The sequence below is a fragment of the Haematobia irritans genome, chromosome 2 (genome assembly GCF_050003625.1).
Source record: "Haematobia irritans isolate KBUSLIRL chromosome 2, ASM5000362v1, whole genome shotgun sequence".
Taxonomy (NCBI): Eukaryota; Metazoa; Arthropoda; class Insecta; order Diptera; family Muscidae; genus Haematobia; species Haematobia irritans.
In genome coordinates, this window is record NC_134398.1 from 163473948 (window position 1) to 163546036 (window position 72089).

Genomic DNA, 72089 nt, shown 5'->3' on the forward strand with positions numbered 1-72089 from the left:
TATATGGTCTCTAACAAGCATGCAAAAATTGGTCCACATCGGTCCATAATTATATATAGCCCCCATATAAACCGATCACCAGATTTGACCTCCGGAGCCTCTTGGAAGACCAAAATTCATCTGATTCAGTTGAAATTTGGTACGTGGTGTTAATATATGGCCTCAAATACCCATGCAAAAATTGGTCGAAATCGGTCAATAATTATATATAGGCCCCATATAAACCGATCCCCAGATTTGACCTCCGGAGCCCCTTGGAAGAGCAAAATTCATCCGATTCGGTTGAAATTTTGTACGTGATGTTAGTATATGGTATCCAACAACCATGCAGGAGTTGGTTCATATCAGTCCATAATTATATATATCCCCCATATAATCCGATCCCGAGATTTGGTTTTGGAGCCTCTTGGAGGAGCAAATTTCACCCGAGTCAGTTGAAATTTGGTACATTGTGCTAGTATATGGCCGTTAACAACCATGCCAAACTAGGTCTATATCGGTGTATAGTTATATATAGCCCTCAGATAAATCGATCCCCAATCACACAAAAATTGGTCCATATCAATAATTGTATATAGCTCCCATAAAAGCGACCCCCTTATTTTAATTCTGGCTCCCTACATACCGTGCAAAAGTCCATATCGATTTGTAATTATTTGTAGACTTGCCTAAACAAACCTTTTTTGTCTAAATGGACTAACTCACAATTTAGAAAACGATTTAACATACCACAACCCAAGTAATTCGATTGTGGATGAAAATCTTTCGTAGAAGTTTCTACGCAATCCATGGTGGAGGGTACATAAGATTCGGCCTGGCCGAACTTACGGCCGTTTATACTTGTTTTCAATTGAATTTGCACAACATTTTTTGAATCTGAAATAAAATACTGTGCGAATCTAGACTGAAACAGTATTGACCTAATATGATAGATTTTCCTTAGGAAAAAAATTCTCGAAAATAGAAGACTTAACTTTATATTAGTTCATGAAACTTAAGTGATTTTAGTTAAGTTCTGCTAAATGTGCGAAATTTTTTTGTATATTAATTATTTCTTGCTTACTTAAATGACAAACTAAAAACGAGAAAAATGTTTAACACAAGTGAGTAAATTTTCTTTTTTTACAAATTTTTAAAATTAGTAGATTTTATTTGTATTGTATTTGCTTGTTTAAAAAAAAAAAAAAAACATTTCTTTAATTTGGCAATTTCGTATGGCTTATACATTTTCCTCAACGTATGGAAAATCGTTTTGCTTTAAAGCAATATATTTTTTTTATACCCTCCACCATAGGATGGAGGTATATTAACTGTGTCATTCCGTTTGTAACACATCGAAATATTGCTCTAAGACCCCATAATGTATATATTCTGGGTCGTGGAGAAATTCTGAGTCGATCTAAGCATGTCCGTCCGTCCGTCTGTTGAAATCACGCTAACTTCCGAACGAAACAAGCAATCGACTTGAAACTTCGCACAAGTAGTTTTTATCAGGGATCCGGAGCGGAGCGGAGCAAGCCCTTTTTTAGCCGGAGCGGGAGCGGCATTTCTAAAATCCGGAGCGGAGCGGGAGCGGAGCGGTTTCCAAATGAAAAACCGCTCCGCTCCGAATAAAATATTACTTGAATGAAATGTGTAACTTTGAAATTACACTGTGTAGGTAATTTCAAATTTAGCTAGTACGTAGTGTGAGCAAACGTTTAAAATGTACGATATGTATTTTTGTACGTACGTACATTGGGGAAAACACAACGTGTTTTTTTAGTAATTGTTTTCAAAAACGGCAAATGTCAAAATATATCTCTAGTATGTGTTGTAAAAGTAACAACAGTACTTTCGATAAATTTCATCCCGTATTACTACAAAGATGGTTGTAATGAACGTCAAATAAATGCAATTAAACGATCTTATTTATATATAATTTTTTATTTTCTTCACTGAAAAAAATATTGTCGTGAAGTCAAAGATTCCATGTCCTTAGAATAAGAATGCAAATTTTGCTTAACATGGAAGACGCATTTCTCTAAAATAAAGTTTTTTTTCTTGTCCAAAAGGCAATAAACTTTTGAATGAAGTTGTACTGTCCTTATAATTAAGTGATTTTACTTAAAAATGTGTATCATAACATGAAAGATACAATTTTTGAGGTAAGGTCAACGTGACTTTAATAATTAAGAAAAATTCTTTAAAATTAATAAAATTGTCTTTAAATTTGTTTCCTTTTTGCATCTTGCCTACAAAGCAAAAAATCGTTAAAAAATAAGACATGTTTTTCAACACTTTATTTTAAAGACGCTTTTTACTTGAAACATAGCATAATTTCTACTTGAAGTCGAGTCTTAATATGGAAAAAAAATAACTCGTTAACTCGTTTTTAAAGGATTTTGATAACAACTGACGAAAAAAAATCTAAAAAAATTAAAAATAACTTTTTTTCAGTGTAAGGACATTCATATTTGCTTTACTATTGTACTATATCCTAGCATTGTCTTATTTCTGATATTAGTTCTCGAAAATTTAATTAAAATTATGGATATTTTCAATTTTGGTTGAAAAATGTGCGCATATACATTTATTATACAATAAAGGGGAAAAAAGCGAAATTAGGTAACACTAGATCTGAGTAAGAATATTCGTAGGTATACCACGGACTGATGTCGATGGAGGTTGTTGCAAACATAAACATACACACACACACATTACAAATATAACAAAACCTCTTCTCTACGTCTGTTGCAAAACAAAAAAAAAACTTTCGGAGAGTAGTTACTTATACTCTGTGTATAGACTTTCAATTCCAATCAGCGTTGCCGTTTTGGTCCGATCGGACCAAAATTGGTCCAAAAGATTTCTAATTTTTAAATTTAGTCCGATGGTCAGACCAAACAGAATTTGGTCCATTTTGGTCCATTTTCATAAATTTGGTTTCTATCACATATTAAATAGTAGATGGTGCACCGCAAAGAATATTGTCGGGAGGCCAAATATTTCACATGCTTAAAATACGAATACGAATTTTGCTTAGAATAGAAGACGTATTTCTCTGAAAAAAAGTTTTTCCTTGTCTAAAAGTCTCTAAACTTTTCAATGAAGTCTGTTTGTCCTTATAGCTAAGTGATTCGACATAAAAATGTGTATCCTAACATGAATGCAAATTTCGTTTTAATGAAGTCAAAATGGATTTAATATTTCTGAAAAAATCTTCAAAATTAATAAAATTTTTCAACATATTGTTTTAAAGTCATTATACCCTAAACCACATAGTGGTTAGGGTATAATAAGTTTGATCTGTCAAAAAATGTGCCTAAAAGAAATATTGATTTTAGACCCCATAAAATATATACCGATCGACTCAGAATCACCTCCTGAGTCGATCTAGCGCTTGGCGTCCGTCCGTCTGTCCATGTATTTGTTGTTCACAGGATTTCGGTCGCAATTATTAACCGATTTTGATGAAATTTGGTACAGGGAGTTTTTTGGGCACAAGGACGAACGTTATTGAATTTGGAAGAAATCGGATCAAATTTAGATATAGCTCCCATATATATGTATTGCCCGATTTCGACAAATGGGGTCACGTTGCACTTTTTTACTAACCGATCGTCATCAAATTTAGCACAAAATAATCTTCTGTATCACCCTTTAAGTCTGAAAATTTCATCGAAATCGGTTCAGATTTAGATATAGGTCCCATATATATGTATCGCCCGATTTTGTCAAATTAGGTCATAAAACCCTTATTTATCAACCGATCTTACTCAAAGTTGGCGAAATGTAATCTTCTATAGCACTAACTATATGTGCAAAAAATCATCGAAATCGGTTCAGATTTAGCTATAGCTCCCATATATGTACCGCCCGATTTTTCTAAATAAAATAAAACTCAATTGAACAAATAATACAATGTTTGTACTATAATATTCTCGAAGAGGAGCGGAGCGATTTTTTTTTTCTCGGAGCGGAGCGAGGAGCGGAGCGGTTTTTTTTTCTCCGGAGCGGAGCGGAAAAAATGGACCGCTCCGGATCCCTGGTTTTTATTGATGTAGGTCGGATGGTATTGCAAATGGGCCATATCGGTCCACTTTTACGTATAGCCCCCATATAAACGGACCCCCAAATTTGGCTTGCGAATCCTCTAAGAGAAGCGAATTTCATCCGATCCAGCTGAAATTTGGTACATGGTGTTAGAATATGGTATCTAACAACCATGCAAAAATTGGTCCACATCGGTGCATAATTATATAGTGCCCCCATCATAAGCGTAGGAAGGCCTCTGGGGAGGGGGCTTAGACCCCCCCAGAAAAATTTTAGCCCCCCCCAGAATTTGAAAACCTATTTACGACTTTGCATTGTGGTGGCAGTTGCCGATTTTATTTCCTAACATTGTCTTCTAAATTGCAAGTTGGTTTCTTTACTATAAGATGAATTTGTGATATTTTCCCGAATAAAAGTTTTTATGATTTTTAATGCATTATAAAGCTTGTTTATCGAATATTTTCAAAAATTATTAAAATATTAAAATTTTCTAGAATGGATTAGCATTTTTGCGGCAAAATTTCAAAAATTTGTACCATTTTATAAACTTTTACTCTTTTTTAATCCATTACAAAAAAATTACCCATTAAAAACACAACACGTCGCAGAGTTCCTCGATCTGGCCATAAGCTGAATATCAAAGCGTATAACATAAAAATGGATGAAATCACAATAAACTGTTACAACAACAACCCATTAAAAACAAAAAAAAAAAAATACCCATTAAAGAAAAAGTGAGTTATAAAAAATTGAATCAAAACAACTTCCTGCGTATTTAAAATAATTAACTTCTTTGTGAAGACATTTTTGGAAGTGATTTTACAGTTGTGCTTTTAGAAACACAACACAAAATTTTTTTTGCTGGGAAAAAGTGTGGAACTACTTTTAGTTACTTTTTTATAAATTAATTGTCGAGTTATATTGAAGTCTGATTTTTTATTAATTTTTATAAAATAAAACATGAATCGAACTGAAGTTCAGTCTATTAATTTTTTTCTAGGGGGGCTATAGCCCCTAGCTACGCTAATGGCCCCCATATAAACCGATCCCCAGATTTGGCTTGCGGAGCCTCTAAGAGAAGCAAATTTCATCCGATCCGGATGACATTTGGTACATTGTTTTGGTATATGGTCTCTAACAACCATGCAGAAATTGGTCCATATCAGTCCATAAGTATATATAGCCTCCATATAAACCGTTCTACAGATTTGACCTCCGGAGCCTCTTGGAGGAGCAAAATTCATCCGATCCGGTTCAAATTTGGAACGTGGTGTAAGTATATGGCCGCTAACATCCATTCCAAAATTGGTCCATATCGGTCTATACTTATATATAGCCGATCCTCAATCACACAAAAATTGGACCATATTGGTTCATAATCGTGGTTGCCACTCGAGCCAAAAATAATCTACCAAAATTTTATTTCTATAGAAAATGTTGTCAAAATGTTATTTTTATAGAAAATTTTGTTAAAATTGTAGTTTTATAGAAAATTTTGTCAAAATTTTATTTCTATAGAAAATTTTGTTAAAATTTTAATTCTATAGAAAATTTTGTTAAAATTTTATTTCTATAGAAAATTTTGTCAAAATTTTATTTCTATAGAAAATTTTGTCAAAATTTTATTTCTATAGAAAATTTTGTCAAAATTTTATTTCTATAGAAAATTTTGTCAAAATTTTATTTCTATAGAAAATATTTTCAAACTGAATTCTATGTTGGTGGGTATAAAAACATTAGTATTCAATGAAAATTTTTAGAATAATTTATAATTATTCGTCGGACTATAGGTTTTTTGCTGGTCGGACTGTAGGTTTTTTTTTTTTTTTGCTGAACGGTAACATTAAGGACCTGCTTCATCAGCTCGGGGAAATGAAGCAGGTCCTTAGTGTTTCGGTCCAGCAAAAAAAAACATTATCATTGGCACTGGTAATATACCATAATGATGTTGAGTTGTTTTTCAGGCCAAGGAACGGGCCCACTTCATGCCATTAAAGATACCCTTACTGGAATTGGCTATAAACAAATCTTGAATGATATCATGTTTCCATTTGCCTGATGAAAACATGCCGCTAGCGTGGAGGTTCCAACGTGACAATGTCCCAAACACACATTTCCAAGATTGTTACAGAGTGGCTATTTTCGACATACAGTTAAAATTTTGAAATGTTCTGCCCAATCCCCAGATTTAAACCCCCATAGAAAGTCTGTGGGAAATAGGTCAAAATTAGGACCCGCAATTACACTAACAAATCAGATCTTATAGAAGCTGTTACTTCGGAGTGGGAAAAGGTTTCTAATGCTATGATCAAAAATAAGGGAAATTTAATACAACACTGAAAAAACAGTGAACCCACCAGGAAGAAAACTTTCGGTTAATTTTAGAAAATTTTGAATATTTGTAGAAAATTTTAACTAAGCAGTATTACAAACGTTGGCATCACGCCGATGTCATAAAAATAAGTAAATATTTTTCGACAAATTCAAGAAAATTTATTAGTTTTTTCACTTGTTAAAGAAAATTTTGTAGTTTGAAGGAAAAACTTGGAGTTTAAAATTGCAAGAATGTCTTTAGTGACATACGAAGTTCATGATGGACCCAGTTTTGGTAAAATTTACAAATTTAAAGAAATTCTGAACTATTTTGTGGAAGACACGAATTTAGTTAATCTTTATGCTTCATTTGAGTATATTTTTTCCTCGGTTTTAGTTAATCTAACTAACGTACACAAAAAATTATTAGAGTAAAGGAAACTTTCACCAAACATAATAATTCCATGAACTAAAATAAAGTTAAATTGGCTTTAGTGAAATAGAGAGTTCACTTTTTTTTGAGTGAAGATTTGTTTGTTTTTTCTTTTTTATTACAAACGTTTCCATTGTTTTGCCAATAACATACAAATGAATACGATGACATTTTTGCTTTTCTTTCAATTCTTTTTGTTTGTGTATTAATATTTTATTTTTGTTTAAATAAACAATATTTTTGTTTAAATACACAAAAATAATAAATAAACAAACAATACAAAAATACAATCATAAAGAATTAAAATATAATTTAAAGTTTCCATTGTATTGTCTCTCACTGTATATATGGGAATTAAATCTAAATTTGATTCGATTCAATAGCGTCCATCCTTATGCCAAAACAAACAAGTTTCATCAAAATAAGAGAGAAGTTCACCAATGTGGTATCACAATGGACTGAATAGTCTAAGTGAGCCTGATACATCGGGCTGCCACCTAACCTAACCTAACCTTCTTCAAAATCGGTTAATAAATGAGACCGGAATCCTGCGAACACCAAAAACATGGACGGACGGACAACAAGGGCTAGATCGACTAGGGAGGTGATTCGAAGTCGATCGGTATATATCTTATGGGGTCTCAAAAAAAAAAAACCTTTCGGAAGAGAAACTGTTTGTGCAGATCAAACTATGTAGTTTAGGATATAATACTAACACTTACTTCACTAAATCGAGCGAAATCCATTTCACAACTTACGCATCATAGCTTGTTTTATAACATACATAATTGCATTTCAATGTTTAATCTGAAATAAACGAACTTTCCATCTTAATTACTATTTAGTTTAACAAAATTAAATACAAGATAGAAAACTTTAGATGCTTGCATGTGGGCATCTGGTTGCATGATATCCTTTATACAGGATATTTTCACCAGATGTTTTTGAACATGTGCGATGTATGATTGTTCTAAGCCTGTGTACGTGTTGTGACACCATCAGGATGTGTATGCATGTGTGTGTGTGCATGTGCTTTATTCACAGACACCTGTCTGTCAGTTTGTCTAGTTGGTTGTCTACGCTCCAGATGTAATTAGTTAAAAGTAGTTACTGATATTGTGTACATAGATTATATGGTAACATATGTGTCTTAATATGAACAATTACAGCAAAAATTTGGTCATCATAAAAAAATTTAATGACTTGAAAACCCACAAAGTATATAATCTTGGTCGTGGTGAAATGCTTCATGAAATAATTCCATACCATATTTTATAGAAATAAAATTTTGTCAAAATTTCCTACAGAAATAAAATTTTGTCAAAATTTGTTATAGAAATAAAATTTTTACGAAACTTCCTATAGAAACAACATTTTGCCAAATTTTCTATAGACATAGGACTTTAAAAATTTTTTCTATAGAAATACAATTTTGACAAAAATTTCTATACATATAAGTTAAATTATTTTGTCCTTTGGACTTTAAAAAAATAACAAGTCGGCTACCACTGCCGACGATTAAAATTAATTACACTAGGATTTAATTATAATAAAAAGGAACAAAATTTATTAGATAAAATTTAAACAACTAGAGTGACAATCTGAACCAAACCGTAACCGTTCCCGAACAACTCTGCCGTGTGCTAAGTCCATTCGTTCTCTCCAAACCTCCAGTTGTTGGCAGCGACGCAAATATTAGGTTGTGAAATACCTTTCCCACAGGTATACAATGCTGACAGTGCGTCTGGTGCACAGGTTCAATATCCATGGGAAGATATCGCATTGCAGTTTCGCAATGGATTGCAAAATGCTGAGTTAGCGGCACGTGTAGTTGTGAAGCAGAGTAGTACAGTGGTTTGTGGGGACTGGAATGTGTTAACTCTTCCCCCTCTAAAAATCTGCGTCCCGCAGATCAGGATATGAGGAGTTACTTTGTTGCAATACAGACAAGTTAATTTCCGGTAGTTTTTTCTGAGATGTTAGCTTCCTCCAAGTTACACAAATAAGCACCATTACTACAAATAGGATCAAAGATCCTGGCATCATGAACCATGTCGTTCTCTCGTTTAGGTAGCCCAAAAGTCGTATATTAGTGGAAGCCATTTCATGAACAAGATTGAGATTCAGAGATATGCTCTTGTTGGCGATGGTGGTAAGTACTGGTGGGAGAACTTGTACTTCAGAACTACTCGTACTCCAATACATTTTATTATTTATTGTCAATGATTCGTTTTCCATTTGGAGAATGAAGGATCCATCAAGGTGATGGGACGTTCCATTGGACCAGATGGTATTGTTGAAGTTGTCCAAGAATATTGTGTCATCTTTAAGTAATTCGACTTTGGATTCTGATCGTTGTTAGAAGCAAGTGCGTCCTGGCTTCGTAGGATTTGATTCCAGTCTGTTGCATTAGGAGATCCAGCTATCCACTTCCAAGCTGAGCCAATCCAATTGATTGAACGTTTTTGTTTCTTGACTTTGGGTCCCTTCAGCTCATCAAGTTGAGCGCCGGTTTTTTTTTTTTGTTTTTAGCTGGAATGCTATAATATCCTCCAAACCTGTGGTCTCATTCATTTTGTTGTTTTCTTCGTCCAATCGATTCAATACATCCTCATAGTGCTGCAAGTCGATGCTATGAATTTATTTTGAACTTTCCGTTAATCACCCAACCATATCCGTCACGAATTGTTAAAATAGGCGAGTCCAGATTGAATGTCACATAAGCTTGTGCGATTGCACAGAGGCGAATCCTAAGAAATAATTATAATCTATTGACAAAATCGATCATGCAAATAAAAAATAAACTTAAAACTATTAACATAATTTATACAGTTTGTTTGAGATATAAAAATGTTGTGCCGAAATTTTAACAAATTCTTATTCTATAAAATTTTGGTAAATGATTTGGGACTATTAGAATAGGTTCATGATATAAAAATTATATATTCTAGTTTAGCTAAAAATTATAAATGTACAAGCATATCAAAAAAAATTTGAGCCAAAATTTTAACAAATGCATAGTCACTAAATTTGGAAAATAATTCGAAAATATAATATTTGAAGTTATAAATCATACAACGAAAAGTCAAATTCTTTAACCGAAATTTTAACATTCTGTCTTATCTTAAAAAAAATTTTGAAAATGATTTTATATTCTGTGGAGATTTAATCTAAATTACTAAAATGTTCCTATATTAATATGGTTAGTAGCAATTTGTTAGTACTTGTTATTGTTAGTGAGAGGAGTTCGGGAAGACGGAATACAATGTGTTGGAGTGAAAAGTGTTTAGTAAAATGAAATGTTAACGTTTTAATAGGGGATTGTTATATTTTTGTTAGTAACTTTTTTCAGTGTGTTAGCAGGGTTAGAATGGGATTTCTATTGTTAATCTTTGGGTATCTTGTATGCCTTATTCAGCAATTATTTTATTTCTTATTTTTTGTGCGCCTCTTTGGGGCGTTATTTGATTTATTTTCTGTTTTGTGCCACTCTTTGGGCATTATGTTCGTTTTCTTGTATGCCATTTTAGGCAGTTATTTGGTTTTGTATGCCTCTTTTGGGCGTTATATGTTTTACCTCATTGGGTATTTTGATCAGTAAATATGATTTTAGCGACTATTCTTGGAATGCAGGCGTGAACTCAGATGACATAGGAAGGCTCATGTTAGTCCCTTTTAGCCGTATACATTAGCCAGCATAGGCCTACTCATGGCATGAGTACCTTCACCGTCAATTAAAGCCAATAGATTCCCGGTGGAGTTGAACCACGACGAGTGCCGCCCCTCGGACCACCGAGTGAACTGGAATTGAACCAATGCGACGGGTCGACTACAAATATTGAACAATTTGAACCCAGACCGCTGGGGCTAGATATCTATGCATGAGCCATCTAACCTCTTGACCACATAATCGCTAAAATTTCCATTATAAAATTGTGATTGTATTTTCATATCGTTTTGTAATTTTGTTTGCATTGTTTGCCTTTTAATTATGTTAGGCAATTTCATAATTTGTAAAGAGTAAATTTAATTTTTTTTTGTTTTGCCTCTATATTTAGGCTTTTATATTCCCTTTGGGTCATTGTAATTAATATTGTTTTTTGAGTCATGGTGACGTATTTTGCAATGATATAATTTTAGTTGTTGCCTTTTTACTTAGGCTTGTTTTTCATTTGATTCTTTGCATAACTTTGTTTTGCCATGAAGGCTTTTTCAATTATTTATGTTTTTTATATCTGATTTGTGGAATTTTTTTCCACTTTCTGTGATAATAGATGTGTTTCTATTCTCAGAAACGGTTTCTTTTTTGTATATTGGTTTTTCCTTACCTTTAATTTGTTTGTTGGCGATGAACAGTTCGTCACCAACATTGAAGTCACGAGGAGGAGATCGAGTCATGTTATTGCGAGCATTTCTAGACTCTTGCTCATGTAGTAAAAGAGCCTTGATGTCCTCATACGTCTTTTCCCTAAAATTAGCTATACTTTGATAATTTATCCTAGCTGTCCTATTTAGGAAGACGTCTGCTGGCTTCCGCTTCGTTACGGAATGTATGGTGTTGTTGTACCTATCTACGGTAATCGCAATACGTTCCTTAGGTGTTACTTTAGGCAGTTCTGTGCAAAGACAGCGATATATCTCAATCAAGGTTGAATGTAACCTTTCTACCTGACCATTGGCCTCGCTTCTCTGTGTAGGGGTCTGGTAAATTTCGATTCCTAGGGAACGGATGTAATTAAGGACCAGTGGGGTCAAAAACCCACGTTCGTTGTCCATTACAAGGACACGAGGGACAGTAAAATAATGAAGGGCGATTGTGAGTTTAGTCTTTAAATGTGGTGAAGATTTATTTTTTATGGGAAATAATTTCGCAAATTTGCTAAATTTGTCAATGCAACTAAGATATTTTTGCTTCTCTATTTCAAAAATATCTATGTGGACAATCTCGCAAGGGTAATTAGGTATAGGTGTAGGTTGCATATGAGGTTTAGAAGGATGTCTATCATATTTATTTTTCTTGCAGGTCTCACATTTATTAATGTAATCCCTAATTTGTTTTGACATGGCAGGGAAATAAAACTTCTCAAGGATCTGTTCTCTGTTTTCGCGAGCGTTACGATGGGCTCGCCTGTGTTCCTTTTCAATGATATCGAACACCCTATCTGCTAAAGTCACATCCTCTACCATTCGTTGCGTTATTCGTATTTTGTACTTGAAAAAATTATTTAAATAGACATTATTCACAATAGAAATAACATTTTCTGGGATTTTAATGCCATTTATAACATTTGGATTCAAAATTCTTCTGAGAACACTTGCGAGATTTTCACAATTTATTACAGGTATGGTTATAAAAAATCGTTTGTATCCACTGTGGGGTTCCTCTTTACATTCAAAATTAGTTCCCTGTCGTATTATTATCTGATTTCTAAAGACGTTTATCGGAGACTCGACGTGTGGTATTAAATCGGAACTATCCTGTTCCGCTGAGTAAATTGTGACTTCGGATGCTGTGTCCGTTTCAGATGTATTGTTTGGGTCATTTATCGAGGATGCTGGTTGGGCAACTATGGAGTCTGTGAGTGCGTTCACTTCCGTTCTAAGACGGGAGAGTGCATCGGCGACCACATTCGTTTTTCCTGGCTTGTAAATCAATTCAACGTTGTACTCTTCTATACGCGCTTTCCATCGTTTAAGTTTTGCGTTATAATTCCGATTACTCAATGAAAAAGTTAAGGGTTGATGGTCAGTATATATCCTAATCTTTTTCGTGCCATAAAGGTACGATCGTAAATTATCCAGCGCCCAAACGATGGCCAAGAGTTCTTTCTCATTGGTGGCGTAATTTTCTTCTGACTTGTTAAGAGAACGTGAAATGTATGCAATAGGTCTGTCATCGCCAATAGAGCCCTGCGAAAGTACCGCTCCAATTGCATAGTCTGATGCATCCGTTGTCAGGTTGAAAGGCTTCCCAAAATCAGGGAACGCCAAAACGTCAGCAGAAATTAATAGCCGTTTCAATTCATTAAACGCTTGTAAAGCCTCTTCATCTAATTCTACTTTCACTTTTTTCGAGGCATTAGCTCGTATCTGTGCATTATCCCCCCTAGTCAAATTAGTCAGTGGTTTCGCCACCTTGGCATAATCTTTTATAAATTTTCTGTAATACGATGTCATGCCAAGGAAGCTTTTTAATTCCTTAAGGTTTTGTGGTGGCAAAATCATCTTTATCGCCTCTATCTTTTTCGGATCGGCCCGTACACCCTCGGGAGTTATTACATAACCGAGGAATTCAACTTCCCTTTCCAGGAAGCATGTCTTTTCAAGATTCACTTTAAGATTGGCGTCCATTAGACGCGAGAACACTTTTTCCACATTATCTAGATGTTCTTCTATAGTTTTACCAAATACAATTATATCGTCTATATACACATAACAAATTTTACCAATATACTGTTTCAAAACGTCGTCTATCATTCTTTGAAAGATCGCCGGCGCATTTTTTAGACCAAACGGAAGTCGCAGAAATTCATATTTTCCGTTCATAGTCGAAAATGCTGTCTTCGAGATATCAGAATCTTTCATTGGTATTTGGTGAAAACCTGATGTAAGATCTATTGTTGTAAAATAGTTAGCCTGGCCGAGGCTACAGAGAGTCGCATTAATGTCGGGGATAGGGTATGTGTCAGCTATCGTCACAGAATTTAGTCTTTTATAGTCAATAACCATACGGTATTGTCTTTCCCCATTCGGTTTCGATTTCTTTGGGACAATCCAAATTGGGGAGTTGTATGGGCTTTTAGATGGACGTATTATTCCACCCTCAAGCAATTCGTTCACCTGTTTCTCTACCTCATTTCTCATACATGTTGGGTACGGGTAACACTTACTATAGACAGGTTCAGAGATTGATGTCTTTATCTCTGCCCGTATATTCGTATCCACCAGCTCATTACCACTAAGTGGCTCGAAAAGTTTGGAGTATTTTACCAACAGAGAATTAATTTTGTCGTGAGCTCGATGAGGTAAATTCTCACCTATAGTCAAAAATACATCTGACGAGGCACGCGCTTTGAGAGGGATTTTGTATTTTCCTATTATAAGGAGGTCATTTTTCCTGTCAATAATTGCTCCTACTTCCCTCAAGGTATCATCCCCAATAATACCAGAAAAATTGCCTAAATTAGGTAATACGAAAAAGTCAATCATTGTTACATTTCCGATGCTATTAAATATTTTTAATTGAGATTTGTTCTTAACAGTCACGATACCCCCGACAGATGCCACTTCAAATACTTTTGTTACAGGAATACTTTTTTCGACTATCTCTTCTTTGATGTAATTCTTATTTGCGCCAGTGTCAATTAAGAAGTCAAGTACCCGACCATCTGATAGGACATACTCTATGTATGGTACGCTAGATGGCCGGACTCTAAAAAACCCTCGGGTTTCTCGTCTCTTGGTGATTGTTGGTCAGCATCTTCACGTATGTCCTGTCTTTCTTCCCCTTCTGCAACAGTATGATAAAGCCTTTGTTGTTTGCGAGGATAATTTCCTGACGTAGACCCCCGTTTAAAAGGATTGGGTCTATTCATATAATTCACATTCCTTGTCTGCACAGAAGGGTCTACCTCCATTTTCTCTACAGGAGGATACGACGATAAATTATTATTGTTGTGATTTCCTCGCTGTGGTTGCCGATGATCTGCGAGATTCTGATGGCGATTGTGTTGAGAATGCCAATGCGGTTTCGGTGGCAATTGTAGAGGCTTGTTCTTAGCCTGATAAGAGGTAGCACTGGGTAGAGAGTTTATTGGTATCGAAACTCGATTATTAACTGAAGGGTTGTGAATTGAAGAATTTCTAAAGTCAACATTCTGAATCTCTAAACACGCCGAATATGCCTCAGGCAAAGTCTTTGGGCGTTGTATGAGTAGCATTTTTGACATGTCTCCACTGAGACCCCGAATGAAAACATCTAACGCTCTATTGCGGTAAGTTTCTACAAGCACCCCGACAGTCTCTTCCGAGTAAGATTCGGTTTTTATCTTGTTTATGATTAACGAAAATTGGTGATTGACCTTAGCGTAGAATTCGTCGACTTTCATTCCTCTTTGACTTAGGCGGTGCAACTGATGCTCTAGAGTGCGGATGTCCCTTTTGTCCGCGTAGTGGAGGGACAAGCACTCTTTCATCCTGGACCAATTACTGTCAAAAATATTGTATGAAATGAGTGCAGAGTCAGCTGCACCCCTCACTTTTTGTCTAATGTGTTGAAGAATCGCTCCATAAATTGGTTTATCTTTTACCACAGAAAAATCAGATAAAATGGTCTCAACAGAATGGACCCAGGACACATATTGTACTGGATTCCCATCGAAGACCTGAAGTTCTTTAACGCAGTCAGGAAGACGACTGATTTCCCTAATGTCCTCGATGGTAGCGGGAGTCCGTACCACCTCTTCCTGTATCGTACTTAAGTGTTCGCTATTTGCTGCCGCAGCTGTTGCGGCATTCAAAGCATCCAAATGCGCCACTTTTCTCTCTAGTGCAGTGATTTTCTCCAGAAGAGCATTCACTGCACCAGTTATCTGAGTCACATTTCTTTGCAATTCTTCCATGGTGTATCAATAATTTATAAAAATATTTAGAGTACTTACATACAAATATGCCAAAATTGCATAGCGAAAAAGGGATCAAAAATTTTTTCGTGTTCCTGGAACCACTTTCCTCTTTTTTTTTCTTTTGAAGGCGGCTTTTTACTATTTCCTTCCACCTTTTGTACACACTGAATTTTTATATTCAAAATGTTCACTAAAGCCAACTTTTAGTAGAAATTTTCAATTTTTTTATGTCCGTTTTGATTAGAAGTAATTTACTTCAACTGTATTGTTCACTTTTATTTACTGTGACACTTCCCAATTTACCAACATTTTTTTATACTTTCAATTTTTATTTTTATTTCAGATTAGAATTAATTTACTTTTATTTACTGTAACACTTCTCAATTTACCAACATTTCTTTTTTATACTTTCAATTTTATTTTTATTTCAGATTAGAATTAATTTAATTAAACTATGTTGTTCACTTTTTATTTACTGTAACACTTTTCACTACACCAATTTTTTTAATATTTGCAATTATTTATTTGCAAGGACCTTCGCGAGGATCCTGCTGCTCGGGCGCCAGTTAAATTATTTTGTCCTTTGGACTTTAAAAAAATAACAAGTCGGCTACCACTGCCGACGATTAAAATTAATTACACTAGGATTTAATTATAATAAAAAGGAACAAAATTTATTAGATAAAATTTAAACAACTAGAGTGACAATCTGAACCAAACCGTAACCGTTCCCGAACAACTCTGCCGTGTGCTAAGTCCATTCGTTCTCTCCAAACCTCCAGTTGTTGGCAGCGACGCAAATATTAGGTTGTGAAATACCTTTCCCACAGGTATACAATGCTGACAGTGCGTCTGGTGCACAGGTTCAATATCCATGGGAAGATATCGCATTGCAGTTTCGCAATGGATTGCAAAATGCTGAGTTAGCGGCACGTGTAGTTGTGAAGCAGAGTAGTACAGTGGTTTGTGGGGACTGGAATGTGTTAACTTATATAATTTTGACAAAATATTCTTTTGGAAACACATGGCAAAATTTTCTTTAGAAATAATAGTTTAACAAAATTTTCTATGGACAAAATTTTCTATAGAAATAAAATTTTGACAAAATTTTCTATAGAAAAAATAATTGACAAAAGATTCTATGAAAAAAATATGTCAAATTTTTCTAGAGACATACAATTTTGACCAACTTTTTTACAGGCATATAGATTTGACAAAATTTTCTATAGATTTACAATTTTGCTAAATTTTCTATAACAATAAATTTTTTACCAAACTTTCTACAGAAATAAAATGTTGACCAATTCTTCTACAGAAATAAAATTTTGACAAGATTTTCTACAGAAATACAATTTTGACAAAATTTTCTATATAAAAAAAAAATGTTGACCAAATTTTCTATAGAAATAAAGTGTTGACCTCTCTTCTACATAAATAAAATTTTGATCAAATCTTCTATAGAAATAAAATTGTAACACAATTTTCTATAGAAATAAAATTTGGATAAAATTTTCTACAGAAATAAATTTTTGAAAAAAATTCTATAGAAATAAAATTTTGACAAATTTTTCAGTAAAAATAAAATGTTGACAAAACTTTCTACATAAATAAAATTTTGACACATTTTTTTATAGAAATAAAATTGTGACACAATTTTCTATATAAATAAAATTTGGATAAAATTTTCTACAGAAATAAATTGTTGAAAAAAATTCTATAGAAATAAAACTTTGTCAAAATTTTCTATATACATCAAATTATGACAAGAAATACAATTTTGACAAAAATTTCTATACATATATAATTTTGACAAAATATTCTTTTGGAAACACATGGCAAAATTTTCTTTAGAAATAATAGTTTGACAAAATTTTCTATAGAAATAAAATTTTGACAAAATTTTCTATAGAAAAAATAATTGACAAAAGATTCTATGAAAATAATATGTCAAATTTTTCTAGAGACATACAATTTTGACCAACTTTTTTACAGGCATATAGATTTGACAAAATTTTCTATAGATTTACAATTTTGCTAAATTTTCTATAACAATAAATTTTTTACCAAACTTTCTACAGAAATAAAATGTTGACCAATTCTTCTACAGAAATAAAATTTTGACAAGATTTTCTACAGAAATACAATTTTGACAAAATTTTCTATAGAAAAAAAAAATGTTGACCAAATTTTCTATAGAAATAAAGTGTTGACCTCTCTTCTACATAAATAAAATTTTGATCAAAACTTCTATAGAAATAAAATTGTAACACAATTTTCTATAGAAATAAAATTTGGATAAAATTTTCTACAGAAATAAATTTTTGAAAAAAATTCTATAGAAATAAAATTTTGACAAATTTTTCAGTAAAAATAAAATGTTGACAAAACTTTCTACATAAATAAAATTTTGACACATTTTTTTATAGAAATAAAATTGTGACACAATTTTCTATATAAATAAAATTTGGATAAAATTTTCTACAGAAATAAATTGTTGAAAAAAATTCTATAGAAATAAAACTTTGTCAAAATTTTCTATATACATCAAATTATGACAAAATTTTTATAGAAGTAAAATCTATATAAAAGTCTCCATAGAAATACAATTTTGACAAAATTTTCTATACAAATGAAATTTTGACAAAATTTTCTATAGAAATAAAATTTTGACAAAATTTTCTAAAGAAATAAAATGTTGACAAAATTTTCTATAGACATAAAATTTTGACAAATTTTTCTACAGAAAAAAAATGTTGGCAACACTTTCTACATAAATAAAATTGTGACATAATTTTCTATAGAAATAAATAATTGACAAAATTTTCTATAGAAATAAAAATTTTCTATAAAAATAAAATTTTGACAAAATTTTCTATAGAAAAAAATTTGCATAAAATTTTGATAAACTTTTCTACAGGCATATAGATTTGACAAAATTTTCTATAGATTTATAATTGTGCTAAGTTTTCTATAGCAATTAGTTTTTTACCAAACTTTCTATAGAAATAAAATGTTGACCAATTCTTCTACGGAAATAATGTTTTGACAAAATTGTCTATATAAAAAAATATAAAATTTTGACAAAGTTTTCTATAGAAATAAAATTTTAACAAACTTTTCTATAGAAATAAAATGTTGACCAACTCTTCTACATAAATAAAATTTTGATCAAAACTTCTATAGAAATAAAATTGTAACACAATTTTCTACAGAAATAAAATTTTGACAAAATTTTCAATAGAAATAAAATTTTGACAAAGTTTTCTATAGAAAAAAAAATTTTAACAAAATTTTCTGTAGAAATAAAATTTTGAAAAACTTTCTACAAAAAGAAAATTGTGACACAATTTTTTACAGAAATAAAATTGTAACACAATTTTCTATAGAAATAAAGTTTGGATAACATTTTCTACAGAAATAAATTTTTTAAAAAATTTTCTATAGAAATAAAATGTTGACAAAATTTTCTATAGACATCAAATTATGACAGAATTTCTATAGAAATAAAATCTATAAAAGTCTCCATAGAAATAAAATTTTGACAAAGTTTTCTATAGAAATGAAATTTTGATAAAATTTTCTATAGAAATAAAATTTTGACAAAATTTCTATAGAAAAAAATTGTAACAAAATTTTCTATAGAAATAAAAGTTTAACAAAATTTACTATAGAAATAAAATTGTATAAAGATATAAAATTTTGACAAAATTTTCTATTGACATAAAATTTTGACAAATGTTTCTAGAGAAAAAAAATGTTGACAACAATTTCTACATAAATAAAATTGTGAAAAATTTTGTATAGAAATAAAATTGTGACATAAATTTTTATAGAAATAAAATATTGACAAAATTTTCGATAGAAATAAAATTTTGATAACATTTTCTATAGAAATAAAATTTTGATAAAATTTTATACAGAAATAAATTTTTGAAAAAATGTTCTATAGATATAAAATTATGACAACATTTTCTTTAGAAATAAAATTTTTACAAAATTTTTATAGAAATAAAATCGATAAAATTTTTTTATAAAAACAAGTATATACGGCCGTAAGTTCGGCCAGGCTGAATCTTATGTACCCTCCACCATGGATTGCGTAGAAACTTCTACGATAGACAATCGAATTACTTGGGTTGTGGTCTCCTAAAACTTCTTAACATCGTTTTCTAAATTGTGAGTTAGTCCATACGTGGTATATATTAAACAAAAAAGTTATGTATAGGTAAGTCTACAAATAATTACAAATCGACATGGACTTTTGCACGGTACGTAGAGAGCCAGAATTGAAATATGAGGGTCGCTTATATCGGGGCTATATAGAATTATGAACTTTATATGGACCAATTTTTGTGTGATTGGGGATCGATTTATCTGAGGGCTATATGTAACTATAGAACGATATGGACCTAGTTAGGTATGGTTGTTAACGGCCATATACTAGCACAATGTACCAAATTTCAACTGACTCGGATGAAATTTGCTCTTCCAAGAGCAAATCTCGGGATCGATTTATATGGGGCTATATATGATTATGGACTGATATGGACCACTTTTGGCATGGTTGTTAAATATTACATACTACCACCACGTATCAAATTTCAACCAGATCGGATGAATTTTGCTAATCCATAAGGCACCGGAGATCAAATCTGGGGATCGGTTTATATAATTATATATATTATGGACTGATATGAACCAATTCCTTCATTGTTGTTGGATACAATATACTAACATCACGTACCAAATTTCAACCGAATCGGATGAATTTTGCTCCTCCAAGGGGCTCCGGAGGTCAAATCTGGGGATCGGTTTATATGGGGCCTATATATAAATATGGACCGATTTAGACCAATTTTTGCATGGGTGTTTGAGGCCATATATTAACACCACATATCAAATTTGAACTGAATCAGATGAATTTTGGTCTTCCAAGAGGCTCCGGAGGTCAAATCTGGTGATCGGGGGCTATATATAATTATGGACCGATGTGGACCAATTTTTGCATGGTTGTTAGAGACTACATACTAACACCATGTACCAAATTTCAGCCGGGTCAATCGAAATTTGCTTCTCTTAGAGGCTCCGCAAGCCAAATCGCAAATTTCAGCCAGATCGGATGAAATTTGCTTCTCTTAGAGGCTCCGCAAGCCAAATCGGGGGATCGGTTTATATGGCGGCTATACATAATTATAGACCGATGTTGACCAATTTTTGCATGGTCATTAGAGACCATATATTTACACCATGTAGCAAATTCCAGCCGGATCGGATGAAATTTGCTTCTCTTAGAGGCTCCGCAAGCCAAATCCGGGGATCGGTTTATATGGTGGCTATATATAATTATGGACCGATGTGGACCAATTTCTACATGATGTTTAGAGACCATATACTAACACCATGTACCAAATTTCAACCGGATCGGATGAAATTTGCTTCTCTTAGAGGCTCTGCAAGCCAAATCGTGGGGTCGGTTTATATGGGGGCTATATATAATGATGGACCGATGTGGACAAATTTTTGCATGGTAATTAGAGACCATATACTAACACCATGTACCAAATGTCTGCCGGGTCAGATGAAATTTGTTTCTCTTAGAGGCTCCGCAAACCAAATCGTGGGATCGGTTTATATGGGGGCTATATATAATTATGGACCGATGTGGACCAATTTTTGCATGGTTGTTAGAGATCATATAGTAACACCATGTACCAAATTTCTGCCGGGTCAGATGAAATTTGTTTCTCTTAGAGGCTCCGCAAGACAAATCGTGGGATCGGTTTATATGGGGGCTATATATAATTATGGACCGATGTGGACCAATTTCTGCATGGTTGTTAGAGACCATATACTAACACCATGTACCAAATGTCATCCGGATCGGATGAAATTTGCTTTTCTTAGAGCAATCGCAAGCCAAATTTGGGGGTCCGTTTATGTGGGGGCTATACGTAAAAGTGGACCGATATGGCCCATTTGCAATACCATCCGACCTACATCAATAACAAGTACTTGTGCCAAGTTTCAAGTCGATAGCTTGTTTCGTTCGGAAGTTAACGTGATTTCAACAGACGGACGGACCAATTTTTCTATAGAAGTAAAATTTTTACCAATTTATCTATAGAAATAAAATTTTTAAAAAATTTTCTATAGAAATAAAATTTTGACCAATGTTTGTATAGAAATAATATTTTGACCAATTTTTCTATAGAAATAAAATTTGACCAATTTTTCTATAGAAATAAAATTTTTAAAAAATTTTCTATAGAAATAAAATTTTAACAAAATTTTCTATAGAAATAAAATGTTGACAAATTTTTCTATAGAAATAAAATTTTGACAACATTTTCTATAGAATTATAATTTTGACAACAGTTTCTATAGAAATATAATTTTGAGAAAATTTTCTATAAAAATAGATTTTCTATAGACATATAATTATAAGAAAATTTTATTTAGAAATAAATTTTTTCTAGAAATAAAATCTAAAAAAAATCTATGGAAATAAAATTTTGACAAAATTTTCTACAGAAATAAAATTTTGACAAAATTTTCTATAGAAATAAAATAAAAAATTAGTAAAATTTTTTCCCAAATTTGGTAGATTATTTATGGCTCGAGTGGCAACAGTGCTCGTATGTTATATCAAAACGTTCTTAATACGTATAACCTCAAAAATATCAAGCATTACAAGATAAACTTAATATTTAAATATAAAATTTAATTATAAATATACATACAATATAAAACTTATCGCCTAATTATTAAAATAAAATCAATACGTTTTAATTGCTACCCATGGTAAATTGTGTACCAGCTTTGGCTCGATTGAACTGAACGACCTAAGTATAATGCAAAAAAAAAAATGTGGTTGTATTTATGGCCGTAACCAAAATACATCGCATCGAAAACTGGTTTGTTTGTTTATAATAAAATGAATTAACTAATTAATGAGTACAGAATAAAAACCGGCGTCAAGTTCGCTTAGAAAAGTGACAACAGAATGACAGAAATAAAATAAACTCGTACTTAATTGTAAATAAAGCAAACAATGTTGATTTCCAATGTCGAGAGAACAGATGGGATGAAGTGAGAACCTCTAATATACCAGTACAAAGAGCTGTTTTACTACTTTATCACGATTGTTTTCCATATTGGAAACATATGAAGATATGGACCTAAGTGTAACATATTTTTGGCATGGATTGAATAGGCATTATTTGAATATAGACAAAATTGGAATATAGACTTTTCCCTAATGGACTTTTTGTAGAAAACAATCACGAAAATCGACTAATCGATTTTTGATTGTATATGTACTTAAATCGATATGAAAATGACATTCTACAGTGACCAAAAGTCGACTAATCGAATTTTTAAAAAAGTTGTTACTATTTAACTAAAATTTTTTTATTGTCAAGAAAATTGTTCTTAATATTGGGCAAATTATGGTTGCATAAGCTTTCATATCGTATTACAAATTGGATTTTGGGCGAACTGAAATTAAGCAAGGATTGAAATTATTTTATAAGAATGTTGAATTATTTGCATGAATCGCACATAAATTCATAAATACTTCAAACATTCCATTTTTTGCGAATTGAATCCTTCTTCATTTTACTTTATTTCATTATCCATCGCACATTGTAGGACCATCGCCAATACATGCAGCATAGGCAGCCATAATTGGTATGGTACTCTCTTCTAGGACGCCAGTAAATAAATGGGCATAAGGTCCTGAGGCATAAACACTGACATCTTCTCCACCATGGGGAGCTTTGAAGACCTTTACATAACTGGGATATGTGGTATCTGAAATTATGGGATATATTTCCGAATTGACTAACTTAGCTTAAAACCAGTTTTACCTATTTTCCATGGTACTTTCTCCAAATTCAAACGTTTGCCTTTTCCATCTTTGTATTGCTCGTAGCCTAAAGGATAATTTAAAATAGAATATTTCAAACCATCTAAAGATCGATCATGTTGATTTAGGCCCAATATAGGATCGCCACGGCCAGGAAAGCCAGATATGGTCAAAGGTTGGGAATGATCGGCAGTAACTAAAATAAGGGTATCTGAGGGATCAGTCATTTCAAGAGCCACCTGTACCGCTTTGTCCATTTCCAAAGTTTCATCTAGAGCTAGACCAGCCTTAGTATCATGGTGGGCCGAGTCGATAAGTCCACCTTCGATAAATGCAAAATATCCATTTTTATTACGCTGCAATAGCTTCAAAGTCATCTTAGTCATTTCGGATAATGAAGGCTGATATTTATTATCAGCCAAGGCCTTGTATTTCATACTTCCACTTTGAAAAATCCCCATAATATGGGAAATTTCTGAGATATTGGCTTGCAATAATTGATCTCGATTTGTGACCACTAATCCTTCGGGATGCATTCGCTTCCATGTGGATATCAGATTTTTGCCATCTTTACGTTCTCCATATTTACCATGGGCATCTTTTTGAGTATTGGGCAAAAATTTACCCAAACCTCCACCCATTATAACGTTGAGGTTTCGTCCAGTTTCTTCGCTCACCAGTTGTTGAGCTAAGTCCATACATTCCATTGGATTCTTTTTACTTCGGATAACATCGGCATCGCATTCATGCAAACGATTCGATATATGACCATATATACCAGCCGGACTTGCATGGGTCAAAGTGGTGGTGGTAACAAAACCAGTAGACTTTCCAGCTTTTTGGGCCCAAACTGCAATGGAAGGCGCTTGATTGACTGGATCCATACTTGCAGAACAGTTGTTAAAATCCACTTTGCCATTAACTCCAATAGTGAGAATGTTTCCTTTTACTCCACTCAAATAAGCTGTAGCACTACATGAGGAATCAGCAACCAAGGCGTTAGTACAGTATGTCTAAAAAAATATAATTTTTATTATTTTTGCTGAAAATGTATCCATGTTCGGATATCCACTACAATTCCATTTTCACTAAGCACAATAAATTCAAGATCGTGAAAATGTTCTGAATTCCATGGTATAATTTTTTCGAATTTATCAGCAATCAAATCACCAAAAAACAGTAAAATATCACGAGGTGGAAATTAATATAAGTTAAATCAAAAACCTTTTTCTATTTTTTTTATTTTTTTAATAAAATTGTATAAATAAAATTTTCTAAGTTTTTAAGTAAGTCCCTTTTAAACCGGAAATGCATTCATCACGCATTCACCATGGCTTATGCTAGTGAAATAATTTCTCAAAAATTACGGTGTACTTCGTGAATACAGGGTGGGTGTTATGTAATGCAACAAGAAATGAACGCTATATTTTTTGTGTCTGTTTTACTTTTATTGTCCAAAAACAGAAAATGTCGAAAATAATATCAAATTTCAGAAAAAGTTTATATTAGACATGAAGTAATATATATAATATATATAAATTTTAGCTAAGCTACCATACCCCAGGAACAAAAGGGTCGCCAAAAAAGTAGTGAAAATGTGTTTTTTTTTTATCCGGAAGTGGTGCATAATTGGAGCAGAAGCGATGTATTTAACATGGGCTTGTCATAGAACGATTATCCACCATTTCAACAGCCGGTGCACTGAATTAGCATCATCATTAGTAATACTTTGCCAAATAATTTTTTTTATAATTTTTTTATGATTTTTAATGCATTCTGAAACGTTTCATCTCAAATAATTGCAAAACTTCGCAATTCTTCTAGATTGAATTTAGCATTTTTTGACCAAATCTTAATAATTTATATCACCTTATTAATTCTTAATCTGTTTGTTACCTACACGGACGAAAAAGACAGTTTTTCATATGTTTTGGTGTAAAAATTATATGCCTAGAACTCAAAATTTTTAAACACAATATTTTTAAGTGGAAGCATATAATGTTTATATACTAGCATAACTTGTTTGGGAAATATATATTAATATGTTAAAACATATTATGTTTGGGACATAAAATGTTTGTAAGTATAATATGTTTAGATGCAAACATATATTAATTTAGAAATAGCCTATAAACACACATGTGTTTAGAAAGAGAGACCTAGAGGTTATGCAGCAAGTAAAATAATGGAAGTAACCAATTGGAGCCTTAAAAATATATCCACACAAAGAAAATGTCATTAAAATTTTTTTCTACCAGTGTATGACCTAAGGTGAAACATAATATGTTTGAGCAGTACAAACAATATTTTGTTGGGACCAACCCTGAAAATATATATGCTTGAAGCAAAATGTGTTTGGGATATATATATATATATATATATATATATATATATATATATATATATATATATATATATATATATATATATATATATATATATATATATATATATATATATATATATATATATATATGTGGACCGATGTGGACCAATTTTTGCATGGTTGTTAGAGACTACATACTAACACCATGTACCAAATTTCAGCCGGGTCAATCGAAATTTGCTTCTCTTAGAGGCTCCGCAAGCCAAATCGCAAATTTCAGCCAGATCGGATGAAATTTGCTTCTCTTAGAGGCTCCGCAAGCCAAATCGGGGGATCGGTTTATATGGCGGCTATACATAATTATAGACCGATGTTGACCAATTTTTGCATGGTCATTAGAGACCATATATTTACACCATGTAGCAAATTCCAGCCGGATCGGATGAAATTTGCTTCTCTTAGAGGCTCCGCAAGCCAAATCCGGGGATCGGTTTATATGGTGGCTATATATAATTATGGACCGATGTGGACCAATTTCTACATGATGTTTAGAGACCATATACTAACACCATGTACCAAATTTCAACCGGATCGGATGAAATTTGCTTCTCTTAGAGGCTCTGCAAGCCAAATCGTGGGGTCGGTTTATATGGGGGCTATATATAATGATGGACCGATGTGGACAAATTTTTGCATGGTAATTAGAGACCATATACTAACACCATGTACCAAATGTCTGCCGGGTCAGATGAAATTTGTTTCTCTTAGAGGCTCCGCAAACCAAATCGTGGGATCGGTTTATATGGGGGCTATATATAATTATGGACCGATGTGGACCAATTTTTGCATGGTTGTTAGAGATCATATAGTAACACCATGTACCAAATTTCTGCCGGGTCAGATGAAATTTGTTTCTCTTAGAGGCTCCGCAAGACAAATCGTGGGATCGGTTTATATGGGGGCTATATATAATTATGGACCGATGTGGACCAATTTCTGCATGGTTGTTAGAGACCATATACTAACACCATGTACCAAATGTCATCCGGATCGGATGAAATTTGCTTTTCTTAGAGCAATCGCAAGCCAAATTTGGGGGTCCGTTTATGTGGGGGCTATACGTAAAAGTGGACCGATATGGCCCATTTGCAATACCATCCGACCTACATCAATAACAAGTACTTGTGCCAAGTTTCAAGTCGATAGCTTGTTTCGTTCGGAAGTTAACGTGATTTCAACAGACGGACGGACCAATTTTTCTATAGAAGTAAAATTTTTACCAATTTATCTATAGAAATAAAATTTTTAAAAAATTTTCTATAGAAATAAAATTTTGACCAATGTTTGTATAGAAATAATATTTTGACCAATTTTTCTATAGAAATAAAATTTGACCAATTTTTCTATAGAAATAAAATTTTTAAAAAATTTTCTATAGAAATAAAATTTTAACAAAATTTTCTATAGAAATAAAATGTTGACAAATTTTTCTATAGAAATAAAATTTTGACAACATTTTCTATAGAATTATAATTTTGACAACAGTTTCTATAGAAATATAATTTTGAGAAAATTTTCTATAAAAATAGATTTTCTATAGACATATAATTATAAGAAAATTTTATTTAGAAATAAATTTTTTCTAGAAATAAAATCTAAAAAAAATCTATGGAAATAAAATTTTGACAAAATTTTCTACAGAAATAAAATTTTGACAAAATTTTCTATAGAAATAAAATAAAAAATTAGTAAAATTTTTTCCCAAATTTGGTAGATTATTTATGGCTCGAGTGGCAACAGTGCTCGTATGTTATATCAAAACGTTCTTAATACGTATAACCTCAAAAATATCAAGCATTACAAGATAAACTTAATATTTAAATATAAAATTTAATTATAAATATACATACAATATAAAACTTATCGCCTAATTATTAAAATAAAATCAATACGTTTTAATTGCTACCCATGGTAAATTGTGTACCAGCTTTGGCTCGATTGAACTGAACGACCTAAGTATAATGCAAAAAAAAAAATGTGGTTGTATTTATGGCCGTAACCAAAATACATCGCATCGAAAACTGGTTTGTTTGTTTATAATAAAATGAATTAACTAATTAATGAGTACAGAATAAAAACCGGCGTCAAGTTCGCTTAGAAAAGTGACAACAGAATGACAGAAATAAAATAAACTCGTACTTAATTGTAAATAAAGCAAACAATGTTGATTTCCAATGTCGAGAGAACAGATGGGATGAAGTGAGAACCTCTAATATACCAGTACAAAGAGCTGTTTTACTACTTTATCACGATTGTTTTCCATATTGGAAACATATGAAGATATGGACCTAAGTGTAACATATTTTTGGCATGGATTGAATAGGCATTATTTGAATATAGACAAAATTGGAATATAGACTTTTCCCTAATGGACTTTTTGTAGAAAACAATCACGAAAATCGACTAATCGATTTTTGATTGTATATGTACTTAAATCGATATGAAAATGACATTCTACAGTGACCAAAAGTCGACTAATCGAATTTTTAAAAAAGTTGTTACTATTTAACTAAAATTTTTTTATTGTCAAGAAAATTGTTCTTAATATTGGGCAAATTATGGTTGCATAAGCTTTCATATCGTATTACAAATTGGATTTTGGGCGAACTGAAATTAAGCAAGGATTGAAATTATTTTATAAGAATGTTGAATTATTTGCATGAATCGCACATAAATTCATAAATACTTCAAACATTCCATTTTTTGCGAATTGAATCCTTCTTCATTTTACTTTATTTCATTATCCATCGCACATTGTAGGACCATCGCCAATACATGCAGCATAGGCAGCCATAATTGGTATGGTACTCTCTTCTAGGACGCCAGTAAATAAATGGGCATAAGGTCCTGAGGCATAAACACTGACATCTTCTCCACCATGGGGAGCTTTGAAGACCTTTACATAACTGGGATATGTGGTATCTGAAATTATGGGATATATTTCCGAATTGACTAACTTAGCTTAAAACCAGTTTTACCTATTTTCCATGGTACTTTCTCCAAATTCAAACGTTTGCCTTTTCCATCTTTGTATTGCTCGTAGCCTAAAGGATAATTTAAAATAGAATATTTCAAACCATCTAAAGATCGATCATGTTGATTTAGGCCCAATATAGGATCGCCACGGCCAGGAAAGCCAGATATGGTCAAAGGTTGGGAATGATCGGCAGTAACTAAAATAAGGGTATCTGAGGGATCAGTCATTTCAAGAGCCACCTGTACCGCTTTGTCCATTTCCAAAGTTTCATCTAGAGCTAGACCAGCCTTAGTATCATGGTGGGCCGAGTCGATAAGTCCACCTTCGATAAATGCAAAATATCCATTTTTATTACGCTGCAATAGCTTCAAAGTCATCTTAGTCATTTCGGATAATGAAGGCTGATATTTATTATCAGCCAAGGCCTTGTATTTCATACTTCCACTTTGGAAAATCCCCATAATATGGGAAATTTCTGAGATATTGGCTTGCAATAATTGATCTCGATTTGTGACCACTAATCCTTCGGGATGCATTCGCTTCCATGTGGATATCAGATTTTTGCCATCTTTACGTTCTCCATATTTACCATGGGCATCTTTTTGAGTATTGGGCAAAAATTTACCCAAACCTCCACCCATTATAACGTTGAGGTTTCGTCCAGTTTCTTCGCTCACCAGTTGTTGAGCTAAGTCCATACATTCCATTGGATTCTTTTTACTTCGGATAACATCGGCATCGCATTCATGCAAACGATTCGATATATGACCATATATACCAGCCGGACTTGCATGGGTCAAAGTGGTGGTGGTAACAAAACCAGTAGACTTTCCAGCTTTTTGGGCCCAAACTGCAATGGAAGGCGCTTGATTGACTGGATCCATACTTGCAGAACAGTTGTTAAAATCCACTTTGCCATTAACTCCAATAGTGAGAATGTTTCCTTTTACTCCACTCAAATAAGCTGTAGCACTACATGAGGAATCAGCAACCAAGGCGTTAGTACAGTATGTCTAAAAAAATATAATTTTTATTATTTTTGCTGAAAATGTATCCATGTTCGGATATCCACTACAATTCCATTTTCACTAAGCACAATAAATTCAAGATCGTGAAAATGTTCTGAATTCCATGGTATAATTTTTTCGAATTTATCAGCAATCAAATCACCAAAAAACAGTAAAATATCACGAGGTGGAAATTAATATAAGTTAAATCAAAAACCTTTTTCTATTTTTTTTATTTTTTTAATAAAATTGTATAAATAAAATTTTCTAAGTTTTTAAGTAAGTCCCTTTTAAACCGGAAATGCATTCATCACGCATTCACCATGGCTTATGCTAGTGAAATAATTTCTCAAAAATTACGGTGTACTTCGTGAATACAGGGTGGGTGTTATGTAATGCAACAAGAAATGAACGCTATATTTTTTGTGTCTGTTTTACTTTTATTGTCCAAAAACAGAAAATGTCGAAAATAATATCAAATTTCAGAAAAAGTTTATATTAGACATGAAGTAATATATATAATATATATAAATTTTAGCTAAGCTACCATACCCCAGGAACAAAAGGGTCGCCAAAAAAGTAGTGAAAATGTGTTTTTTTTTTATCCGGAAGTGGTGCATAATTGGAGCAGAAGCGATGTATTTAACATGGGCTTGTCATAGAACGATTATCCACCATTTCAACAGCCGGTGCACTGAATTAGCATCATCATTAGTAATACTTTGCCAAATAATTTTTTTTATAATTTTTTTATGATTTTTAATGCATTCTGAAACGTTTCATCTCAAATAATTGCAAAACTTCGCAATTCTTCTAGATTGAATTTAGCATTTTTTGACCAAATCTTAATAATTTATATCACCTTATTAATTCTTAATCTGTTTGTTACCTACACGGACGAAAAAGACAGTTTTTCATATGTTTTGGTGTAAAAATTATATGCCTAGAACTCAAAATTTTTAAACACAATATTTTTAAGTGGAAGCATATAATGTTTATATACTAGCATAACTTGTTTGGGAAATATATATTAATATGTTAAAACATATTATGTTTGGGACATAAAATGTTTGTAAGTATAATATGTTTAGATGCAAACATATATTAATTTAGAAATAGCCTATAAACACACATGTGTTTAGAAAGAGAGACCTAGAGGTTATGCAGCAAGTAAAATAATGGAAGTAACCAATTGGAGCCTTAAAAATATATCCACACAAAGAAAATGTCATTAAAATTTTTTTCTACCAGTGTATGACCTAAGGTGAAACATAATATGTTTGAGCAGTACAAACAATATTTTGTTGGGACCAACCCTGAAAATATATATGCTTGAAGCAAAATGTGTTTGGGATATATATATATATATATATATATATATATATATATATATATATATATATATATATATATATATATATATATATATATATATATATATATATATATATATATATATATATATATATATATATATATATATATATATATATATATATATATATAAAGAACATCTTTGGGAGGACATTTTTGAAAGTGCTTTTAAATTTGTGCCAATAGCTGGGGCGCTAAACGGAAGCGGCTCTATGGTATTTTATGTCGAAGCACCATCTTAAAATGATCGACACTTTGCTATTGTTTCGTGCCAACCTTATTCTCCAAAATAACGCAAATGTATTGAAATCGCTGTTATCACAGCTTGGTAGAATTCCACCAACTATGTTAGATTTTGACAAAATTTTCTAAATTCGACAAGCATCCTTTTCCTCTGTTGGTTAAGCTTCACTTGTAGTTTAGTCCATACATGGTTTAAGCTGAAATCAAAAACAACAATAACGATTGAAGAGAAACCAACAATAACAAACAAAACGAATGAAGATAGAGGAAGCACGCTCAAAAACAAACCCAGCCAACTACATTCAAATCGATGATTTGAGTTTGGCAAAAGAAAAGAGATATGCTTGCAAATTTGTTTAGGCAGTAGCCGACTATCAAACCTTTTTTTCGTAAGATTCAATTGTAGTTCTTTTTGGGTTGCGTGAATTACCCGAATTTATCGTGATAATTGGTTGATAGTTTTGCTGCAAGTAGGGGATGCTGATGAGGAATGTGGTAACCATATTGCAGTCTATAGGGCTTTGCCCAAATAAATTTGACAGGCATACTTTTCCTCTGTTGGTTAAGCTACACTTGTAGTTTAGACAATGCATGGTTTTAAGCTGAAACTAAAAACAACAATAACGATTGAAGAGAAACCAACAATAACAAACAAAACGAATGAAATAAAATTTTAACAAAATTTTCCATAGAAATAAAATTTTGACAAAATTTTCTATAAAATAAAATTTTGACAATTTTTTTACAGAAATCAAATGTTGACAACATTTTCTATAGAAAAACATGTTGACTAAATTTTCTATAGAAATAAAATTTGACAAAATTTTCTATAAACAATTTTGATAAAATTTTTTATACAAAAAAAATTTCTATAGAAATTTAAATTTTGGAAGATTTTAAAATTTTGACTAAATTGTCTATAGAAATAAAATTTTGACAAAATTTTCTATAGAAAAACATGTTGACAAAATTGTCTATAGAAATAAAATTTTGACAAAATTTTCTATAGAAATAAAATTTTGACAAATTTTTCTATAGAAATTTAAATTTTGAAAAAATTTTAAATTTTGACAAAATTGTCTATAGACAAAATTTTCTCTAGAAAAACATGTCGACACAATTTTCTATAGATATAAAATTTTGACAAGATTGTCTATAGAAATAAAATTTTGACAAAATTTTCTATAAAAATATAATTTTCTGTTGAAATAAAATATTCTACAAAAATATATTTTTCTGTTGAAATACAACTGTTACAACATTTTTAATAGAAATAAAATTTTGACAACATTTTCGTTAGAAATAAAACTTTGACAAAATTTTCTGTAGAAATTAAATTTTGACAAGATATTCTACAGAAATGAAATTTTGACAAAATTTTCTATAGAAAAACATGTCGACACAATTTTCTATAGATATAAAATTTTGACAAGATTGTCTATAGAAATAAAATTTGGACAAAATTTTCTCTAGAAAAACATGTCGACACAATTTTCTATAGATATAAAATTTTGGCAACATTTTCTATAAAAATAACATTTTGACAAAATTTTCTATAGAAATAAAATTTTGACAAAATTTTCTATAAAAATATAATTTTCTATTGATATAAAATATTCTACAAAAATATATTTTTCTGTTGAAATACAACTGTTACAACATTTTTAATAGAAATAAAATTTTGACAACATTTTCGTTAGAAATAAAACTTTGACAAAATTTTCTGTAGAAATTAAATTTTGACAAGATATTCTACAGAAATGAAATTTTGACAAATTTTTCTATAGAAATAACATTTTGACCAAATTTTCTATAGAAATAGAATGTTGACAAAATTTTCTATAGAAATGTAAAACTTTGATAATATTTGCTACAGAAATATAAAATTGTCTATCATTGAAAGAGGAGTATTATTTTCCGCCAAAAAAACTATGCTTTAGAGAAGCATAGTTTTTTTGACACTAAAAAAAAATATTTAAAAGCAAATAAAAAATTTTACACATAATCGTTGAATCTGTTGTAATAAATTCGAGTTTGTTTTCTCTAAAATAACATAATGAATAAGAAAGGAGAATTTTGTTTGTCTAAAATTTCGTTGTAGAGGAAAGTATTTTTTCTTTTGGTATAGAAATATAACATTTTGATAAAATTTTTTATTGAAGTATACAATTTTGACAAAAATAAAACTTTGACAAAAATTTCTATACAAATAAACGTTTCTATTGAAAAACAATTTTGACACAATAAATAAAATATTTCTATAAAATAAAATTTTTACATTATTTTTTTGGAGTTTTTGGTACACTTTTCTTTTTTATTTGTGTCTCGAGTGGCAACCGTAATTGAGATCATGCGATTTATGTGCCCATTGAGGCATAGAAATGCAGAGAGGTACTTCGCATTTATACAATTCTGACATATGCTGATTGAAATGGTGCCGGATCCTTCTGGAATACCCATTGTCTGCGGTCGTCTTTAGGACATATTGTCGATAATATTCGACATTTATTCTGATCCTTCGGTCGATGAAAACGAGCGGGGAGCGACCATTAGACGTTATGGCGGCCCACAATATTATCATCGGCGGCACTTGAGTTCTGGTGGCCAATCGAAGATGTACACTTTCACCTGATCTCTTTGAAGGTAATTTTGTCTCTTTTGTCTTTCAAAAAACTGTTCAATTTGAAATCGATGAAACCAAATTCGGTATCTGACCATATTCGTGCAAGCGAAACTACTCCTTACCTCTTTCAAGTCTAACTTTTTTTGTGCATCGGTAAGGTCTTCCACTTCAGTAGCTTTAGTCAAAGCTAACTTTTCAATATGTGCTCCATCCGTGTCCTCGATATGTTTAGCGCACGGGCAATGTTTTTTACTACTGCAAGGTGGATTTCGATCAAATCTGGCTTTCGCTTTTCCGATCATTTCTGGTGTTGTTTTCGTCTTTTTTGTCAATAATAAAAGATTTATTTAGATTTAAATACTAGAGGGCTTCATCTAAAGCCACTTTTTCTAGGCAAATATAAAGCAATCACACTATTATGCTGGAAAAAAATGATCCCAAACCCCTTATTTCTGAATACAATAAATCAAAATGTTTCTATAAGCATATAAATGAACTGTCACTGGAATAAATCTGTCATGTAAACGTTTTAGAAATGATAGAAAACTAAAGTCGGTAGAAATAAAGGGTGATTTGTTAAGAGCTTGATAACTTTTTTTAAAAAAAAAACGCATAAAATTTGCAAAATCTCATCGGTTCTTTATTTGAAACGTTAGATTGGTCCATGACATTTACTTTTTGAAGATAATTTCATTTAAATGTTGACCGCGGCTGCGTCTTAGGTGGTCCATTCGGAAAGTCCAATTTTGGGCAACATTTTCGAGCATTTCGGCCGGAATAGCCCGAATTTCTTCGGAAATGTTGTCTTCCAAAGCTGGAATAGTTGCTGGCTTATTTCTGTAGACTTTAGACTTGACGTAGCCCCACAAAAAATAGTCTAAAGGCGTCAAATCGCATGATCTTGGTGGCCAACTTACCGGTCCATTTCTTGAGATGAATTGTTCTCCGAAGTTTTCCCTCAAAATGGCCATAGAATCGCGAGCTGTGTGGCATGTAGCGCCATCTTGTTGAAACCACATGTCAACCAAGTTCAGTTCTTCCATTTTTGGCAACAAAAAGTTTGTTAGCATCGAACGATAGCGATCGCCATTCACCGTAACGTTGCGTCCAACAGCATCTTTGAAAAAATACGGTCCAATGATTCCACCAGCGTACAAACCACACCAAACAGTGCATTTTTCGGGATGCATGGGCAGTTCTTGAACGGCTTCTGGTTGCTCTTCACTCCAAATGCGGCAATTTTGCTTCTTTACGTAGCCATTCAACCAGAAATGAGCCTCATCGCTGAACAAAATTTGTCGATAAAAAAGCGGATTTTCTGCCACTGATTTTGGTAATAAAATTCAATGATTTGCAAGCGTTGCTCGTTAGTAAGTCTATTCATGATGAAATGTCAAAGCATACTGAGCATCTTTCTGTTTGACACCATGTCTGAAATCCCACGTGATCTGTCAAATACTAATGCATGAAAATCCTAACCTCAAAAGAATCACCCTTTACATATCAGCCCACCTGTAGAAGATCAAAATCGTAGATTTGATTTTCAGTCACCTGGCAGTGGATATACGAACATGGACATACTTAAAATCTCTTCTTACCTTACTCAATGCTGTATAGGGGAAATTTTCAAAACTTAACGAATCCTCTTCACCAGTTCGATTTTTCCGTTGACCTTTTAATATTCGTGCAGCTGTCAACGTACTCAATCCCATACCATCACCCATGAATAGAATTACATTTTTAGCTTTATTCACATTTAGTTTTTGTTTTTTCAGACTTTTATATAACTCCTTTTGACCTTTTGAAAGCCAAAATGTTTGTTCTTTTTCCTCTGGTGGTGTATATTTATTCAAGCCCACAATAAAAGAATCTTCAAAAACATCATATTGGGTATTTACACTTTCGTTTTCATCTTTCCCACCGCCGCCAAATGATAAAAATAAAATTAAAAATAATAAAAATACCGCAGCAACACAAATTACCGGAGTTTTCGACATATTCTCTTAAAGCGTCTAGATTGCATTAAGCTTACGAGTTGTTTTAAGCGACTAAATTCCAGTTGATCCAAGTCTTCATAATTTATACGTTTAGGCTTTAATGTATCAGCGAGTAATTTGCGAAATTGCTCAGTGCCAAATGAATTAAATTTGAAAAGGAGAAAAAAACTTATTTTTTAGTAAAAATTACAATATCAGAAATTTCGTTTAAAATTAGTCTTGGAAGCAAGCTCAAACAAACTAACCTAGTAATGCAATAAATTTGGCCACTCAATTTCGCCCATTTAACATTAAGGGGAAATGCTAAAAAGTTGTCAAACTCCTTTTAGAATTAATATGAACTTGTTCTTTATGTTAAATAGCTGAAAGAGCAATAGCAAAATGTAAGTTCTGGAAGAGATGAGGTTAATGGACGAACACGAAATTTTGTATTTTAAAATTCACGTAAACAAATAATTCAAACAACCTAACAAGTACATACGGCCGTAAGTTCGGTCAGGCCGAATCTTATGTATCCTCCACCATAGATTGCGTAGAGGGTTCTACTAAAGACTGCCATTGACAATCGAATTTCTTTGGTTTTGGTAACACTTGCTGATGGCAAGTTATCTTAAAACTTCTTAGCATTGTATTAATTCATATGTAGGCAGATTAAATACCTACCCAGAAACGAAATCGGAAGATCTTCATAAGTCAGTATTTTTAAAGTACTTCCAAAACTGCTCTTCTAGAGATGAAGGTAATTCAGTTCACTGATATATAAAAATTCTTTGTACTATTCAGAATTTTAACGGGTATAAGAAAGGACAAAAAAATATAAGTATACTGACCCATTCTTCGGCAGACGTGGAGTTTCCTAACAAATATATGCTAGTATTATTCAAAACGCCTTTACGCAGAGATATAAGTGCAGTATGTTAGGAAAAATTTTATTTTTATTCCCTGCGCCACACTGTGGAACAGGGTATTATAAGTTAGTGCATATGTTTGCAACACCCAGAAGGAGACGAAATAGGCACATGGCGTCTTTGGCAAAAATGCTCAGGGTGGGCTCCTGAGTCGATGTAGCCATGTCCGTCTGTCCGTGAACACATTTTTGTAATCACAGTTTAGGTCGCAGTTTTACCTCAAATTTGGCACAAGTATGTGTTTTGGCTCGGAATAGATCCCTATTGATTTTGGAAGAAATCGGTTCAGATTTAGATATAGCTCCCATATATATCTTTCGCCCGATGTGGACTAATACGGTCCCAGAAGACAGAGTTTTACCCCAATTTGGTTGAAATTTTGCACTAGGAGTACAATTAGTACTATAGTCTAGTGTGCCAAATTTTATTGAAATCGGTTCGGATTTAGATATAGCTCCCATATATATCTTTCGCCCGATATGGACTAATACGGTCCCAGAAGCTAGAGTTTTAGCCCAATTTCGTTGAAATTTTGCACTACGAGTACAATTAGTAGTGTTTTCATGTACGCCAAATTTTATTGAAATCGGTTCAGATTTAGATATAGCTCCCATATATATCGTTCGCCCGATTTACACTCATATGACCGCAGTGGCCAATCTTTTACTCCGATTTAATTGAAATTTTGCACAGGGAGTAGAATTGGCATTGTAGGTATGCGTGCCAAATTTGTTTGAAATCGGTTCAGATTTAGATATATCTCACATATATAGCTTTCGCCCGATTTACACTCATATGACCACAGAGGCCAATTTTTAACTCCGATTTAGTTGAAATTTTGCACAGGAAGTAGAATTAGCATTATAGCTATGCGTGCCAAATTTGGTTGAAATCGGTTCAGATTTAGCTATAGCTCACATATATAGCTTTCGCCCGATTTACACTCATATGACCACAGAGGCCAATTTTTAAATCCGATTTAGTTGAAATTTTGCACAGGGAGTCGAATTAGCATTGTAGCATTGAAATCGGTTCAGATTTAGATATAGCTCACATATATAGCTTTCGCCCGATTTACACTCATATGACCACAGAGGCCAATTTTTAAATCCGATTTAGTTGAAATTTTGCACAGGGAGTCGAATTAGCATTGTTGCTATGCATGCCAAATTTGGTTGAAATCGGTTCAGATTTAGATATAGCTCCTTGTAAAAATGACTCTAATCCTAAACTTCTAATACATATATATCGAGCGATAAATCATAAATAAACTTTTGCGAAGTTTCCTTAAAATTGCTTCAGATTTAAACGTTTTATTTTTTTACTAACATTGTGTTCCACCCTAGTGCATTAGCCGACTTAAATTTTGAGTCTATAGATTTTGTAGAGGTCTATAAAATTCTTCCAGATCGAGTGATATTTAAATGTATGTATTTGGGACAAACCTTTATATATAGCCCCCCAACACATTTGACGGATGTGATATGGTATCGAAAATTTAGATCTACAAAGTGGTGCAGGGTATAATATAGTCGGCACCGCCCGACTTTAGACTTTCCTTACTTGTTTATTACTATTTTTAAACGCTTCTCCACCACTGTGGTACAGGGTTTAATAAGTTTGTGTATTTGTATGTAACACGCAGAAGGACCAGTCATAGACCCATCTTTTAGTTAACGATCGTCTTAGAATTAAGTTCTGATTCGATTTAGCGATGTCCGTCCGTGTGTCTGTTGATGTATTCTTGTGTGAAAAGTCCAGCTCGCAGTTTTAGTTGGATCGTCCTTAAATTTGGCACAAGGCCGTTTTTCGGGTCAAAGACAATCCCTATCGATTCGATTCAGAATTAGATATAGCTGCCGTATATATCTTTCGCCCGATTTACGCTCGTATGGTCACAGATGACAACATTTTACTCCGATCTGCGTGAAATTTTGTCCAGTGTGTAGAATTAACGTTCTTATTATGCGTGCCAAATTTGGATGAAATCGTTTCAGATTTAGATATGGCTCCCATATATTGCTTTCGCCCGATTTACACTCTTATGGCCACAGAGGATAACATTTTACTCTGATCTACGTAAAATTTTGCAAAGGATGTAGAATGAACGTTCTTATTATGAGTGCCAAATTTGATTGAAATCGGTTTAGATTTAGATATAGATCGCATATATATCTTTCGCCCGATATACACTTATATGGTGCATATTATATAAATATGTATTTTTCGGCTTATGGCACAACGTCAGCGATGATTTCTCCAGACTTTCCACAGAATCGATTTAGATAAAGTTCCGACTTGTGTAAATATCGCTAAATGTGGGCAATTATTCCCAGATCTATTGATCACCTATCTTTGTGAGCTCGAACCCATATAGTTGCAAAATCGTCACTGCTACGTAACAAAAATTATAACAGGTGTATACGGCCGTAAGTTCGGTCAGGCCGAATCTTACGAATTGCATAGAAACTTCAACTAAAGACTGTCATCCACAATCGAATTACTTGGGTTGCGGTAACACTTGCCGTTGGCAAAAAATATTAAAACTTCTTAACATCGTATTCTAAATTGTAAGCTAATCCATACGTGGTATATATTAAACAAAAAAGGCCGATTAAATATGCTACGTATATAATTCAGTTTGACAAAATATTCTATAGAAATAAAATTTTGAAAAAATTTGCTAGTAATAAATTTTTGATAAAATTTTCTATAGAAATAAAATTTTGGTAGATTATTTTTGCCGATATGGACCAATTTTTTGTGATTGCCGATATGCTATATATAACTATAGACTGATATGGACCAATTTTTGCACGACTGTTAGCGGCCATCTACTAGCGCAATGTACCAAATTTCTTCCAAGAGGTTCCGGAGGTCAAATCTGGGGATCGAATTATTTGGGAGCTATATATATTAATGGACCGATATTGACAAATTTTTGCATGCTTGTTAGAGACCATATACTAACACCACGAACCAAATTTCAAGCGGATCGGATAAATCTTGTTCTTCCAAGAGGCTCAGCAAGCCAAATCTGGGGGTCAGTTTATATGGGGGCTATACGCAAAAGTGGTCCCATATGGCCTATTTGCAATATCATTCGATCTACATCAATAACAACTACTTACGGGAAGTTTCAAGTCGATATATACTTTATAGTGTCTTAGAGCAATATTTCGATGTGTTACAAACGGAATGACAAAGTTAGTGTACCCCCTTCCTATGGTGGAGGGTATAAAAAGGCCGATTAAATACGTATATAACATAATTCAGTTTGACAAAATTTTGTATAGAAATAAAATGTTTACAAAATTTTGAAATAAAATAAATAAAAATTTTCTATAGAAATATAATATTGACAAAATTTTCTATAGAAATAAAATTTTGACAAAATTTTCTATAAAAATAAAATTTTGACAAAATTTTCTAGTAATACAATTTTGAAAAAATTTGCTATAGAAATAAAATTTTGGTAGATTATTTTTGCCGATATGGACAAAGTTTTTGTGATTGCCGATCCGTTATATATAATTATAGAGCGATATGGACCAATTTTTGCATGGCTGCTAGCGGCCATATACTAGCACAATGTACTAAATTTCAACCGAATCGGATGAATTTTGCTCCTCCCATAGGTTCCGGAGGTCAAATCTGGGGATCGAATTATTTGGGGCCTATATATAATTATGGACAGATATTGACCAATTTTTGCAAGGTTATTAGCGGCCATATACTAACACCACGTACCAAATTGCAATCGGATCGGATGAAATTTGCTCCTCCCATAGGTTTCGGAGTTCAAATATGTGGATCGGTTTATATGGGGGCTATATATAATTATGGACCGATATGGACCAATTTTTGCATGATTGTTATAGACCATATACTTACATCACGTAGCAAATTTCAACCGGATCGGATGAATTTTGTCCTTCCAAGAGGTTCCGGAGGTCAAATATGGGGATTGGTTTATATGGGGGCTATATATAATTGTGAACCGATATGGACCAATTTTTACATTGTTGTTAGAGACCATATTCTAACACCACGTACCAAGTTTCAGCCGAATCGGATGAAAGTTGCTTCCCTTAGAGGCTCCGTAATCCAAATCGGGGGATCGGTTTATATGGGGGCTATACGTAAAAGTGGACCGATATGGCCCATTTGCAATACCATCCGACCTACATCAATAACAACTACTTGTGCCAAGTTTCAAATCTATAGCTTGTTTCTTTCGGAATTTAGCGTGATTTCAACAGACGGACGGACGGACGGACATGCTCAGATCGACTCAGAATTTCACCACGACCCAGAATATGTATACTTTATGGGGTCTTAGAGCAATATTTCGATGTGTTACAAACGGAATGACAAAGTTAATATACCCCCATCCTATGGTGGAGGGTATAAAAATGTTTGCACGGTAATTAAAAGGCCATGTCAAGGATTGTAGGAAATTTGTTCCTCCAAAAGTCAATTTTGGGGTTTATATGCGCGCTCTATAATAGTGAACCAATATGGACCAACCGACCCAACCCAACCGGATCGTATGAAATTTGCACCTGCAGGAAGCGCGGGAAATGAAATCTAGAGATCGGGTTTAGTTAGGGGGCTACATATATTTTTTGGACCGTTATGGACCGAATTTTATAAGTTTGTTAGAGGCTTTATGCGAACAACACGTACCAAAGTTAAACTAGATCGGAAGAAATTAGCACCTTCAGGAACCTCCCAAATCCAAATGTGGGGATCGGTTTATATGGGGGCTATATATAATTATGAACGGATATGGACCAATTTCTGTATGGTAAGATGCAATATACTAAGTAGTGCCAGTATGGGTATATAGCCCCCATATAAACCGATGCCTAGATTTGACATAACGGGCCTCTTGAAAGTCGAAACTTCATCCGATTTGGTTGAAAACTTTTACGTAATGTTACAACCGCAAAAAAATTGGGCCATACCGTTGCATAAATATATTAGCCGAAACCCCGATCCCTATCCATATTAACCGATCCCCAAATTTGATTTGCGCACCCTCTTTCAAGAGCAAATTTTATTCAATCCGGTGTTAATTTGGTACATGGTGTTAATGTATGACCTCTAATAACCATGATCAAATTGGTCTATATCGGTCCATAATTATATATAACACCATATAAACTATAGAGTAAACCGAGTGAGTAAATTTTTGATCTAATCGTTAAAATTTTAAATTTGGTTCTCTAATCACCACGTGAAAGTTGGTTCATGGCGGAGTGTACAAAAGGTTTGGCCTGGCTGAACTTTCGGGGTTATATACTTACTTTATTTTTAAAAGGTTTAATATACCTTGCGATCGGTAATCAGTACCACAACCCAAATAATTCGATTGTTGGTGACAGTCTTTAGTAGGCATTTGTACGCAATCCATAGTAGAGGGCACATAAAAATGGGCCGGATCAAACTTTCGGCGAAATTTCGGCGAGATTTACTAGTACTTAAATGTACTAGTACGTTAACAAGTTATGGCCCAAAGAAATAGTTTTTACAACGACATATATAAAAACATTATCATTTGTCCGTGATAATGTTGTGAACTAAGTTTAATGATTCCTCAATTGGAGAAATTCCAGTTAAATTTCTCCAATTGAGGAAGGGGAATCTCTATAAAAATTTTTTAATTAACCGCGAACACATAATCAGAGGTGTGGAAATCTTGCCATGCCAGTTCATCCGTTAGCATTTGAACGAAAAAATATCGCCATAATATATAATAATTATATATTATATAATACCATATAAAGCGTTCTTCAAAACAGGAATATAAAGGTCGAAAATTGTAAAACGACTTTTCGTACAAAAATAGACTAATCGACACTTGCTGCGCCTCAAAATCAAATTGCCATTTGATGTTCGCCAAAATCAACTAATCGACCTTAAATCATTATCAAAATCTAAGTCACCAAATTTAGCGAGCAGTCTATATCTAGATTTCAAATTTCAAGCAAATCGTATAAAAATTGTGGCTTCAATACGCTCGAGGGTATTGAACTGAACAACATAAAATACCTCTACACTTTGAAGTTCAAGGAATGGAGTTGAATATTTCGACAACCATGTCTTTAACAAGCCAATCGGCCTGGGAAACAGGACCAATATAAACACAATTTTGTATAGACTTTAATGATCTTGAAATACTTCTAGATTTCAATTATTAAACAAATCGTATGTGGCTTACATGTCCTCAAGAATTAGAGAGATCGATATTAGACCTGTCCAGGAAATGTATGAGATTTTTCAAAACACAAATTTTTAATGAGCACTTACAGTTTTAGAATCTCTCAATGATTGTAATAAAAACTGTGAAAAAGATTTTGAAAAACTTTTGCCAAAAAGTTGCTCAACGCGGTTGAAGTCAGGATTTTGGCAATTTTCGAAGATTTTAAAGGTATACGTACAAACAAAATTTTAAATAATTTATTAGTAAATATAAGAAATATCTAAAAGCGCAATCTTTGAGCTAAATGCTCAAGCAAATAATAAAAAATTCAAAACGTGAAATTTATTGAGCGGTTTGCTTGCTGTAGCCTCTGGAAATAAAAAAATGCAGAAAATTTCCGCAATTTTTTTTTCAATGCATTATATTTTTTCGAAAAAAAGAATTTATATACGTTTGCATATTTATTATATATTCTTGGAACAATAAGGTATAAAAAAATTTAGATTAAGAATTTTTGGATGTGTCATTAGTCGCTAAAAAATTAATTTCTTTATGAAAGGTCTCACTTAAATATTTTACTTTTAGTTATATGTGGCACTTTTTAACAATTTTAATCTATCTTATTATTGCTTTGACTTTTAGCTCATAGACTGATATTTCACAATAACACATATGGGTTAAGTGAGACTTTCATAAAGAAATTAATTTTAAACTCTTAATCTAATTTTTTTTAATACCTTATTGTTCCAAGAATATATAAAAAATATGCAAACGTATATAAATTCTTTTTTTCGAAAAAATATAATGCATTGAAAAAAAAATTGCGGAAATTTTCTGCATTTTTTTATTTCCAGAGGCTACAGCAAGCAAACGGCTCAATAAATCAATCATTGAGAGATTCTAAAACTGTAAGTGCTCATTAAAAAATGTGAACTTTGGAAATCTGGACAGGTCTAATCGAAGTATATCAAAATTTGGACTTTTATAAACCGAATTAGGCCTTGTGGTCACAAATTGTGTTATTAGTTCAATCTTAAATGGAACTTTAATTGTATTGACAAAAATTTTTCGTTGATATTTTTTCTGTGGTCCTTTATTGGTCACATTTTGTTTTTAACTAATTCTCATAAACCATCGCAAAACTTGGGTCCATCGCCAATACAAGCTGCATAAGCTGCTATTATAGGAATGGAGCTCTGCTCCATTACTCCCGTAAAGAGATGGGCAAAAGGTCCCGATGCATAAATGCTAACATCTTCTCCAGCATGGGGTCCTTTGAATGTATTCACATAACTGGGATATCTGGAATCTGTAATAAAATAAAATATAAATCACAACTCTGGGAAAGTCTCTCTTTCATCAGCTACCTATTTTCCAAGTCAACTCTTCCAAGTTCAAACGTTTGCCCTTAGTATCTAAATATTGCTGAAAGCCCAAAGGATAATTTATGGTAGAATATTTCAAATTATCCAAAGCTATATCATCTTGATTTATACCCAATATAGGATTACCCCGATTAGGATAACCGGAAATAGTTAAAGGTTGCGAATGATCAGCGGTAACTATGATCAAGGTATCCAATGGATTGGTCATATCACTGGCTAATTGTACAGCTTTATCCATTTCTAAAGTTTCATCTATGGCCAAACCAGCCATAGTCTCATGGTGTGCCACATCGATAAGGCCACCTTCAATGAATAAAAAATATCCTTTGCTATTACCTTGCAATAGCTTCAAAGCCACTTCGGTCATTTCGGATAATGAAGGCTGCTTTTGCTTATCGGCCAAAGCATTGAATTGCATGCTTCCACTTCCAAATACGCCCATTATATGCGAAACTTGTGATGTATTGACACCCAACAATTGATCACGATTCGTCAGAACTACCCCTTGGGGATGCTGTTGTTGCCACATAGATATAAGATTTTTACCATCCAAACGTTCTCCAAATTTACCATGGCCATCTTTTTGGGTATTGGGAATGAATTTTCCCATACCTCCACCCATTAATACATTTAATTTTTGTCCCGTTTCTTGAGTTACCAATTGTTGAGCCAAATCCAAACATTCATTGGGATCCTTATTAGTCCTTACCACATCGGCATCACATTCATGCAAACGATGTGGAGTATGACCATATATACCAGCTGGACTGGCATGGGTTAAGGTGGTGGTGGTAATGAAGCCGGTAGATTTTCCTGCCTTCTGAGCCCATACTGCAATAGAAGACACTTGATTGTTGGGATCCCTACTGGCTGTACAGTTATTGAAATCCACATTGCCATTTACGCCAATTGTGACAATATTCCCCTTGACACCTCCCAAATAGGCTGTGGCACTACAAGAGGAATCAGCCACCTGGGAATTTAGGCAATAAGTCTACAAATGATAATAATAATTTATAGAGAAACCTTATTACTATGAATTAAATGACCAATCTTACCTTACTCAATCCTGTATAGGGAAAATTATCCAAGCATAACGATTCTTCTTCTCCAGTTCGATTTCTCCTCTGACCCTTTAGTATACGAGCTGCTGTTAAGGTACTCACACCCATACCATCTCCCATAAAAAATATTATATTTTTAACTTTATTCCTATTTAAATGTTGTTTGGCTAGATTTTTGAACAAATCCTCATGGCCCCGGGAAAACCAAAATTCGGAATTCTTCTCCTCTGGCGGTGTATATTTATTCGAACCCAAATTATGGGCACTTTTGAAAACATCATATTCTAATATAAAACTTTCGTTGCTTTGTGTTTGGGCGAATATTAGCAATAGAGTCACTGCTAATATGACTGCAACTAAAGCAAATGCGATCGTTATCTTATACATGATTCACGGAATGTTCTATGTTATCTTGCATTTTGGTTTGAAGTTATTAAACGACTAATGTCAAGTATGATACTACAATGAACATTTATATGCTTGACGTTATTTGCATTTACTCGATACAATAAGAGATTGAAGATTTTATGCACTCGTACGAGGGTGGTCCGATAAGTATTTGGTATTCAAAGCTTGGAATTTTTGAGGATATACGTATTCAGAACGTTTTGACAATCGAGCGCTATTTTTGTTTTATCAAAAGATGGAATTAAATCGTTAACATTTCGATGTACTCGACAACAGTGCATCGTTGAACCTGTTACAACTTTTGCCGATGAAGCTCCATCAAGCACCAGTGTTTATCGATGGTATGATGATTTCAATCGAGGTCGTAGTTCACTCCAAGACAGATTTCGTTAAAGTCGACCATAATCAGTTGTTGTTTCATTTGACCATTGATGCTGTGTGCCAACTATTATTGCAAGATCGTCATATGACCTACCGTGAGATTAAGAACATTCAAAAAATTGGTCGCGTTGGATCCCACACAATTCTTCAATCGCTGAAAAAAATGTTCGTGGCGATTTATCGAAAGAAATGCTCCAAAAATTCGATCTAGGTAGCTGGAAATACGTCTATGACATCGTGGAAGGTGGTCGAATCGTGGATTTACACGCATGAGGAGCGAAAGTAAACAGTAGTTGAGTGTATGGGTGTTTCAAGGTGACCAAATCAAACAAAATTTGCTCGTAAGTCTAAAGTCGGTCGGGGCCGACTATATTATACCCGGCACCACTTTGTAAATCCACACTTTCGATACTACATCAAATCCATCAAATGTGTTTGTGTGCTATATATAAAGGTTTTTGTCCCAAATAAATACATTTAAATCTGACTCCATCTGAACAAAATTAAAATGTAATTAAATTTAATTCAATGCCCTGGGATGGTACACTATATTAGTAAAAAAAAAACAAGTATTTACAGCACTAAGTTCGGCCGGGCCGAATCTTAAATACCCACCACCATGAACCAAATATTAGCGTTTCCTTTGAAATTTCAGGAGGGCTTGAGGACTTGAGGACACTTCCCGAAGATAAATTTAAAGATTTCACCTATGAGGACTATATCAGATTCTGGATTTATAAGAACCATTTTTGTTTGAGTTTTAGAGGAATCATTAACATCTCTTGTAAGTGTGCAAGAAAATTATAAAATAACGTCTTGATTTGAAATCTTAAATCTGTAGAAGTAAAATCTGGAATTTTTACATTGAGTTTCAAGCAATTTTCATGATCAGTGCGCCTTCTACACCCTCAAGAAGTGAAGTCGGTCTATATGGAGGCATTACCAAATGGACCGATAAAAACTTAATCCGATACACGTTTTTGTGAGCCTAAAATACCAGAATATTTCAGGCAAATCAGATAAAAACTACAGTTTCTAGAAACCCAAGGAGTTAAATCGGGAGATCGTTCTTATGGGGGCTATACTAAAATATGGACCGATACTCACCGTTTTCAGCACACCTCTTTATGACCCGAAAATACCTCTAGATTTCCAGTTTCAGTCAAATAGGATAAAAACTAAGGTTTCTATAAGCCCAAGACCCCAAATCGGGAGGTCGTTTTATGTGGGGACCATACCAAAACATGGACCGATACTCAAAATTTTTGGCACACGTATTTGGTGTCCTACAATACCTCTAGATTTCCAATTTTAGGTAAATTGATAAAAACTGCGGTTTCTATAAGCCCAAGAAGAAAATCGGGAGATCGGTCTATATGGGGGCTATACCAAAATATGGACCGATACTCACAATTTTTGGCACACGTATTTGTGGTCTTACAATACCTCTAGATTTCCAATTTCAGGTAAAATGAATAAAAACTGCGGTTTCTATAAGCCCAAGAAGTAAAATCGGGAGATCAGTCTATATGGTGGCTATACAAAACATGGACCGATACTCACCATGGCAAACCTCTGTAAGGTTATAAGATATCTCTAGATTTCAAATTTCTGGCAACTTGGATAAAAACTACGATTTCTATAAGCCCAAGACCCCAAATCTGGAGGTTGGTTTATATGGGGACTATATCAAAACCTGGACCGATATAGCCCATCTTCGAACTTGACCCGCCTGCAGACAAAAGACGAGTTTGTGCAAAATTTCAGCACGATTGCTTCATTATTGAAGACTGTAGCGGGATTACAACAGACATACAGACAGACGGACATGGTTATATCGTCTTAGAATTTCTCCCTGATCAAGAATATATATACTTTATATAGTCGGAAATCGATATTTCGATGTGTTACAAACGGAATGACAAACTTATTATACCCCCGTCACCATTCTATGGTGGTGGGTATAAAAAGCATGTTATAAGAAATAAAAGAACTTCCAGTGAACATCATTGGGAGTACATCTATATCTGGGTTATAATACCCTGTTCCACAGTCTGGTGCAGGTTATAATTAATTGGTAATATTATTTTTTGTGATTGATTTTTATTTCAATTAAAATCAAGTATATACGGCCGTAAGTTCGGCCAGGCCGTATCTTATGTACCCTCCACCATGGATTGCGTAGAAACTTCTACGAAAGACTGCCATACACAATCGAATTAATTGGATTGTGGTATCTTAAAACTTCTTAACATCGTTTTCTAACTTGTGAGTTAGTCCATACGTGGTATATATTAGACAATAAAGGTATGTATAGGTAAGTCTACAAATAATTCCGAATCGATATGGACTTTTGCACGGTACGTAGAGAGCCAGAATTGAAATATGGCGGTCGCTTATATGTGGGCTATATACAATTATGAACTTGATATGGACCAATTTTTGTGTGTTTGGGGGTCTATTCATCTGAGGGCTATATATAACTATAGACTATGGACCTAGTTAGGCATGGTTGTTAACGGCCATACACTAGCACAATGTACCAAATTTCAACTGACTCGGATTAAATTTACTCCTCCAAGTGGCTCCAAAACCAAATCTCGGGATCGGTTTATATGGGGGCTATATATGATTATGGACTGATATGGACCACTTTTGGCATGGTTGTTAAATATCATATACTAACATCACGTACCACATTTTAACCGAATCGGATGAATTTTGCTCATCCAAGGGGCTCCGGAGGTCAAATCTGGGGATCGGTTTATATGGGGCCTATATATAATTATGGACCGATTTCGACCAATTTTTGCATGGGTGTTTGAGGCCATATATTAACACAACGTACCAAATTTCAACCGCATCGGTTAAATTTTGCTCTTCCAAGGGGTTCAGGAGGTCAAATCTGGGGATCGGTTTATATGGGGGCTATATATAATTATGGACCGATTTCGACCACTTTGTGCATGGGTGTTTGGGGTCATATATTAACACCACGTACCAAATTTCAACCGGATCGAATGAAATTTGCTTCTCTTAGAAGCTCCGCAAGCCAAATCGGGGGATCGGTTTATATGGGGGCTATATATAATTATTGACCGATGTGGACCAATTTTTGCATAGTTGTTAGAGACCATATACCAACACCATGTACAAAATTTCAGCCGGATCGGATGAAATTTGCTTCTCTTAGAGGCTCCGCATGCCCAATCGGGGGATCGGTTTATATGGGGGCTATATATAATTATGGACCGATGTGGACCACTTTCTGCACGGTTATTAGAGACCATATACTAACACCATGTACCAAATTTCAGCCGGATCGGATGAAATTTGCTTCTCTTAGAGGATCGGCAAGCCAAATTTGGGGGTCCGTTTATATGGGGGCTATACGTAAAAACTACAGTGGAAACAATATTGTCGTGAGGTTAAGATTTTATGTCCTTAAAATAATAATGCGAATTTTGCTTAGTATAGAAGACGCATTTCTCTGATATAAATTTGTTTTCCTTGTGCAAAAGTTGTGGATGCTATAGGCTTGAAACCATATTTTAATCTTAAATGACAAGAAATTATCTAGCAATATATATTTTTTTGTTCGTTTTTTTTTTGAGATTTGACAATTTGGCATGTGCAAGTTCTTAGAAAAAAAATTGTTGGACTAAGATCAACATCGCTTTAATAATTCTGCAAACCATAGCTTGATAGCACATAAGAAAACAAACTTATAAATGAATTTTTTTCCTAGAATCTAGTAAGTAAAACGCAAATTTATAGGAGAGTTTTAATCTTACTTCGATTCTGCGTTTCTTTGGCTCGGAATCGATACCAAAATCATTAGTGTAAAGCCAACATCTTTGGAACCGGGCAAACTTTTATTCAGTGTAATAGATATGAGATATTTTTCAAATCTTATTATTATAAATTAGTTGAACAACTATTTGTAACGCTCAGGCTTCTTTGAATAAGCGAAATCCAATTTTTGTTGGGACCACTTCATAAGCATAATTGTGATAAAAATAATGCATATTTTTCTTAAGCAAATATTTAGCAGTTTGTCTAAAGAAACCATAAACATTGAAAGGTGAAAGATAGTGAATCTCTAACAAAAGAACATTTTAATAACAATTTGTTTTTATTTTTTCTATCAACATAAAGGTGTGGAGGAATTTTGTATACATTTGAGAGCAAATTTCATTAATGTTTTTTTTTTGGTCAACTTATAACTAGGGTAATTATAATATGGGAACTTAATGAGGGCGAGAACAAATTAAATAGCTCTCGCACGGTTTTGGCCATGGCCATCACTAAAGATTTTTATACCCTCCACCATAGAATGGGGGTATACTAACTTTGTCATTCCGTTTGTAACACATCGAAATATTGCTCTAAGACCCCATAAAGTATACATATTCTGGGTCGTGGTGAAATTCTGAGTCGATCTAAGCATGTCCGTCTGTTGAAATCACGCTAACTTCCGAACGAAAAAAGCTATCGACTTGAAACTTGCCACAAGTCGTTGTTATTGATGTAGGTCGGATGGTATTGCAAATGGGCGATATCGGTCCACTTTTACGTATAGCCCCCATATAAACGGACCCCCAGATTCTGCTTGCGAATCCTCTAAGAGGAGCAAATTTCATCCGATCCGTCTGAAATTTGGTAAGTGGTGTTAGTATATGGTGTCTAACAACCATGCAAAAATTGGTGCACATCGGTCCACAATTATATATAGCACCCATATAAACCGATCCCCAGATTTGGCTTGCGGAACCTCTAAGATAAGCAAATTTCATCCGATCCGGCTGAAATTTGGTACATGGTGTTAGCATATGATCTCTAACAATCATGCATAAATTGGTCCACATCGGTCTATAATTATATATAGCCCCCATATAAACCGATCCCCCGATTCGGCTTGCGTAGCCTCCAAGAGAACCAAATGTCATCCGATCATGCTGAAATTTGGTACATGGTGTTAGTGTAAGGTCTTTAATAACCATGCAAAAATTTGTCCTCATCGGTCCATAATTATATATACCCCCCATATAAACCAATCCCCCGATTTGGCTTGCGTAGCCTCCAAGAGAACCAAATGTCATCCGATCATGCTGAAATTTGGTACATGGTGTTAGTGTAAGGTCTTTAATAACCATGCAAAAATTTGTCCACATCGGTCCATAATTATATATACCCCCCATATAAACCAATCCCCCGATTTGGCTTGCGTAGCCTCTAAGAGAAGCAAATTTCATCCGATTCGGCTGAAATTTGGTACATGGTGTAAGTATATGGACTCTAATAACCATGCAAAAATTGGTCCACATCAGTCCATTATTATATATAGCCCCCATTCCAGATTTGACCTCCTGAGCCTCTTGGAAGACCAAAATTCATCTGATTCAATTGAAATTTGGTACGTGATGTTAGTATATGGTATCCAACAAACATGCAAGAATTGGTTCATATCAGTCCATAATTATATATAGCCCCGTATAAACTCATCCCGAGATTTGGTTTTGGAGCCTCTTGGAGAAGCAAAATTCATCCGATCTGGTTGAAATTTGGTACGTGGTGTTAGTATATGATATTTAACAACCGTGCCAAAAGTGGTCCATATCAAGTTCATAATTGTAGCCCCCATCAGCGTTACCAGAATTGTTTCAAACCGCTAGAATTGTCCAAAAAACTAACCAAAAAAAAGCTAACAAATGTTTAAAAAAAAAAATAATAGCTAGGAAAAAAAAGCAAAATTTTTTTGTATCAAAAGTCACATTTTTGGTTGAAATTTAACAAACTGAAAGGCTTTATTTCACTTAAAATGTATATTATTTTAATTGTATTCATTTTATTTCCATTTCTGTGAGACTGTAAGAAAATCTAAGTCATATTAGCTCTGTTTGCGTACTCGATACATTTTGATTACTATCACAAATTTTTACTGGAAATCCTTCATTTACAGCTCTATCGCTCGACTGAAATGGAAACAAACAGCTGAATTTATAACCAAAAATCAGCTGTTTCTATGCATTTTAGTCGATCGAAAAAGCTCGTTCGACATACAGAAACAGGCTGTTATATATCCTAGTAAAAACTTTTTTCCCGGTAAACTTGCAATTATCAGCTGGTTAATCATCAACAAGTCGAATGTCACATAGAACTGCATTAGAAAATATCAATATATTTCGTTTTAACTGAATTATTGATAAATTCGTGAACGTGTACACTTCTCCCAAGAGAATAAAACCCATTCTGTCTTGCAAGTCTATACTGAATAACTTTTATTCGAAAATTTCCCATACAAACCTATTGTTTTCCAATTTTCGCAAATATAAATCCATTCCAATAATAAATAGCAGATTTGTTTTGATCCTATCACTACGAATTTTTTTATTGCATTTTTTTGATGTTAAAAAAATAATACCACATTCAAAACTTTATTTCCTTAATTATTTCTAGGTTCGGTTCCTATGATTTTGTACACTAATGGTTTTGGTATTGATTCAGAGTCAAATTTGAATTTATTCTTTTTTTCAGCTTTTTCTTCATGAGCTTTCACAGTGCTTTAAAAACGTGCTAACAACAACTTAAATTTCAGACTCGACTTTAAGTAGAAATTATTCTGTGTATACGTTTTTAAAATAAAATGTTGGAAACCCGCTTCTATTTTTGAACACCATTTTGGTTTGTGGTCAAGATACAAAAACTCCACAAATTTAAAGACTATTTAATTCATTTTAAGAATTTTTTAGAATTGACCCTAGCCCTCTTTCATGAAAAGATACCCATTTTTAAGTTGAATCACTTAACTATAAGGAAAAAATGATTTTATCGGCTTTTGGACAAGGAAAACACTTTATATAAGAACAAGTATATACCTTGCCGATGGCAAGGTATCTTAAAACCTCCTAACACCATCTTCTAAATTGTATGTAAGTCCATACGTGGTATATACTAAATCAAAGATCGATCCAATACGTATATAATTCAGTTTGACAAAGTAGACATAAAATTTAGCAAAATTTTCTACAGAAATAAATTTTAAACAAAATTTTCTATAGAAATAAAATTTTAACAAAATTTTCTATAGAAATAAAATTTTCACAAAATTTTCTATGGAAATAAAAATTTTGACAAAATTTTCTACAGAAATAAAATTTTGACAAAAATTTCTACAGAAATAAAATTTTAACAAAAAATTCTATAGAAATAAAATTTTAGACAAAATTTTCTATAGAAATAAAATCTTGGTAGATTATTTTTGGTTCGAGTGGCAACCATGAGTATGAACCGAATAAAATTTGAACAAAATTTTCTATAGAAATAAAATTTTGATAAAATTTTCTGTAGAAATAAAATTTTGGTAGATTATTTTTGGCTCTATGATTATGAACCGATATGGACCAATTTTTGTGTGATTGGACCAATTTTGGTATGGTTGTTACCGACCATATACTAACACCACGTTCCCAATTTGAACCGGATCGGATGAATTTTGCTCCTCCAAGAGGCTCCGGAGGTCAAATATGGAGAATGTTTTATATGGGGGATATATATAATTATGGACCGATATGGACCAATTCTGGCACGGTTGTTAAAGATCATATACTAACACCATGTTCCACATTACAACCGGATTGGATGAAATTTTTTTTCTCTTGGAGACTTCGCAAGCCAAATCTGAGGATCGGTTTATAAGGGGCCTATATATAATTATGATCCGATGTGGACCAATTTTTGCATGGTTGTTAGAGACCATATACCAATATCATGTATCAAATTTCAGGCTGATCGGATGAAATTTGCTTCTCTTTGAGGCTTCGCAAGCCAAATCTGGAGATCGGTTTATATGGGGGCTATATATAATTATGGACCGATGTGGACCAATTTTTGCATGGTTGTTAGAGACCATATACCAACACCATGTACCAAATTTCAGCCGGATCGGTTTATATGGGGGCTATATATAATTATGGACTGATATGAACCAATTCTTGCATGTTTGTTGGATACCATATACTAACATCACGTACCAAATTTCAATTGAATCAGATGAATTTTGGTCTTCCAAGAGGCTCAGGTGGTCAAATCTGGAATGGGGGCTATATATAATAATGGACTGATGTGGACCAATTTTTGCATGGTTATTAGAGTCCATATACTTACACCATGTACCAAATTTCAGCCGGATCGGATGAAATTTTCTTCTCTTTGAGGTTCCGCAAGCCAAATCTGGGGATCGGTTTATATGGGGGCTATATATAATTATTGACCGATGTGGACCAATTTTTGCATGGTTGTTAGAGACCATATACCAACACCATGTACCAAATTTCAGCCGGATCGGTTTATATGGGGGCTATATATAATTATGGACCGATGTGGACCAATTTTTCCATGGTTGATAGAGACCATATACCAAACCCATATACCAAATTTCAGCCGGATCGGATGAAATATGCTTCTATTAGAGGCTCCACAAGCCAAATCTGAGGGTCCCTTTATATGGGGGCTATACGTAAAAGTGGACCGATATGGCCCATTTTCAATACCATATGACCTACATCGACAAAATTTTCTATAGAAATAAAATCTTGGTAGATTATTTTTGGTTCGAGTGGCAACCATGAGTATGAACCGAATAAAATTTGAACAAAATTTTCTATAGAAATAAAATTTTGATAAAATTTTCTGTAGAAATAAAATTTTGGTAGATTATTTTTGGCTCTATGATTATGAACCGATATGGACCAATTTTTGTGTGATTGGACCAATTTTGGTATGGTTGTTACCGACCATATACTAACACCACGTTCCCAATTTGAACCGGATCGGATGAATTTTGCTCCTCCAAGAGGCTCCGGAGGTCAAATATGGAGAATGTTTTATATGGGGGATATATATAATTATGGACCGATATGGACCAATTCTGGCACGGTTGTTAAAGATCATATACTAACACCATGTTCCACATTACAACCGGATTGGATGAAATTTTTTTTCTCTTGGAGACTTCGCAAGCCAAATCTGAGGATCGGTTTATAAGGGGCCTATATATAATTATGATCCGATGTGGACCAATTTTTGCATGGTTGTTAGAGACCATATACCAATATCATGTATCAAATTTCAGGCTGATCGGATGAAATTTGCTTCTCTTTGAGGCTTCGCAAGCCAAATCTGGAGATCGGTTTATATGGGGGCTATATATAATTATGGACCGATGTGGACCAATTTTTGCATGGTTGTTAGAGACCATATACCAACACCATGTACCAAATTTCAGCCGGATCGGTTTATATGGGGGCTATATATAATTATGGACTGATATGAACCAATTCTTGCATGTTTGTTGGATACCATATACTAACATCACGTACCAAATTTCAATTGAATCAGATGAATTTTGGTCTTCCAAGAGGCTCAGGTGGTCAAATCTGGAATGGGGGCTATATATAATAATGGACTGATGTGGACCAATTTTTGCATGGTTATTAGAGTCCATATACTTACACCATGTACCAAATTTCAGCCGGATCGGATGAAATTTTCTTCTCTTTGAGGTTCCGCAAGCCAAATCTGGGGATCGGTTTATATGGGGGCTATATATAATTATTGACCGATGTGGACCAATTTTTGCATGGTTGTTAGAGACCATATACCAACACCATGTACCAAATTTCAGCCGGATCGGTTTATATGGGGGCTATATATAATTATGGACCGATGTGGACCAATTTTTCCATGGTTGATAGAGACCATATACCAAACCCATATACCAAATTTCAGCCGGATCGGATGAAATATGCTTCTATTAGAGGCTCCACAAGCCAAATCTGAGGGTCCCTTTATATGGGGGCTATACGTAAAAGTGGACCGATATGGCCCATTTTCAATACCATATGACCTACATCGATAACAACTACTTGTGCCAAGTTTCAAGTCGATAGCTTGTTTCGTTCAGAAGTTAGCGTGATTTCAACAGACGGACGGACGGACATGCTTAGATCGACTCAGAATTTCACCACGACCCCGAATATATATACTTTATGGGGTCTTAGAGCAATATTTCGATGTGTTACAAACGGAATGACAAAGTTAATATACCCCCATCCTATGATGGAGGGTATAAAAATTCACAAATGCTATTATAACCAAAATTCGCGTTCGTATTTTAAAGACATGAAATCTTTGGCCTCACGACAATATTTTTTCAGTGTACAAAGCAATTCACATCTACTATTTTAATTTAGTAATATCATAATAACTTTAGAATACGTATTATAATAACATAAAAAGGATAAACGTGTCAAATGCTATTATTCCTAATAATTTACTGACAGTTTTATAAGGAATTTGTATGGTAATAGTAGATTTAAAGTTTACGATTACTTTTATGAATACGAGGAAAAAACTTTACAACAAGGTGTAATTGCTGCAAAAATACCCGCATAATGGTTGGAATAATTATTAAGGCTTCAATAGAGCTATGAAATATGTGGAAAACCTTATTCTGGCAGCAAGACTTAGATAACAACGAAGTTTTATCCATATTTCAATAGGAACATGTCGAAAATAAAAAAGCCAAAAATAGCTAAAAGGGTCATGAAAAAAAGCCAGAAAAAAGCTAAAAGCTAAATGCATTTTTTTCCCGCTAAACGTCTTCAAAAAAAGCTGAATCTAGCGGGAAAAAAGCTAAATTGACAACGCTGGCCCACAAATAAGCGACCCCCATATTTCATTTCTGGCTCTCCACGTACCGTGCAAAAGTCCATATCGATTCGTAAATATTTGTAGACTTACCGATACATAACTTTTTTTGTCTAATATATATCACGTATGGACTATGGAAGTATTACCACAGCGCAAGTAATTCGATTGTGAATGACAGTCTTTCGCAAAAGTTTCTACGCAATCCATGGTGGAGGGTACATAAGATTCGGCCTGGCCGAACTTACGGCCGTATATACTTGTTTAAATATAAAGTTTGCCATTTTAAAATGGAATCTCCTAACTCTAAATACAAATCGTCTTTTTTGAAATAGACTTTTGGGCAAGGTATTGTAAGCAATGCTTGAAGGCGTATTGTAGAAACAATAATTTTTTTTATTCAAAAATTTTTTTTCATACAAAGAAATATTTAATTTGCAATTATTTAATGTCTTGATAAATTGATTGTACTAAATTATTTGAAAGCTTTTGATATATGATCAACAATGTTTTAAATTGGGTTAATTTATTTTATAATCGAATTCATATGCATGTTTATATGGGTGATGGTTTGCATGAAATAATTGATTTTTATACAAGGGAATGAGGCTATACCTTCTTACAATATGAGTTTATTTTGTTTATATGCAAAAGGACTTTCATTTTGTTCAGTTGATAATTTCAGTTCGCCGTTATATTCATCTGAACCTCAGCTAAGATTTTTGATAGGGCATGAACCGAATAGATTTGTTTTCAATTTTAAAGTCATTTCTCTAATTTGTGGGCGCTTCCCTATTACCATGTAACATGCCACTAGATCTAACCAGAAATTTCGAAAAAATCACGCTCTAGTTTTGATTCGTGCTTGTATGCCAATCATGTTTATTACTTGGAAAGTTCGTATACATTTTTCTAAGGAACCATACCCAATGAATGTGAATACTTCACGCGAGTGTGAAAGTTCCGAATTTTTTGTTTTCAGAAGTATTAAAAACAAGTTAACCTTAGTAAATAGATATTTTCTTTTATGTTAGGATACCAAATTTTAAGTTGAACCAGTTAACTATAAGTTGAAAAGTTTATCGACTTTTGGAAAAGGAGAAAAACTTTATGTATGCTAAGCAAAATTCGCATTCGTATTTTAAGGATATGAAATCTTTGGCCTCACAACAATATTTTTTCAGTGTAACATATCAGCACAACAGAAAAAAATAAATAAAATCTCAAGCCTCATGTTACACTTTTTTATTGCTTTTGACTTACGGCAAATTTCATATAGCTCCGTAATAGCATGCAGAGCTAAACAAATTCTAATCGGTAGAACTGACATGTATGTATCACACGTCAATTAGGAACTTACCGATAACAAGTATATATGGCCGAAAATGCATCCAGGCCGAATTTAATGTATCCTCCACAAAGAATTGCGAATAAGATTCTACTAAACACTGTCATCCTAGCTAAAAATCGTAGCCAAAAAAGGCAATGAAAATATTCTTTTCGGATCCGAAAATGTTGCAAAATGGGTTCAGTAGCGATTAATTTTACATGGGCTTGTCATAGAGCGGAAGTCTTGTTTTTAAGCATCCGCTTCATTCATTTCGCATCTGTTCTTCAGACTCGATTCTATAAAGATAAAATTAAAATTTTCGATTTTTATTTCTATGTAAAAACTATTGAATAATACTAGCAAATATTTTACCTCAAATTTCACGTCTGCGAGAAAACAATACAGAAAAAAAATTGTAGCTAAACAAACGCTAAATGTATCTTTTTTTTGTTGGTTCCACAGAAAAAACATGTAAACTGGTTTATAGCAAGAATGAACACACAAAAAATATTAATTAATTTTCATGTCAATACAATTAAAATTATGTTTAAATTTGAGCTAACAACGTAATTTGTAAATACAATTACGATTTTAGTAACATTTTGTCACATTTGCAACTAATTTTTTTATATCAACAAAAATTTCGTTGAACTTAAAAATTTTCTTTAACAACAATTTATGGTAAGTTCAAAAATTGTAATATAATTTTGTGTGAAAATTTAACTAAATTATTCTCCACCTTTTGAGATTTCTACAAAATCCCCGCAAAAAATTTGAAATTTCTTCCAAAGGCACAACTTTAAAAGCACTTCCAAAAGATGTACTCCCAAAGCTGTTCTTCATTTTAACTACACAGGAAGTTCGTTTAATTCAATTATTTATAAATCGCTTTTTTCTTAGTTTTAATGGGTAAATTTAATTTTTGGTTTCAAAAAGGTTAAAAACAGAGAAAATGGTACAAATTATTGCAATTTTGTCGTAAAAAATCTAAATCCATTCAACAAATATTGCGAATTTTTCAAAATATTTTAATTCAAACCTTTCCGACAAGCGTTAGATGCATTAAAAAATCATAAAAAATTGTAAAAATATATATTTTTGTCAAAATATGACAACATTTTTTAATTCACATCCAAAACACTGAATTTGAATCACAGAGTAAGAAGTGATGCAAGTTCAATGCAACGGCTGTTGAAATGGTGAACATCCGTCCTATGACAAGCCCATGTTAAATTCATCGCTTCTGCGTAAATTTTGCACTACTTCCGGATCCAAAAAGAAGATTTTCACTACTTTTTTGGCGACGTTTTTTTACTGAGATGTTGTTAAACCCAGGAAAATTTAATGCTCTGGTGTACTTTTTAAATAAACTAAAAATAAAGAAAACAAGTGTATACGGCCGTAAGTTCGGCCAGGCCGAATCTTATGTACCCTCCACCATGGATTGCGTAGAAACTTCTACGAAAGACTGTCATCCACAATCGAATTACTTGGGTTGTGGCATCTTAAAACTTCTTAACATATTTTTCTAAATTGTGATTTAGTCCATACATGGTATATATTAGACAAAAAAGTTATGTATAGATAAGTCTACAAATAATTACGAATCCATATGGACTTTTTGTACGTAGAGAACCAGAATTGAAATATGGGGGTCGCTTATATGGACCAATTTTTGTGTGATTGGGGATCGATTTATCTGAGGGCCATTATAACTATAGACCGATATGGACCTAGTTAGACATGGTTGTTAACGACCATATACTAGCACAATGTACCAAATTTCAACTCACTCGGATGAAATTTGCTCCTCCAAGAGGCTCCACAACCAAATCTCGGGATCGGTTTATATGGGTCTATGTATGATTATGGACTGATATGGACCACTTTTGGCATGGTTGTTAAATATAATATACTACCACCACGTACCAAATTTCAAGCAGATCGGATGAATGTTGCTTCTCCAAAAGGCACCGGAGGTCAAATCTGGGGATCGGTTTATATGGGAGCTACATATAATTATGGACTGATAGGAACCAATTCCTGCATGGTTGTTGGATACCATATACTAACATTACGTACCAGATTTCAACCGAATGGGAAGAATTTTGCTCTTCTCTGGAGGTCAAATCTGGGGATCGGTTTATATGGGGCCTATATATAATTATGAACCGATATCGACCAATTTTTGCATGGGAGTTTGAGGCCATATATTAACACCACGTACCAAATTTCAACTGAATCAAATGAATTTTGGTCTTCCAAGAGGTTCCGGAGGTCAAATCTGGTGATCGGTTTATATGGGGGCTATATATAATTATAGACCGATGTGGACCAATTTTTGCATGGTTGTTAGAGACCATATACTAACATCACGTACCAAATTTCAGCCGGATCGGATGAAATTTGCTTCTCTTAGAGGCCTCGCAAGCCAAATCGGGGGATCGGTTTATATGGGGGCTATATATAATTATGGACCGATGTGGACCAATTTTTGCATGGTTGCTAGAGACCATATACTAACACCATGTTCCAAATTTCAGCCGGATCGGATGAAATTTGCTTCTCTTAGAGGCCTCGCAAGCCAAATCGGGGGATCGGTTTATATGGGGGCTATATATAATTATGGACCGATGTCGACCAATTTTTGCATGGTTGTTAGAGACCATATACTAACATCACGTACCAAATTTCAGCCGGATCGGATGAAATTTGCTTCTCTTAGAGGCCTCGCAAGCCAAATCGGGGGATCGGTTTATTAGGGGGCTATATATAATTATGGACCGATGTGGACCAATTTTTGCATGGTTGCTAGAGACCATATACTAACACCATGTTCCAAATTTCAGCCGGATCGGATGGAATTTGCTTCTCTTAGAGGCCTCGCAAGCCAAATCGGGGGATCGGTTTATATGGGGGCTATATATAATTATTGACCGATATGGACCAATTTTTGCACGATTGTCAGAGACCATATACCAACACCATGTACCAAATTTCAGCCGGATCGGATGAAAGTTGCTTCTCTCAGAGGCAAGCCAAATTTTGGGGTCGGTTTATATGGGGGCTATACGTAAAAGTGGACCGATATGGCCCATTTGCAATACCATCCGACCTACATCAATAACAACTACTTGTGCTAAGTTTCAAGTCGATAGCTTGTCTCGTTCGGAAGTTAGCGTGATTTCAACAGACGGACGGACGGACGGACGGACGGACATGCTCAGATCGACTCAGAATTTCACCACGACCCAGAATATATATACTTTATGGGGTCTTAGAGCAATATTTCGATGTGTTACAAACGGAATGACAAAGTTAATATACCCCCCATCCTATGGTGGTGGGTATAAAAAGGAAAATTTCATTGGGCTGTGGAAAATTTCGAAAAAATAATACAATTTAACTATAAACAAATAATTTTGTTGAAATAAAAATAAGTTAAATTTAGTGTAAGTTTAACTACAGATTTTGGGTTTAGTAGTTAATTTTTTGTTTGTTTTTTTTCGAAATTTTCCATGATACAGCTTTTTTTTTTTTCAGTGTATATTACATAATATCATTGTACACCAATGATATTGTATAATTTTCTATAGAAAAAATAAACTTGACAAAATTTTCTATAGGAATAAAATTTTAACAAAATTTTCTATAAACATAAAATTTTTACAAAATTTTCTATAGAATTAAAATTTTGACAAAATTTTCTATAAAAATAAAATTTATAAAAAAATTTCTATAGAAATAAAATTTTGAAAAAACTTCTATAGAAAACAACTTGAAAAAATTTTCTGTAAAAATAAAATTTTACAAAGTACCCAGCAAAAAAAGCGTTGCCAAAAAAGTAATGAAAATGTTCTTTTTGGATCCGGAAGTGGTGCAAAATTGACGCAGAAGCGATGAATTTAACATGGGCTTGTCATAGGACGGAAGTCCTCCATTTCAACAGCCGGTGAACTCAACTTGCATCACTTCTTTAGGTGTGATCCGAATCCAAAGTTTTGGATGTAAATTAAAAAATTCTGTGACATTTGTGAAATAAAAAATTTGTATAATTTATTTATTAATTTTAATGGATTAAAACGCTTCAAAAATTAATAATTTTTTCAGATTGGATTTGTTTCGACAAAATTTAACTAATTTGTACCATGAAACAAAAAAAGTTATAATTACCTATTAATTTAATGAAAAGATCTTTCTGTGTAGTTAAAATAAAGAAGATCATTGGGACTACATCTTCTGAAAGTGTTTTTAGAGTTATGCCTTTGGAAGAACTTCCAAATTTTTTTGCTGGGTATTTGATATAAAATTTTGACAAAATTTTGTACAGAAATAAAATAATGACAAAATTTTCTATAGAAATAAAATTTCACAAAATTTTCTATAGAAATAAAGTTTTCACAAAATTTTCTATAGGAAAAGAATTTTGACAAAATTTTCTATAGAAATAGAGTTTTCACAAAATTTTCTATAGGAAAAGAATTTTGGCAAAATTTTCTATAGAAATAAAATTTTCACAAAATTTTCTATAGAAATAAAGTTTTGACAAAATTTTCTATAGAAAAAAATTTTGACAAAATTTTCTATAGAAAAACAATTTGACAAAATTTTCTATAGAAATAAAATTTTAAGCTGAGATCAAATAACAATAGCAAACAAAACGAATGAAGATGGACGAAGCACGCTCAAAAACAAACCCGGCCGACTACATTCAAATCGATGATTTGAGATTGGCAAAGGAAAAGAGATGTACTTGCAAATTTGTTTAGGCAGTAGCCAACTATCAAACTTTTTATACACTGCGCCACACTGTGGAACAGGGTATTATAAGTTAGTGCATATGTTTGTAACACCCAGAAAGAGACGATTATTGAAATCGGTTCAGATGTAGATATAGCTCCCATATATATCTTTCGCCCGATATGGACTAATACGGTCCCAGAAGCCAGAGTTTTACCCCAATTTTGTTGAAATTTTGCACTAAGAGTACAATTAGTAGTGTAGTCAAGTGTGCCAAATTTTATTGAAATCGATTCAGATTAAGATATAGCTCCCGTATATATCGTTCGCCCGATTTACACTGATATGACCACAGTGGCCAATCTGTTACTCCGATTTAATTGACATTTTGCACAGGGAGTAGAATTAGCATTGTAGCTATGCGTGCTAAATTTGGTTGAAATCGGTTCAGATTAAGATATAGCTCCCATATATATCTTTCGCCCGATATGCACTTATATAATAGACCCAGAAGCCATAGTTTTATCTCGATCAGCTTGAAATTTTGCACAAGGAGTAAAATTGGTAGTATAGTCATGTGTGCCAAATTTGCCAAAAAATCGGTTCAGATTTAGATATAGCTTCCATATATATTTTTCGCCCTATATGGACTTATATGGCCCCAGAAGCCAGAGTTTTGGCCCAATTTGGTTGAAATATTGCACTAGGAGTACAATTAGTAATATAGTCATGTGTGCCAAATTTGATTGAAATCGGTTCAGATTTAGATATAGCTCCCATATATAGCTTACGCCCGATTTACACTCATATGACCACAGAGGCCAATTTTTAATTCCGATTTAGTTGAAATTTTGCACAGGGAGTATAATTAGCATTGTAGCTATGCGTACCAAATTTGGTTGAAATCGGTTCAGATTTAGATATAGCTCCCATATATATGTTTTTCTGATTTCGACAAAAATGGTCAAAATACCAACTTTTTCCTTGTTAAATCGCCACTGCTTAGTCGAAAAGTTGTAAAAATGACTCTAATTTTCCTAAACTTCTAATACATATATATCGAGCGATAAATCATAAATAAACTTTTGCGAAGTTTCCTTAAAATTGCTTCAGATTTAAATGTTTTCCATATTTTTTACTAACATTGTGTTCCAACCTAGTGCATTAGCCGACTTAAGTTATGAGTCTATAGATTTTGTAGAAGTCTATCAAATTCTGTCCAGATCGAGTGATATTTAAATGTATGTATTTGAGACAAACCTTTATATATAGCACCCAACACATTAGACGGATGTGATATGGTATCGAAAATTTAGATCTACAAAGTGGTGCAGGGTATAATATAGTCGGCCCGCTCGACTTTAGACTTTCCTTACTTGTTTCGGAAGGTTCAAGTGTAGTTCACTTTGGGTTGAGTGAATTACCCGAATTTATGCTGATAATTGGCTGATAGTTTTGCAGCAAGTAGAGGATGCTGATGAGGAAAGTGGCAATTCCGAAACGTGCGTCCATCCAACCATCTTGCAGTCTATAGGGCTTTGCCCAAATAAATTTGACAATCATACTTTTCCCCTGTTGGTTAAGCTACACTTGTAGTTTAGTCAATGCATGGTTTTAAGCTGAGATCAAAAACAACAATAAACAACAATTCTATAGAAATACAATTTTGACAAAATTTTGTATAAAAATAAAATTTTGACAAGATTTTTTATAGAAATAAAATTTTTCCAAAATTTTCTATCGAAATAAAATATTGACAAAATTTTCCATAGAAATAAAATATTGACAAAATTTTCCATAGAAAATAAATAAATTTAAAGATTTTAATTTTTTGTTTTAAGCCATTAAGATTAAAGTGGCAGCCCGATTTATTGTCAGGCTAACGTAGACTATTCAATCCATTGTGAAAAATGTTTTAGACCATACTGTCAAAATCTCCCTTGTTCGCAAGGGATATTTTTTATATATTTTTTCACCAATTTCAATTTTATTTTTATCCCCATTATTTATTACACTTTTATATTCTAATTATCTAATTTTAAAAAGTTTAAAAACTTTTTCCGTCCGACCAGGGGTTGAACCGTGGTCTGTTGGCACCATAATAAAAGGCCTTATCACACTCAGCCACAAAAGCCATTGTACACAAAGCGTCTAAACTTCAATTCAAATGTTTGTGATGTGATCGTAACATTTCGTTTAAAGCGCATCCCGGTATCCTTCATCGATTTTTTCCACTTCCGATACTGTCCTTTTTGACAAGTCTTAGTAAGTAAGAAATTACACGGCTTAATTAAGTGAAAATTCAAGTTTTTTAGCTCTTTTTTTTGGAAATACATATACTTTAACCAGATGCTTATCAATATTTTGGATACATAACAAATGAAATGACAAACTAAATATACACGCATCCTATTGTAGATGATATAAAAAGTTCATTAACTCTAACTATGTTCTATTTACATTATAATTAGGGCTAATTAACACATTTAACAATTGTTCTTATGTGATATCCAAAGATAAGTGTAGCATTTTATAATAGCGTTATAAGAAAGAGAATATTTGTTTTATTTTTTGGTATTTCGTTGAAACGCGCTTTGTATTCTCTTTACTCTAACAAATGTAATATAAATGCTGAAATTCTAGCAACTATAGTACAAATTGAGGTAGTACCTCATCGATATAAAACATAGCGGAAATTTGGTGTTGAAAATGTTAATATATTCATTTATTGGAATAGTTATACTATTGCTGGGACTTGCTGGTCATGCTCATGTCATAGATGATACAGCATTTCATAGCCCAAGAAATCTCTTGGGCAAACCTTCAATATCACCTAGGTTGGGTGTAGAAACTATGGGTACCAACAGAGTTACTCCGGAAAAGGATAAAAATCCTGAATATTGGCGTTCGATAGCTAAAGATCAGGTTTTACGGAATATACAACGACAACAGTTAAATATGAATAAAGCCAAGAATATTATTATGTTTATGGGAGATGGAATGTCTTTAAATACCATAACAGCGGCGCGTATCCTAAAGGGTCAAAGGCATAATCAAACAGGTGAAGAAGGTTTCCTTAGTTTTGAAAATTTCCCTCGAATGGCCTTGAGTAAGGTAAGAAGAAATTAAAAATTTAAATATTAACTTCGTTTCATCATAGAAACAAATTCGCTGAACATACCACCTCGTAAGAGTTTATGTTAGATGAATATTAGGACCTACGTTGGCGTTTTGCGATGAGGATGTAACATATTTAAAAAAGGGTCTATGTTAGAGTATTAATTGTTATGTAATACATTCGAATTTCCAAAGGAATTTCTGGCGGATTTTATGAAAAATAAATCCCTATACAATCGAGAAGTTAAATTTAAAGTAAACTCATATAAGGTTCTGATAACATCAATTTTAGAGAGTCTCTCCGTTTCACAATCGTTATGCTAGGGAAATAAAGTTAGTATTACTGCATGAAATTTTTCATAGTAGATCCAAAAAAGACTCTGCAACTAACTGAAAGCAGACATATCCCTACGGGAAATGGATCAAACACAGGACTGATACAGGACTAGTCCCTGGTGTGCATGCACCAGTCCTAGTTCTGGTCAAGACGTATGGAAGCGACCGGTCACTTTAACATGGGTTTGACATTGACGGGGTAAATTTACACTTTAGGACAATAGGTTATTCTGGTAATTCTACTTCACTAAATGTGTAGATCCAATAAGATTTTTATATTAAGCGGGTATGGAAATTATTAAATTATCACTATTTAAAAACTGCGACCAACTGGATCATCGGTACCAGACCTGTACCGACCTGCACCAATTTCCCGTAAGGATGGTTTAGTGTCTCAAACTCCTGCCTGCCTCAGGCGTCCGACTAGTTAAGAGTTGAAGATATATAATTGGTTTCACTTACCAGTTGTCTGTTTGTGTTCGTTTGACTGTTTCGTTGTTGTTGTAGCCCCTGGGAATTGATGTTTGAAAACCAATTAGGGAGAATAAAAAGACAACACAAATCATAAGGATTCGATATTGAAGCTTCCATATCCAGTTCAAGGAAGTGAGTTGTCTCTATTGGGTGTGTCCAGAATGAAGTAGGTATTAGAATTGTGGGTTTTGCAGAACACGCGAAGAGATGCCTTGTGATGTGAGGCGTTTGTCCACAATTTGGGCAAACCTTTAAGTGCCCGGTTCAGAAGAGAAGGGTAATTGTTCAAATACTTGAAGATTCCATATCTTAAATGGGATAGCATCGACCTGCCTCTACTGGATGAGTCAAGAGTGAAGTAGTTGTTAGATCTGTGGGTTTTTGAGGACACGCGAAGAGATACCTTGTGATGTGAATGTCCACAATTTGGGCATACACTTCAATTGCAGGGTTCCGAATGGAGAAGTAATTGTTAAAATACTTGGAGATTCCAGATCTTAGATGAGATAGCACCGACGTGGTCTCCCTAGGCATCCGTATCTCGTCATTGCTGACTGATGGCGGTCTCCCACCCAGCACAACATTGTACTTGTAGGAATCTTTTGCCTTCTGAACCATTTATTCCCACATCACTGTTATCTCCGATGATGTGGTCAATTGACCGTATCTCCTTCCTGAAATCGAACCGGATGGGCTTGGCTCGTTCGGATGGTACACTCCTGGATATGACATGGTTTGGGAGGTTCACACCTCTGCATTTTATCAGATTTTGGTGGGTGAGGAGGTCGCAATGTTCCCTCATCGAGAGATTTTGAACAAATGCTGCAGATGCTGTTTGGCATTTGGAGTGACATACAGTGGAAATCTGCAGTGCAGTATTTTGAACCGTTTGAATATTTCTTCATTGGGTATCGTTAATACTGGGAGTATAAATAGGCGCCGCATAATCGATAAGGGGACCTAGACTCATGAGGTTTTGTATCGTCTCTTTATCTTTCCCACAAGTGCTATCAGACAATGCCTTCATGATTTTGTTTCTAATTCCAACGTTTTTAGCTACCATTTCCGCATGTTTTCCGCCACACACAAATAACCTTGGTGTTCTTGCATATGGGGAAACTCTGGTCACGAATGTGGAAAACGAGCTCCAGGTTCGCTTTCTTGGTTCACGATGTGAAAATGATAGACCGTCGATTTAGGAGCATAATATTTCAGATTCCTGAAACATTATGCTCCTAAGTGCAGACAGAGTCATTAATTTTCTCCTCAAGCTCCTTGATGGCCCTACCTGATGTGACTTTGGGACAGTCGTAGGTTATCAAGTAAACATCTGACGGTGGAAAAGGAGCTCCTGCCACGTAAATATTATAAAGTTGGTGTTCTAGCATGTGGGGAAACTCTGGTCACAAATATTGAAATCGGGCTCCAGGTTCACTTTCTTGGTGCACGATGTGAAAATGATTGCCGTCGATTTAGGAGCATAATGTTTCAGATTCCTGCTGACAAAGAATTCCTTAAGTGCAGACAGTGTCATTAATTTTCTCCTCAAGCTCCTTGATGACCTTACCTGATGTGACTTTATCACAGTCGTAGGTTATAAAGTCAACATCTGATGGTGGAAAAGGAGCTCCTGCCACGTAAATATTATAAAGTTGATGTTCTATCATGTGGGGAAAGGAGCCCCTGACACGCAAAAATTAAAAAGAATAGTGGGCAGTACACCGTCTTGAGATACGCCTTGTTTATTCCTTCCAGGCGAAGATGTCTTTCCTCTTAAGGTTATTAGGGAGGCAGGTTCTCATAATAACTTCCTAAGAGGGTCGTGTGGTTCACCGTATCAAACGCTTTAGATAAGTACAATAGTAAAAGGATCGAACGTTAATACGACCTCTTACTATTCAATCCCTCTGCAATGTTGGCTGCTAATTCACACAACGCTGTGGTCGTACTCTTGCCCGAGCGAAAACCATTCTGATATTCTGCCAACATTAGACTTTGTGATGTGGAGCAGTAAAATAGCTTCTGAAATCATCGTGACGTGGAAAAAACTGGAACAACCTTCCCTATTTTCCATTGCAGGTATGAGTCGGGAACCAAGTGCCTTTCTCTCCTTTGTGAATGTATTCAACATCCGTGTAGAATATTTTGTTGATGGGTGCACTGGTAGAAAAAAAGCTTACTAGTATTGACGAAATGTCTCTACAATTGACCAAATGAAACGAGTTCGTAAATATAACGATTTTCGTTATTATAATGAGTTTTCAGTTAAACAATGAAATGTCTCGTACTGTTAACGATATTCTTAGCTTAGGTTACCTAAAGGGGCATTTATTTTGTGTGTGAATTTTGTTCACGATTCTCGCTTGAATCACAATAGTTAAGTGACGTGAAATTGTAGGGATAGACTATTGGTTGATCAAGCGAGTTCGAACGTAATGGGAGAAAATAAGAAACATCTTGTGTAAGAATTTATTCGTAAGAATTAAAATTAGAGAGCAATTTTAAGAGAGATAATTGAGCCATTTGCATAACGAATACCTTTTTCATTTTTGGCAAATTTTGTTTCATTCATACGATTCTTATTTCAGACTTATTGTGCCAATGCTCAAGTTCCCGATTCAGCATGTACAGCTACAGCTTATCTGTGTGGAGTTAAAGCAAACATAGTCACTATTGGAGTCAGTGCCAATGTGGAATACAACAACTGTTCCGCTAGTATGGATCCTGTCAATCAAGTATCATCGATAGCAGCTTGGGCTCAACGTGTGGGAAAATCTACCGGTTTCATTACCACCACAACTTTAACCCATGCAAGTCCATCGGGTACATATGCTCATGTTTCCAATCGTTTGCATGAAAGTGATACAGATGTCTTGAACTCTGGTAATGATCCCAAGACATGTATGGACATTGCTAGCCAATTGATTACTCAAGAACCAGGACGTAATTTCAACATTATGATGGGTGGAGGAATGTCTAAATTTCTGCCGGAAACCATGAAAGATACACATGGAAATTATGGCATACGTAAGGATGGTAAAAATTTACTATCCACTTGGCAAGCAATGCACCCACAAGGGATACTAGTAACAAATCGCAATCAATTATTGAATGTTAATACCTCGAAAGTGTCCAACATTATGGGAATCTTTCAATCGAAGGCCATGGATTATCATGCATTGGCCAATAATACATATCAGCCATCATTATCGGAAATGACTGAGGTGGCTTTAAATCTACTGAAACGTAATGATCAAGGATATTTCATATTTATTGAAGGTGGTCACATTGATACAGCTCACCATGAGAACAAAGCAGGTATCTCGCTCCATGAGACCCTCGAATTTGAAAAAGCTGTTCAATTGGCCCGAGATATGACAGATCCTCGAGATACTTTAATAGTGGTAACTGCCGATCATAGTCATAGTATGAGTATATCTGGCTATCCCTCCCGAGGTAATCCTATATTGGGTTTAAATGAACATACAATTTCTGCAGATGGTCTGAAATACTCAGTGCTGAACTATGCAGTGGGAACGCAACAATATGAAGATGATAAAGGTCATCGTTTGGATTTAGAGAATATTCCATGGAAAACAGGTAATTTAATCGAATATTTTTTTAGATAGAATTTTCATATGATATGATTTCCTATAGATAGCATATATCCCAGTTATATCAAAACAGATGATGGATACCATGGTGGAGATGATGTGGGTGTCTACACATCTGGCCCATTTGATCATATGTTTACAGGAGTTTTGGAACAAAATACCATACCCTATCTTATGTCCTATGCTGCTTGTATTGGAGATGGACCGACAATGTGTGATGCAAAGAAATGTTGAATAAATCATTTGTGCTCTATTGGGAACAAGGCACAATAATTTTGTGTAGATTTCGAATTAGGAATTAATGAAAGTGTTGCGAAAACGATTTGTTATAGACCAGCTTTTTATATATGCTCCATTTTCCATTCCCTAAACAAGGATAAATGTAAGAAAAATCGACCAGTCTGAATCGTATGTACCCTGCACCATGGATTATGTACAAAGTCTTACTAAAGACTATTATCCACAATCGAATTACTTGGGTTATGGTCACGGTTGCCACAGTTGGTAGAATTCTACCAAAAATTGTATAATTTTTACTGTTTGGTAGATTTCTTGATGTTTTGGTAGATTTTACAACTGACAAAATTTTTCATAGAAATTAAATGTTGACAAAATTTTCTGTAGAAATAAAATTTTGACAAAATTTTCTACAGAAATAAAATTTTGACAAAATGTTCTATAGAAATAAAAATTTTACAATATTTTCTATAAAAATAAAATTTTGACAAAATGTTCTATAGAAATAACATTTTGACAAAATTTTCTATACAAATAACATTTTGCCAAAATGTTCTATAGAAATAAAATTTTGACAAAATTTTCCATAGAAATAAAATTTTGACAAAATTTTCTATGGAAATTAAATGTTGACAAAATTTTCTGCAGAAATAAAATTTTGACAAAATTTTCTATGGAAATTAAATGTTGACAAAATTTTCTGCAGAAATAAAATTTTGACAATTTTTTATTAAAAATACAATTTTGACAAAATTTTCTATACAAATAAAATGTTGAAAAAATTTTCTGTAGAAATAAAAGTTTGAAATATTTTTCTACAAAACTAAATTTTGTATAAAAATAAAAAAAAAATGTATAAAAAATTTAGAAAATTTGTCATAAAAATAAAATTTTGAAAAAAATGTTCTATAAAAAAATTTTGTCAAAATTTTCTTTTGAAAAAAAATTTTGACAAAATTTTCTTTCGAAGTAAAAATTTGACTAAAGTTTCTATAGAAACAAAATATTCCCTAGAAATAAAATTTTGACAAAATTTTCTAAGATATAAAATTTTGACAAAATTTTCTATAGAAAAAAAAACTTTGACAAATTTTTCTATAGAAATAAAAATTTTCTATAGAAATAAAACTTTGACCAAATTTTCTGTAGAAATAAAATTTTGACAATATTTTCCAAATAAATAAAATTTTGACAATGTTTTCTATAAAAATAAAATTTTGACAAAATTTTCTATAGAAATAAAATTTTGACCAAAATTTTCTATAGAAATTCAACTTCACAAAATTTTCTATCGAAAT

General features: G+C 33.4%; 4 protein-coding genes across 4 annotated transcripts; 1 reads left to right on the forward strand and 3 right to left on the reverse strand.

The window, feature by feature from the left end:
• Nucleotides 1-22798: 22798 nt before the first annotated feature.
• LOC142225145 (membrane-bound alkaline phosphatase-like) lies at nucleotides 22799-27921 on the reverse strand. The gene is made up of 3 exons (XM_075294923.1): nucleotides 27877-27921; nucleotides 23274-24285; nucleotides 22799-23217 (listed from the first exon to the last, which is right to left on the reverse strand). The coding sequence occupies exons 1-3, from the start codon at nucleotides 27919-27921 to the stop codon at nucleotides 23036-23038; spliced, it is 1239 nt and encodes a 412-aa protein (XP_075151038.1). The 3' UTR covers nucleotides 22799-23035.
• A 240-nt stretch (nucleotides 27922-28161) lies between these two features.
• Nucleotides 28162-35908, reverse strand: LOC142224334 (alkaline phosphatase-like). Its single transcript, XM_075294103.1, has 3 exons — nucleotides 35481-35908; nucleotides 28637-29648; nucleotides 28162-28580 (listed from the first exon to the last, which is right to left on the reverse strand). Exons 1-3 carry the CDS (start codon nucleotides 35877-35879, stop codon nucleotides 28399-28401), a joined length of 1593 nt encoding a protein of 530 aa, XP_075150218.1. The 5' UTR covers nucleotides 35880-35908; the 3' UTR covers nucleotides 28162-28398.
• Nucleotides 35909-44059: 8151 nt separating this feature from the next.
• LOC142224335 (membrane-bound alkaline phosphatase-like) lies at nucleotides 44060-45868 on the reverse strand. Its single transcript, XM_075294104.1, has 3 exons — nucleotides 45439-45868; nucleotides 44363-45374; nucleotides 44060-44304 (listed from the first exon to the last, which is right to left on the reverse strand). Exons 1-3 carry the CDS (start codon nucleotides 45829-45831, stop codon nucleotides 44120-44122), a joined length of 1590 nt encoding a protein of 529 aa, XP_075150219.1. The 5' UTR covers nucleotides 45832-45868; the 3' UTR covers nucleotides 44060-44119.
• A 19821-nt stretch (nucleotides 45869-65689) lies between these two features.
• LOC142224336 (membrane-bound alkaline phosphatase-like) lies at nucleotides 65690-70876 on the forward strand. The gene is made up of 3 exons (XM_075294105.1): nucleotides 65690-66127; nucleotides 69529-70540; nucleotides 70598-70876. The coding sequence occupies exons 1-3, from the start codon at nucleotides 65723-65725 to the stop codon at nucleotides 70786-70788; spliced, it is 1608 nt and encodes a 535-aa protein (XP_075150220.1). The 5' UTR covers nucleotides 65690-65722; the 3' UTR covers nucleotides 70789-70876.
• The last annotated feature ends 1213 nt before the right edge of the window (nucleotides 70877-72089 follow it).

Bases quoted from the DNA above. Each gene is read 5' to 3' on its own strand.
- LOC142225145 (XM_075294923.1), bottom strand. From the start codon at position 27,921: ATGGAAAACAATCGTGATAAAGTAGTAAAACAGCTCTTTGTACTG. The intron at 24,286-27,876 runs GTATATTAGAGG...ATATTTTTTTAG, and splicing joins TAAAACAGCTCTTTGTACTG to ACATACTGTACTAACGCCTT. The intron at 23,218-23,273 runs GTAAAACTGGTT...CCATAATTTCAG, and splicing joins GAAAGTACCATGGAAAATAG to ATACCACATATCCCAGTTAT.
- LOC142224334 (XM_075294103.1), bottom strand. From the start codon at position 35,879: ATGTCGAAAACTCCGGTAATTTGTGTTGCTGCGGTATTTTTATTATTT. The intron at 29,649-35,480 runs GTAAGAAGAGAT...ATATTTTTTTAG, and splicing joins CCTATACAGCATTGAGTAAG to ACATACTGTACTAACGCCTT. The intron at 28,581-28,636 runs GTAAAACTGGTT...CCATAATTTCAG, and splicing joins GAAAGTACCATGGAAAATAG to ATACCACATATCCCAGTTAT.
- LOC142224336 (XM_075294105.1), top strand. From the start codon at position 65,723: ATGTTAATATATTCATTTATTGGAATAGTTATACTATTGCTGGGACTT. The intron at 66,128-69,528 runs GTAAGAAGAAAT...TTCTTATTTCAG, and splicing joins CTCGAATGGCCTTGAGTAAG to ACTTATTGTGCCAATGCTCA. The intron at 70,541-70,597 runs GTAATTTAATCG...GATTTCCTATAG, and splicing joins GAATATTCCATGGAAAACAG to ATAGCATATATCCCAGTTAT.
- LOC142224335 (XM_075294104.1), bottom strand. From the start codon at position 45,831: ATGTATAAGATAACGATCGCATTTGCTTTAGTTGCAGTCATATTAGCA. The intron at 45,375-45,438 runs GTAAGATTGGTC...TATCATTTGTAG, and splicing joins CCTATACAGGATTGAGTAAG to ACTTATTGCCTAAATTCCCA. The intron at 44,305-44,362 runs GTAGCTGATGAA...ATTTTATTACAG, and splicing joins AGAGTTGACTTGGAAAATAG to ATTCCAGATATCCCAGTTAT.